The sequence below is a fragment of the Myxocyprinus asiaticus genome, chromosome 32 (assembly GCF_019703515.2).
Source record: "Myxocyprinus asiaticus isolate MX2 ecotype Aquarium Trade chromosome 32, UBuf_Myxa_2, whole genome shotgun sequence".
Classification (NCBI taxonomy): domain Eukaryota; kingdom Metazoa; phylum Chordata; class Actinopteri; order Cypriniformes; family Catostomidae; genus Myxocyprinus; species Myxocyprinus asiaticus.
In genome coordinates, this window is record NC_059375.1 from 89,576 (window position 1) to 150,523 (window position 60,948).

General features: G+C 39.3%; 2 protein-coding genes and 1 long non-coding RNA gene across 7 annotated transcripts; 2 read left to right on the top strand and 1 right to left on the bottom strand.

The window, feature by feature from the left end:
• Positions 1-22,857: 22,857 nt before the first annotated feature.
• LOC127423034 (mediator of RNA polymerase II transcription subunit 24-like) lies at positions 22,858-45,707 on the bottom strand. Of its 5 annotated transcripts, none has more exons than XR_007894262.1 (8): positions 45,646-45,707; positions 45,452-45,536; positions 45,200-45,238; positions 45,042-45,115; positions 44,145-44,365; positions 43,414-43,525; positions 40,760-40,938; positions 32,881-33,027 (listed from the first exon to the last, which is right to left on the bottom strand). XR_007894262.1 is itself a non-coding variant. In XM_051667016.1 (7 exons), exons 3-7 carry the CDS (start codon positions 45,236-45,238, stop codon positions 33,024-33,026), a joined length of 450 nt encoding a protein of 149 aa, XP_051522976.1. In that variant the 5' UTR covers positions 45,452-45,536; positions 45,646-45,707; the 3' UTR covers positions 32,881-33,023. The 5 variants fall into 5 exon arrangements, 3 of the variants coding, with proteins under 3 accessions (XP_051522979.1, XP_051522977.1, XP_051522976.1); XR_007894263.1 differs by lacking the exon at positions 32,881-33,027 and adding an exon at positions 39,339-39,381; XM_051667016.1 differs by lacking the exon at positions 40,760-40,938.
• LOC127423033 (uncharacterized) lies at positions 40,950-43,540 on the top strand. Its single transcript, XM_051667015.1, has 2 exons — positions 40,950-43,184; positions 43,405-43,540. Exons 1-2 carry the CDS (start codon positions 42,360-42,362, stop codon positions 43,459-43,461), a joined length of 882 nt encoding a protein of 293 aa, XP_051522975.1. The 5' UTR covers positions 40,950-42,359; the 3' UTR covers positions 43,462-43,540.
• Positions 44,359-45,937, top strand: LOC127423035 (uncharacterized). The gene is made up of 2 exons (XR_007894264.1): positions 44,359-45,244; positions 45,478-45,937. It is a non-coding gene; the product is annotated as an uncharacterized LOC127423035 (long non-coding RNA).
• Positions 45,938-60,948: the final 15,011 nt, after the last annotated feature.

The window sequence follows — 60,948 nt, forward strand, 5'->3', positions numbered from 1 at the left end:
AAAAACTTAAAGATATTTCTTACCAGAGGCACTTTTGTTGGTGCTGCATCCATAGGAGCTCTTCACGAAAATGTATGTCATGTTGTGTCACATGACTCGGTGCGGCAGAAGTTTAACCCTTAAATGACAGTCTAGAGTCTTGTGAACAGTATTCAGTCGGTTTTTTTTCATGTAAATTATGCGCTGCATATAGCGAATCCAAAATGTGGACGCAGGGTCACACAAGGTTAAACATGGTACATATTAACATGACTCTAGTGTGATAAAATCACATACTAACCTTGTGTGTGAAAAATTATCCAGTATTTCAGCTTCGTTGTCATGACGCCGGAACGCCGATTAATCCTGCAAAAACTTTTGCACGATGTAAAGGAAACCAAAAAGAGCTGACATGACTTCTGAGTTTTCAGTTTTCATCATCTTCTGTTATCCTGTCCATGATCAGACGTATGGAGAAGACACAATGGAATATGTAAGTTTAAACAAACAGCTGCATCATGATTGGCGCACAAGTAGCAGAACTGCCACCAACAAACATGCTCGCTCCGGTTCTGTTATGGACTGCAGTCTGTTCTGACGAGTGATTCTGATCTCATTATGGTTTTTTGTGTAAAAGTCCACTCTCATTTCTGTCCGCGAGTGCTGTTGAACTTTCGCCAGTCACGTCTGCTCTGCTGTCACATCCGCATGTGATTTTAAATTCTCTGCTGTAATGCAATCTCCTGCAGGAGACAGCAAGTTATTGGATTCCTGCTCATGAATAATGTGGAGAAACGCTCAGAATCGAATGACGTAGACACATACTCTCTAACCAATCACATCTCAGACTTTACACATATACCTCACATTTTGTGACGTTGCTTCAACTTTCGTTTTTAAACAGGAAGAATGAAAAACAATACATATCTGTTTCCCCTTAGTATTAAACATGATGAGTGCTATTATTGTTTGGAATGATTTGCAATGTGTACATAACTGTTAGCATCTAAAAAAAATTGTTTTGGGGTTTCATGACCCTTTAACCGTAATCAAGGACTCTTATAATCCAAGGATTTTTATAGTGAAATATCAGTGCTATCAGATGCTCACAAACAGATAAAGATTAGGGAAACAAAATATACATTCTTAAAATCATCTACAACGTATTACAACATTAACATTGTCATATAACAAATATGAGCAGTAGATCATCAGCGTTCACTTGTCATAAATGTTCGATAATATGGTATTACCAAACCAAACTTTTATTTCCTTTTCTCTTGGGACACTGTCAAAATTAACATTGCATTAGATTAGATTCAACTTTATTGTCATTGTGCAGAGTACAGGTACAGAGCCAATGAAATGCAGTAAGCATCTAACCAGAAGTGCAAATAGCAATATATATATATATATATATATACACTACCGGTCAAAAGTTTTGAAATACTTACTCATTCTTATAATTGTTTTTTTTTTTTTTTCACATTTTAGAATAATAGTAAAGTCATCAAAACTATGGAATAACATAAATGGAACTATGGGAATTATGTTGTGATTAAACAAAATCCAAAATAAATCAAAACTGTGTTATATGGAGGTCACGTGACGCCACAAGGCAGACGTGTGAGCAACGAGCTCTGCGCACTTTGCTAAGTTTTTAATTATTTTCATGTTATAATCTGGTGAATTTTGATATACCCAGTTACACATTTGCTCTTTGATGCAAAACATGGCAAAGAAGTCAAAATCCTCGGGCTCTGGAGACATTATAAGACACTTACGTGTTCAGGATGAAAGCCCCGACAGGCCTACAGACCGGGGACTTGATTTGGATGGCGCGGTGGGAGAAGGAATCCAGCGTCAGTTGTCCAACATGTCGGTGATGTTGACGAAGATTCTTGCTGACTTGGAGGATCTCGCTGTAATACGTCGATCGATTACAGCGATGGAAACAAAATTCTCTGAGTTAGGTACAAGAGTGACTGATGTTGAAAAACGAATCGATTTTCTGGAATCTTCGGAGAGGGAATTAACCGCTAATCCGCCCGCGACCAAAGTTGATTTGGAACATCTCCTTGAAAAGCTTGAAGATCTTGAGAATAGAAGCCGCAGGAATAACGTTTGAATTGTTGGAATTCCTGAGCATGAGGAGGGCAGAGATATGGTGAAATTCCTTGAAGAGCTTTTCCCGAGTCTGCTTGACATAGCAGGCCACAAGCTGGAAATCGAGCGAGCTCACAGAGTCCCAACTCACAGATCTGCTGAGGGAGATAGGCCCCGATCGATTCTGGCCAAATTTCTGAGATCATCCGATAAAGATCTTGTGTTGCACCAGGCGAGGAGTAAAGGGAAGCTCTCTTGGAAGAACCACAATGTTTTCTTGTTCCCGGACTTTGCGAGTTCGACAAGAGAGAAACGCGATCGGTTCAAGGAATGCAAGAAACTCTTACATAAGAAAAAGATCTCGTTTGCTCTGATGTTTCCGGCCAAACTGAGAATAGAAACGAAAAACGGTCGCAAAGTATTTACATGTCTAAATCAGCCAATGTCTTTTATAGAATCAATGTCTAAACCATTGGATGAGTAAACCATTGGATGTTTCTCATGTGAGTGGGTCGACTCACTGTACTTACTCTTGAGGAAGCTGGGCGTCATTTTGGTTTCTTTTTTCTTTTTGCGCTGGCTCCGCCGTGCAGCTGGAGCTTGTTTTGTAAATAACACTTTTCTTTAAAGAAATCTTGCATGGAAGTTCCCGGCCAGTTTGTGAGTGGACACTACGGATGACCGCAAAATATTTACATGCTCACACAAAGGATGTCTTTTATGAAGTTGACGGATTATGTAAGTCATGGTATATACTTTTATACGGCCTCTGAGTGAACTGACTCGACCATCCGGGGAACAGGTATGCCGGTTTTGTTTCTTTTTGTATTGATTCCGCCTAATGGCTGGAGCTTGTTCTGTTGAATAATTCCTTTGGAACAGCTGTGGATTAATCTGTTCATTCTTCGTGCTTATTCCTTCTGCTGGCTGTAGTTTGTTTTGTTGAGTTTTTTTAACGGGACATTGGAATGAATACGGCATCCGTTGAACTCATAACAGCCGGCTCACTGAACATTCGTTTGTCTGTCCGAGGAATCTGAACAGTTTTATATCAGCTGGAATTTGTTTTGTGGAAGATCACATCTTTAAAACAATTCTGTGAATGAATCTACACATTCTTTGTGTTCATTCTTCCTATTTGCTGGGTTTATTTTACAAAGTATTTTCTGTTATGTAATTTTGCCTCAAATATTTGTGAGGCAAAATTGAGCAATCCGATGGCAAATTTGACGTGGGGGCTCATGGGCGTTCATGGACCTTTTGAGTTTAGAGGGATTGTTGCCAGTTGGTGCTGTCGTGTGTGGGGTTAATGTGCATGTTTTTCTTTTTTCTGTTTGTTTTGTTCGGGGAGAAGTTCAGGGTTTGATTGTTTCATTAATGGGGAATGTGGTATGTATAATTTTGTTTTTGACACACAATTTATTTTTTCTACTATATCAAAATGTCAAATGTTAATATGAGTGTACTATCTCTCTCCACATGGAATATAAATGGGTTGGGACACCCCATAAAAAGAAGGAAGGTTATTACTTTTCTTAAATGTAAGAACTATGATATAGTGTTTCTTCAAGAAACACATCTCTCCCCGCAGGAAGCTGAAAAATTTGGGAAGATATGGGGTGGACATGTTTTTTTTAGTGCTGGCTCAAGTAAGAGCAGGGGAGTCATTATATTGATTAATAAACATCTACAATTCAAATGTCTCAAACAGATTAAAGATAAATTAGGAAGAGTCATTATTGTTTTAGCTGAAATTCAAGGACAAAGGTTGATTTTGGCTAATATTTATGCACCTAACACTGATGATCAGGGCCTTTTATAGATCTTGAAGGGATGTTACAAACCGATGGCACCCCTCATGATATAATATTGGGAAGAGACTTTAATCTTTTTATGGACTCAATCCTTGATCATAGTGAAGCAAAAGTGTGCAAGCCCCCTAGAGCAACATTGACGCTTCACAGGATGTGTAAAAATCTTGGTCTTACAGATATTTGGAGACTTTTGAACCCATCTGGTAGGAACTATACATTTTTTTCATCAGTCCATAAGATTTATTCTAGAATAGATTTTTTATTTTATTTTTTTTTTTTTTGATATCCAAATCCCTCATTTCATCTGTTGTTGATTGCTCAATTGGAAACATTTTAGTCTCGGATCATGCCCTGGTGAGTTTAGAGGTGATGCCACATATAGAGAAAATGAATTGGCACCTTAATGTACCCCTTCTGCAAAATCCTGATTTCCAACAAATGTTAAAGACTGAAATCAATATTTATATGGAGACCAACTGGTCCTCAGTATCCTCGGTGGGCGTGGCTTGGGAGGCACTTAAGGCGGTTCTTAGGGGTCGGATCATACAGTATGCCTCATTCATCAAAAAATCCAAAACACAAGAACTTATGGAGTTGGAAGGAAATATTAAAAGTGCCGAGGCAGAGCTGAAGCGCCGTATGTCAGCTGATGGCCTCAGAGAATTGACCCGATTGAAATACATATATAATACTATTTTGTCACGGTAAGTGGTGTTTTGGTTATTCAAGGCAAGACAGTCATACTTTGAGTTGGGTGACAAAGCAGGGAAGCTTTTGGCTAGATATATAAAACAGAGAGAGTCTTTTTCTACCATTCCCTCAGTGAAATCTGCTGATGGTGAAATTTTTACTTCAGCCATTGATATTAATAATGCTTTTAAAGAATTCTACTTTGATCTCTATAGTTCCACGTCTTCATCTACTGATGAAGATATTAGAAACTTTGTGGAACCATTAGATCTTCCTAAACTGACGACTGAGCAAAAAAACTCTCTTGATTCTGAGAAAAACTTGGAGGAGCTTGACGAGATAATTAAGTCCCTACCTACTGGCAAAGCTCCGGGGCCAGATGGTTTTGCCGCAGAATTTTTTAGATCCTATGCTACAGAACTGGCTCCACTTTTGTTAGAAGTTTATACTGATTAATTAAAGAATGGAAAGCTTCTTTCAACCATGACACAAGCCCGGATCAGTCTGATTCTTAAAAGGACAAAGATCCAAGCGAGTGTAAAAGTTACCATCCAATTTCCCTGATCCAAATAGATGTAAAAATATTGTCAAAAATTTTGGCTAATCGATTAAGTTATGACATCACTTATACATATAGATCAGGTGGGGTTTATTCAGGGCCGCAGCTCTTCTGATAATATTAGGCGTCTCATCAATATCATGTGGTCAGTAGCGAATGATCAATCTCTGATCACTGCCATCTCACTTGATGCCGAAAAGGCATTTGATATGGTAGAATGGGATTATCTTTTTAAGATTTTGGAAATGTATGTGTTCGGGAGTACATTTATTGGTTGGATTAAGTTACTTTATGGACACCCTGTAGCAGCGGAACAAAAAATTGGATTAATTTCAGATTATTTTACTGTGAATAGGGGCACTCGGCAGGGTTGCCCTCTTTCCCCATTATTGTTCTGTCTTGCCCTGGAACCATTAGCAGCCACGATAAGAAAGGAGGATGATTTTCCAGGGGTGGTGGCGGGAGGTGTGCCGCATAAGCTTCTGCTTTACGCAGATGATATTTTATTATTTGTCTCTGAACCTACTAAATCTATGCCTTGCCTCCACAGAATTATTAATTCCTTTTTCAAGTTCTCAGGATAGAAAGTCAATTGGTCTAAATCCGAAGCTTTGGCTTTGACAGCGTACTGCCCAGTAACGGCTTTTCAGCCGGGCGCCTTCCAGTGGCCCAAACAGGGCATTAAATATTTGGGGATTTTATTCCCAGCAAATTTGTCTGATTTAGTTAGTGTTAATTCTGACCCTTTAATAAAAAGTTTTTCGAGCAATGTGAGCAGGTGGGCTTCATTACATTTATCGATGATTGGGAAGGTTAATGTTATTAAAATGAATTGTATTCCAAAATGTAACTACCTGCTACAATCTCTCCCTGTAGATGTCCCCCTCTCTTATTTCAAGGAATTTGATAGCATAGCGAAGTCCTTCATTTGGGATGGTAAATGTCCCAGATTGCATTTTAATAAGTTACATAGGCCGATAGACAAAGGTGGGCTAGGCCTACCCAAGATTTTGTTTTATTACTATGCGTTCAGTCTCAGACATTTGTCTCATTGGTCACTTCCACCTGAGAGAGCCCCTCCCTGGTTTGTTATTGAACAGGCAGTTCTTGCCCCTATTTCACCATTACAAAGCATCTCTATCAAACTAATCGGAAAAGTTAAGTTACACCCTGTTATTTCACATTTACACTCAGTATGGACTAAAGTGTCCAGATTGTTTACATTGGACACTTATTTAAATGTTGCCTCGAGCATATGGCAGAACCCAAGACTGTGTATTGGCAAGTCTCCTTTCTGCTGGCCAGAGTGGATTGTGAGTGGGGTTGCTACACTCGGTGACCTATATGAATGTGGCGTGTTGAGATCGTTTGGTCCAACATTTTGGGATCCCCAGACCTCAGTTTTATAGGTATTTACAACTGCGCCACCTGCTTTGTACTATTTTTGGGAGTAGCACACATCCCTCTAAGGAGGCAGATGCTGTGGGAGAGGTGATTGCGGCTTTTGGAAAATGTCATGAGGCATCAGTGTACTACTCCCTGTTAATTCAGAGTCTGGGGGATGGAGCTTCAACTTCTCTCAAGAGAGTATGGGGGAAAGATTTCAGCTTGGCTTTGGAGGAAGGAGTGTGGGCTAAGATTCTTAAAAACATTAAGTCTGCATCTAGTGATGTAAGGGTGCATCTTATACAATTCAAAATTTTGCATAGATTTTATTGGACCCCCTCTAGACTGTATAGGCTTGGTCTTAAAGACACACCCACCTGCTGGAGATGCCAATCGGAGGATGGAGACATGGCCCATGTTTTGTGGTGGTGTGTCGAGATCCAGAAATTCTGGTCGAAGATTCAGAATTTTGTGTGCGACGTGGTGGGCACTCAGGTTTTGTTTTGCCCCAGACTTTGTGTTCTGGGCAATGGGGCGGTCATCGATGTGGGGGATGGCCATATAGAGAACTGGGTTCTGACCTGTGTGATGATCGCCAGGCAGGTTATTTTGAGGGGTTGGAGGTCAGCTGGTGCGCCCCCATATCCGGAGTGGTGCACAGAGGTGGCAGCTTATGAGGAGGTGTCATTGGGAAGATGGGGTGGCTTGGATAAGTTTATTCGGAAATGGGGCAGGTATTTGGAGTTTTTGGAGGGCTCTCAGGTGGGGTGTGGAGAGAGTAGTGTATTATAGTTAGTATGATTATTATGTGTATGTATGTATTTATGTGTATATATATATATATATATATATATATATATATATATATATATATATATATATATATGTATATGTATTTATGTTTGTATACGTATGTATGTATGTATATGTGTTATATATATATATATATAAAAAAAAATTTGGGGGGGGGTCGGGGAAGGGGGGTTGTGGGGTTTAAATGTTAAGTATATATATATATATATATATATATATATATATATATATATATATATATATATATATATATATATGTTGTACATTTCATTGTTATTGTATGATTTAATAAAAATGTTAATTACAAAAAACTGTGTTATATTTTAGCATCTTCAAAGTAGTCACACTTTGCCTAGAATTTGCAGACATGTACTCTTGACATTTTCTCACCCAACTTCTTGAGGTATCACCCTGGGATGCTTTTTAAACAGTATTGAAGGAGTTTCCATCTATGTTGGGCACTTATTGGCTGCTTTTCTTTATTATTCGGTCCAAGTCATCCATTTCAAAAACTTTTTTTTTTAAATACAATTTTAGTTTTATAATGAAATAAATTAATATGGTGGCACAATTATTTTTGTCTACAAAACTAATTTCAAACATTTAAGCATACGCCTTCAGATCAAAATATTTTTAAGATTGTGAGAAACATTTCAGTCAAGTGTTTCAAAAAATGTTGACCGGTAGTGTATATATGTATGTATATATACACACACATATATATATATATATATATATATATATATATATATATATATATATATATATATATATATATATATATATATATATAGGAAATTTCACTAGGAAATATACATTTTATAATCCCAAACATTCCTTTTGCAAACACAATATATAGTAGAAGAAGGGAGCCCTGCAACAGATGGCATGGCCCTCACAGAGCCCCCCACTGAACATCATGTCAGTCTGGAATTACACGAAGAGACATAAGTAATTGAGACAGCCTAAATAAATAAAAGAACTGTGGAGAATTCTCCAAGAAGATTGGAACATCCTATCTGCCAACAACCAAGAAAAACATTGTCCAGGTGTAATTAGGAGAATTGGTGCTGTTTTGAAGGCAAAAGTGTTCACACCAAATATTGATTTAGCTCTTTTTCTGTTTACTGGACTTTGTATGATGTTAATTGATTAATAAAAACTATTTATGTCATTATTCTTTTTTAAGAAATCCTCACTTTGAAAGTTTTTCACAGGTGCCTAAAAATTTTGCACAATACTGTGCGTATGTATATGTATATATATATATATATATATGTATAGAGGCTGCCACTTAAACTTTTATGATCATCTTAATTAACGCCGCTCGTTATTTTACATAGAAAGCACCTGTTTCCCAAAACAGCACTTAGATTGCTCGTTATAAAGTAGAACTTAAATGCTTCGTTATAGGAGCTGTCCGGTCCAACGCTGAAACACTGTCCAATATGTCCAGGAGTTTGTCTTCTCAACATGACAATAATGTGGAAATACCGACAAGCATGAAAATGATATGTAACTTTTTCAAGACGCCGAACGTTAATGACGATCACTGCATTTAATTAAAGAAATAATGATGACTTTGGTAAGATGGGGTTTCAGATTGATGCTCAACTTTATAGAGATAAATGATAGAAATGCATGTATGTGAACGCACTCAATGTGAATCATAATAAGGGGTTCTGATGTAGCCAAAAGTTTTGTTTCTTTTGCTGAAAACTGAGTGCACATGGTATTATCATTTTTCTATTTCATAAAATGCATCACACATTTATTTATTTTCCTAAATGAAGTTTTTGAGTGAATGTAAAACCTGGTGTAGTACTTTTTGTCAGTTAGTGCAAATTGTCCCTTCATTTACTTGTGCATTTGTCTTCTGGATTTTGGAAAATAATTATGTAACATTCTAAAATAATTTAATCACTTTTTATTACTAAATATTAAGCCTAATATTTGGATATATTAACAGGCCTACCAACTCCATTGATAAAAGTGTCATTAATTTGTTTAGGCTAATACATTTATTATAATGTAACGCAGGGCTAAATAGAAAATAAATGTAGCACTAAAAAATTGTTAATTGTGAATGGCAATTTTTGTTAAAGTTTCAAAAAATGTAACTTTTTTTGTGCTTCAGTTCTTGAACACAGTTTTCCCTTGGTACATCCAAAGTCTTGTTTCTGGCTATGGCTTTCCAATGATTCAAATATATAAATGCAAGTTATTAAATGTTCTTTATTCTCTGATAAACTGTGAAAATGCAAGAAATACATTTAAGTTGCACTTATGACTTTAGAGCAGTTCAAAGCCCTCATTAATTTACTAAGTTTTTACTTTACTACGTTGATCCTTTTTGGGAAATGTGCCGTAGAGATTAGTATTACTTTAGTGATACTAACATTCTACTTAGTGCCTCGGGAAACGCAGCCATGGACAAATAAATTAAATGATACAAAAATATTCCGATTTGGGACTGGTCACTCTGCTACATTATAGGTAATGCCTACCTGTTTGACAAACAAATTAGTGCTGTGACAAAGGGAAGTTTCTTCCATTTAAGGTCTATCGCTAAATTGAAAAAAAAAAAAAAATTCCAGTAAAGACCTTGACATTTTGAGCCATGCGCTTATTACTTCACGGCTGGATTATTGTAACTCTTTGTATGTTGGTTTGTCAGTTTACTCTCATCTCATTTGCAGATGGTCCAAATTGCTGCAGCTAGATTTTTAACAGGGACAAAAAAACAAGATCACATTACCCCTGTTCTAGCTTCGCTTCATTGGCTTCCTGTCAGGTTTAGAATTAACTTTAAAATTATGTTCTATGTGTACAGGGCCCTGTCTGGTAATGCTCTACAATATATTAGTGAACTTTTGCACCCATACTCGCCTCCTAGAACACTGAGGTCTTGTAATCAACTTCTTCTATTGGTTCCCCGCTGTCGTTGCAAGTCGAAAGGAGATCGAGCTTTTTCTGTTGTTGCCCCCAAATTCTGGAACAGTCTCCCTTCTCATGTGAGGTCTGCCCCATCTCTATCAAGTTTTAAAACTTCCCTTAAAACTTATCTGTACTTGTTATCTTTTGATACAATTTAAGTGATGGTTTTTATATGGCGCTTACTGATGTTTCCTTTTTATGTGATTTGATTTGTTTGATTGTTTTTATATATTTGTGTATACTATTGCACTTTGGTGTGAAATTGTACCTGACTTTGGTTCAGCTGTTGTTGTTTTTAAATGTGCCTTAGAAATAAAGATGACTTGACTTGACCTGACCTACACAGCAATCAGCTCTTCAAACATCTGAGTTATGTAATAACCTGGACAAAGTATTGGCTATCTTTTATAAACATTTTTAAAAGCCAGTGCATTCCACATACTGGTCTGTACTTCACTACAATGTAAATGCATCCTCTCCACGTGGTCCAGTGGGTCACATTGTGCGCAGCTGCGCCACACTTTTTGATAGAGATTTTGTTAGCTGACAGCTAAATAAAACCAGCTGTGTGTCTAAGAAGTAGGCTAAGTAATTTTGCGTGCAGATGCGAGGGACATCAACAGGCTATTTCTAAAACAGACAACTAATATTTCTCTGGCACGCGTAGGTTGCAGAACCCATGCCTACGCAGGAGAATGTTGGCACAAAGCCCTGTCTATAGACCCTTCCCTAACTAGTACGGTTTGTGTCAGATATTCCTTAGTCCGGTTGCTTAATGAGAGAGAAATAATATGTAATTGCAATAAAAGTTGAGCAGCGGTGGATAATTATTCTGTTGCATGGCATTGAGGACGCGGGTTGACCAATCAGTGGAAAGGTGCGTTTCATGCCCACCCTCATGTGTAAATCAGATATCTATCTATTTTCTACCCATGAACAATTTTGAAAAACAAACTATAAAAATGTACATGGCTGTTCTCTCTACCTGTAGCTTTGGTCTTCAGCAGTCAACACCTGATTGCATTGCACCATCTACTGGTGAGAACGAATAGCATCAGGTGGAGATCAGGTGGCATCCATGTTAAATTTTAGCCTCCCAAAATGCAAGCACTGTAAATTCAACGCATTTAAATGCAAGCACTGATAATACAATGCATTTATTTTTTTTTTATTTGAGCAATTCAATGCTTTTATTCTTGAAAGACTTTAGTCATGTATTTACTTCCATACGATGATCTGTAATAATTTCATTTACAATTAGTGCTTTGGTTTAAATAGATCTAATGTTTAGTAGCCCTACCTTTATATGATGTTTATTTTAATTTATTTAATTTTTTTCAATTTGACCTTACTCAAATTTGTTTCTAAATGATTTAGTGAGGGTTTTGTGTTTGGTAGTCGGGGAACAAACACAGTCTATATGTGATATCTAGGTGATACAGTCTCTATGTGTTATAGTTTATGTGACCTGTGTGACATCTCAAGGCAGCTAGCAGATGTTTGTATTTACCAGTTTGTCTGCTTCCTGACCTGGGCCCCAGTTAGTCAAATACTATCACTATTAAGATTATGAACCAAATTACTAGAGAGGAGAGCGGCACCTTCCCTGGAGTGATGGAGTCCATCTCTCTTTAGCAAGTCAGGTCTACCCCAAAAACTCTTCCAATTGTCTATAAATCCTATGCTATTCTCCAGACACCACTCAGACATCCAGCCATTCAGTGACACTAATCTACTATAAACCTCGTCACCACGATGAGCAAGTTCACACACCTCTTTAACATTATAGTAGAGCCCTACCGATATCGGATTTTTGAGACTGATACCGATTTTAGAGAGGAAAAATTCACCAATTACCGATATGGTGGACAATAGATTTAATATTTGATCTAGAATGAAAACCTTTTCTATGTGGATTGTTCACCGATTTTGCACCGATACGACTATGCAAAGATACTCAGAAGGCTTTCTTAAATATTTTATCAAAGAATATTTGATATTATTATTATACATTGTCAACAAATTCTAGAAATGAACACTGAGAAAATAAAGAATAAGTAAAAATACAATAAATAGCTTAAAAAACATCAGTACTGTATGTTTAGTATCAGTCAAATGCTGACCATTAAAATAAAGAATAAATAAAAATAAAACAAATAGCTAAATAAACATCAGTACTGTTTAGTATGTCAAATGCTGACCATTAAAATAAAGAATAAATACAAATAAAATAAATATCTAAATAAACATCAGTACTGTTGAGTATCATTCAAATGCTGACCATTAAAATAAAGAATAAATAAAAATAAAATAAATAGCTAAATAAACATCAGTACTGTATGTTTAGTATCAGTCAAATGCTGTCCATTAAAATAAAGAATAAATACAAATAAAATAAATAGCTAAATAAACATCAGTACTGTTGAGTATCATTCAAATGCTGACCATAAAAATAAAGAATAAATAAAAATAAAATAAATATCTAAATAAACATCAGTACTGTTTAGTATCAGTCAAATGCTGACCATTAAAATAAAGAATAAATAAAAATAAAATAAATATCTAAATAAACATCAGTACTGTTGAGTATCAGTCAAATGCTGACCATTAAAATAAAGAATAAATAAAAATAAAATAAATAGCTAAATAAATATAATGTAGCATGCAATGCAGGAAGAAATAACATGAGCGGATGCCATGATGTACCGCAGTTGTTTGTTGTTGTTATGGTTGTTTTTTGAGCGGCGAGGGTTTGAGATTGATGTGGTTCGATGGGGTTCCTGATCAGCAAATGTTTGAGATTGATGCAATAATCTGTGTAAAACACAGTGGAGAAAACGAATGCATGTAGTCGAGACGCGAGATGTAGAAAAGCGGAAAGAAAAAAGAGAGTAAACGTTGCGCACGGTAAAATACACGCAGTTGAAACAGTAGAAAAACAGAAAAAAACAGCACACGGTAAAATGGCAAAGGATAAAACTATGAACGTATAAGAAAAAGCAATGCTAAGCAGGCTAGCAAGCTACAAACACAGACTCATGCAGTGTGCCAACAATTTTATTTTAATTTCATATTTATTTTCTGCATTGTTTTATTTTCGTTGACTTTTTTAACTTATGTATTATTTTCTTTGCATTGCTTTGAGATGATGTTGAGTTTCTTTAGAAAAGTTTATAATAATAATATTATTAATAATATTGGTCAGCAACATATCAACTGAAATGTGGCATGAAGTGAAATTTTGCATTATGGTAAGGTTGATTTAAAATGTATTTATTTATTTATTTATTTTTACTTTGACTATTTTTGTCAAATTCCAAATAAAGAGAACATTATATAAGAGGAAGTAGTTTTCATATATAAAGTATTTAAATTACTTATTGGATTTCCCAAAAATAGGCATTACTATATGGTAACTAATTTATTTTAGTTTCAGTTCTTTCCAGTTATGTTTCCAAATTAAATTTTTCAATTCAGTTAACAAAAATGTTTATGGGTGCTTTCACACTTGGTTCGATTGCTTGGACTGAACTGGAGTACATTTCCTCCCCCTCCTCCTGCCCCCACTGGTCTCTGTTCACATCATATTATTTGGGTCCCTATTTGCATCATCAACGTGAGTACAAGCAACAGTTGTTTACCACCATAACTCAGTAACAACTGAAGAAGACGTCAGCTTCACTGTGTTATTGAAATAACCTTAATTGTCTCTTTGGATCTACCACCAAAATTTTACATGTACAGAACGGCACATGCATTTGTCTGCTACAGATGTATTTAATGTGCAATGATGTGAAGAATGTTAGCGTTTGTCTGCTGCGAGCCCACAGATGTGTTGTGAGAGATGTATGTGAAATACATTATACCATAATAATTGCGCCCGGGAGCATGCCAACACGTGAATTATACGTCATAAATAGCAATTCAATTTCGCAGCTTACCATAAGACTATTCTGTTCATATCAGCAGTGAACCATACTGGAGTTCATTTCAAGCAGACTCTGTGTGGTTCAAGTTCGGAAAACAGTATTCACATCATCCAAACTAACTGAACTTGGACATAATTCGTACCCGGATGTGCACCAAAAGTGCTAGTTTGAAAGAATTTTTAATTTAGTTTTTTAATGAGTTTTTCTTAACAATAATAACACTGACGAACACTAATAAGATTAACTCACCTGTGTGTGTGTGTGTGTGTGCGTGTGTGTTGCAGGTTGTTGGTGTGGTGTGCTCTCAGTTCGTACACGTCTCATCATAAGGGTCAAGCTTCAGCACAACAGCGCAAGAGACAACATAGAGGTCACACACACCATTTATCAACCTTTCATTCAAATTTCCATGAAAACTCATGTTGTGTACACTTGCACACTTTCACATGCGTAACCTACAGACCAGGTCATGTCAAGGGGGACACATGGCAAAATGCCTACGTTATAAAATCCTACATCTGATGTCATTCTTAATTTGCTGTTATAGGCCTACTTATACATATTAAAGGATGAAAGATTAGAAGTAAAATATAACAGTTGATTTTGATTGAATTTTATTGGGTAAGAATACATTCTCACTGTATTTTCTTTATTATTGATTCATCTATTAAACAAAGAAAAGCAAAACATATACAAACAGAATCAATATTTAACCCTCACTATTCCCCCCGCCCCCAATCCCCAGCCTGACCCCCAACAACACCCCAGTGGTCACATAATTATAGACACACAAACAAACAAAAGAACAAAACAAAACATAAAATATATAATAATCATACACATTCACTACACCTCTCTCTCCATTGTCCCTCCCTGAAAGCCCTCCAAAAAAGCCAGATATTTGCCCCATTTCTTCACAAACAAGTCTAAATTCCCCAGTCTTCTGGATAAACCCTCTTCAAAAGCTGCCACCCTGCCCATCGACGAACACCACTCCTAAAATGTGGTGTTCCAGCCGACTTCCAACCCCTTAAAATTATCTGTCTGACGATCATAACGCTAGTTAAGACCCGGTTTTTTATGAGCTTATTCTCCATATTAATGACCGCCCCATCATCTAAAATACAGAGTCTAGGGCAAAATAACATTTGAGTGCCCAATACCTCACACATAAAACTGAACCTTCAACCAAAATTCTTGGATCTTTACACATCCCCAAAAGACATGGGTTGTGTCTCCATCTTCTGATTGACATCATCAGCAGGTGGGTGTGTCTTTAAGACCAAGCCTATACAATCTAGAGGGGGAATCGATGTAAAATCTTGAACTGCATAAGGCGCACCCTTGCATCTCTAGATGTAGACTTAACATTTTTAAGAATCTTAGTCCACACTCCCTCCTCCAATACCAAGTTTAAATCTTTCTCCCATAATCTCTTAAGAGATGTTGAAGTTCCATCACCCAGGGAGTAATACACCGATGCCTCATGACCTTTTCCAAAAGTAGTAATCACCACTCCCAGAGTATCTGCCGCATTAGTGGGGTGTAAACCGCTCCCAAAAACAGTACAGAGCAGGTGGCGCAGCTGTAAATACTTATAGAACTGAGATCCGGGAATCCCAAAATGTTGAACCAAATTTTCAAATGATCTCAACACTCCACTCTCATATAGGTCACCGAGTGAAGTAACCCCCCTCCCGATCCACTCTGACAAGCAAAAAGGGGACTTGTTAATACATAATTTGGGGTTCAGCCATATGCTCGAGGCAACATTTAAATAAATGTTCGAATTAAACACTCTGGACACTTTTGTCCACACCGAGTGCAAATGCGAGACAACGAGGTATAACTTAACTTCTACGGATATTTTGATAGAAAGGCTTTGCAATGGCGAAATAGGGGCAAGAACTTCCTGTTCAATGCAAAGCCAGGGAGAGGCTCTCTCAGGTGGAAGAGACCAATGAGCCAAATGTCTGAGACCGAATGAATAATAATAAAATAAGATCTTGGGTAGGCCTAGCCCACCTTTGTCAATCGGCCTATGTAACTTATTGAAATGTAATCTGGGACGTTTACCATTCCAAATGAAGGATTTCGCTATGCTATCAAATTGCTTGAAATAAGAGAGGGGGACATCTACAGGGAGAGACTGTGACAGGTAGTTAAATTTTGGAATACAATTAATTTTAATAACATTAACCATCCCAATCATAGATACATTTAATGAAGCCCACCTGCCCACATTGCTCGAAAACCTTTTTATTAAAGGGTCAAAATGAACTCTAACTAAATCAGACAAATTTGCTGGGAATAAAATACCCAAATACTTAATGCCCTGTTTGGGCCACTGAAAGGTGCCTGGCTGAAAAGACATTACTGGGCAGTATGCTGTCAGAGCCAAAGCTTCGGATTTAGACCAATTAACTCTGTATCCTGAGAACTTATAAAAGGAATTAATAATTCTGTGCAGGCAAGGCATAGATCTAGTGGGGAAGAATAATAAAACATCTGCATAAAGCAAATCTCCCACCATACCTCCCGCCACCACCCCTGGAAAATCATCTTCCCTTCTTACCGTGGCTGCTAATGGTTACAGGGCAAGGGACTTTTCTTCCAACTTTTCCCAGATGCGCTGCAAATCTGCCTTGGTCGCTAGTGGGATAGCAGCTAATTCCCTCTCTGATGACTCCAGATAATCTATCCATTTCTCGACGTCCCCCACACCAATTCAGAGAATTTTGCCTCCATAGCAGTGAACGATTGACGTATTACTGCAAGATCCTCCAAGTCCACTACGACCTTCATCAGCATCACCAACATGCTGGACAGTTGACGCTGAATCTCTCCCGCCGCACCATCCAAACTGAGTCCCTGGTCTGTGGCCCTGTCAGGGGCTTCAGCTTGAGCACGTAATTGTCTTTTAATGTCTCCAGAGCCCGAGGATTTTGAATTCTTTGACATATTGTCTTCATAGAACAGTTATGAACCAGAGTGTATTGAATCTCACCAGTTTATTACACAAAAATAATTAAAAATGAGCAAAGTGCACAGAGCTCGCCGTTCACACGTCCGGCCCTCGCATGGCACCACGCAACTCCTCCATTCTCACTGTAATTTAGATTAATTAATTGATTAAACGGAAGTATTTGACTAAATGTTTTGTATTTGTGGTTAGAAAAAATATGCCCTTTTAAAGGTTAAAAATCCCCTGAAAATCAAATCCAGATGGAAAATATCAGACATTGCTACAGACACATGTATGTCTCACTCGCCCTCAGGCACATCACTACATTAAATACTCACTAAGAAATATTCCCAAGACTCACTAATGTCATCCGTAACACACCTTCTTTTGTTTTTGGCTGTAGGACTACCCCTGCCTGTTCCCATTGGACAACACGCAGCCATCTAAACTGATGTGTCTGCTGAGCTCTAGTGAGGACGAGACGGTCGTGCTGTCCAGTCCAGGTCACTTCCTGCATGTTTTACATATAACACACTGCACAAAAACATCAACTACTCTCATAGAAACCTCAGCTTTGCACCTGGACTTCCCCTTGGGGATTAATATGTCATTTTTATCTATCCTTCTATCTAGAGTCTTGCACTTTTAGTTTTCTGTTAACCAAATATGCATACGCTGCATTTATTAGCTGCCAATTTTGCAGAAAAATCACCAAAAAAAAAAAAAAAAAAAAAAATGCAACATAGCTTGCAATGGTTGAGCTTCCTGTGGCAGTATGATTCAATATTCCCATGACACACAGAACAAAAATGTTGTAGCATAATTAACAAACAAATATATGCATAAACAATACATAAAGACAAACTAGAAAACATTTCAATTAATTTAATTTAATTCATCAAACTGTTTGACATTAATCAGAGTGCATGTGATGGGAGAAACTTTAGAAAAATCTCCTCAAGCCTCCTGTTACTTCATACAACAATTAGGAAGGACAAAAATGATTTTAAAAAGACAGTTTTTTTATGCATGCAACCATGAATTCTATAGAAATAGAAAGACTAACAGATTGTTCCGTATTTTTGTAAGAAGTGTCTGGAAGTTCAGACTGTATTTTGTCACTTTCACTGAAAAAGGAGGAAGAGCATTGAATGGAAATGAAAGTGTTTTATTTTATTTGTGTAGTAAAATGACAAAGGGAAGTTAACTGATTTGCTTTCATAGTCGTGTGACATATTGTACATTTATTTTTTATTGTTGCTCCTGATTGAACAACAGTGTTGTATAACTGAACTTTGCTGTTTTGTAGGTGATCGCTCCATGAGCAGTTCACTGTCTGCCTCTCAGCTTCACACCGGCAACATGAGAGAGCTGCTCAAAAGAGTGTTAGGTTTGTGCTCACTAACTAAAAAGTACCAGAAGTACCATTACATGGCCCTGATTTACTAAAGGTTTGCATGTACAAAAACACATGCCAACTTGATAGCATACGCTATCAAGTTGATCTAACATATTTTTCTGAGGGAATTATTATTATTATTATTATTATTGTTGTTGGTTTCGTTATTGAATAAGCAATTTAAGGCATCTCTCTAAAATGCGCAAAATAAAGGGCAGTGTCAATGCAAATGGATTAAAGTCTTTTCAGAAATGGAAACTACGAGAAGCAAATGAATATGACTGAAAGGCTGAGCATCATGCTGTCATTATGGAAAAACAGAGAATACATAGAGAATACATCAAACACACTTTGATGTCACACATTAATATGATATTAAACAACAAAAAAAAACTTGAAATCATAACTGTAGGTCGAGTTACGTGCCTCAAGTTAGAGATGTGTTTATACACCGATCAGCCACAACATTAAAACCACCTGCCTAATATTGTGTAGGTCCCCCTCGTGCCACCAAAACAGAGCTCACCCGCATCTCAGAACAGCATTCTGAAATGATATTCTTCTCACCACAATTGTACAGTGCGGTTATCGGAGTTACCGGAGACTTTGTCAGTTTGAACCAGTCTGGCCATTCTCCATTGACCTCTCTCATCAACAAGACATTTCCATCCACAGAACTGCAGCTCACTGGATGTTTTTTGTTTTTGGCACCATTCTGAGTAAATTCTAGAGACTGTTGTGTGTGAAAATCCCAGGAGATCAGCAGTTACAGAAATACTCCAACCAGCCCGTCTGGCACCAACAATCATCCATGCGATTATCTAATCAGCCAATCGTGTGGCAGCAGTGCATAAAATCATGCAGACACAGGTCAGGAGCTTCAGTTAATGTTCACATCAACCACCAGAATGGGGAAAAAATGTGATCTCTGTGATTTGGACCGTGGGATGATTGTTGGTGCCAGATGGGCTGGACAGATTGTGGTGAGAAAAGTATCATCTCAGAATGCTATTCTGAGATGCGGGTTGGTTCTGTTTTGGCAGCACGAGGGAGACCAACACATTAGTTATATATGTGGTAATGGTAAATAATAATATGGTAATGGCAGGTGGTTATAATGTTGTGGCTGATCGGTGGATATCTGTAACCCTCAGAATGAGCAATATTAATAATGATGCTCAGTAAACACAAGTCATTAAAGGAAATGCTTGTGCCTGTGTCCTTCATAGCAAACCTGTTCCTGTTGATTTCATCTCTGCTGGGCTCTAAGACAGCAGGTCCTCACACACAGTTTGTCCAGCGCTTCATCGAGGAGTGTGTGGAGTGCTCGGAGCAGGGAAGCCGGGACAGTATACTACAGTTTATGCCCTTTACCATGGTGAGGTTCAAACGTCTTGGGAAAATGCTTCTGATTTGCTTTTCTGTATTTTAATACAGTTTTCCCATTTCAAATCATATTATCAACATAACAATTTCAGTAAAGAGTTGAATTGAAAATGTACAATTGGAGAATTTCTGTGTATCTCCCCCATTTACTTTAATGACAGCATGCAGTAGAGCTGACGTCAACTAAACCTGATGATTATCTGATTATCCAGAATGATCTGAGAATGTTCAAAAGAGCATCTTGTGTACTTCAATGGAGGCATGAAAATCTGACTGTCTGAAATGGAAACTCTGTAGTCTGATTTCTGAAATTTTACTATGAGCCGATTCTGCATTTTGTAGTCTTGTTGAAACTTTTGGATAATTCGGTTCAGTTTTGCAATGGTCATATTTGTACATTTGCTTCCGCAGTGTGTCCAGTATTTTTAAAATACAGTTTGTCTCCACAGATTTCTGAAATGGCGAAGCTCCAAACGCTGGCTAAACCCAAAACTGTGCTGTCCATCAGCGATCTGAGCCTTCCTCTGGGGTGGAGTGTGGCGGCTAAAGTCATCGCTTCTCTATAGACGACTACACTTCACCACCACAACACATCTATTAGAACCTCCTTATTGAAATCACTGCATTAGCTTTTAAATCCAGTGGCACACAACTTACAAACAGCACCATTTTTTAAGATCACACTCAACACCAAATAAGAATCAGAATGAGCTTTATTGTGAAGTATGCTTACACATACTTCCAAGCTTCCAGTGCACAAACAAAACAACAAGACAGAGATAATAAAAAAATAGAATAAAGAATAAAAATAAGTGAATAGAATATAAATATAAAAGACAAAAATATACACATGTACAAATACAAATCTATTATATACAGATAGTGCAAGGGAATGTAATGGCAGAAGATGTAGGATATGTTAGATAAATATAAATAGATTAAGTTGTGTATTGCACATAATTATTGCTCATTGGGGCAGTTTTAACTGTTCATGAGATAGATAACCTGGGGAAAAAAAAACTATTCTTGTGTCTGACGGTTCTTGTGCTCAGTAGCGTCGGCCAGAAGGCAACGTGACTTCAAAAAGGCTGGGTGTCTGGGGCACAGAGTGAAATGCCTCTGGTGTCATTTTTTTTTTTTTTTTGTAAAAGTGCAAGAGTAAGACAATTACACAGACTTGTGTCATATCATCTACAGATGCTTCCAGTAAACACTTAAGAACTGGAACATTCCTCGGAGGGTTTTTGATACATTCACGTCAGTTGTCTGAAGGACAGCTCAGTGTTAGATCTGATTTGACAGATGTGGGAACACCTGTGAACTGAAGGAGTAACTGACTGCTGACTCCACATTGATTTAATTCCATCATTCACAAGTGAAAACAGAAAGTAACATTTGTGATATGTTTGTTTTTATACATAAAGTTTTATGTCTCCCTTTTGTGTTTATAATGCATAACAATGCTTATCATTTGGATTTCCCGCAAATTATGGAAGCCCAACGCTCTGTATTTTTACTAAAATACCAATAAAATGGTAAAACTGTTAATTAATATTCAGGATTTATACTTTCAATAATCTCATGGTACTGTAAACATGGCTCCTGTCAACAATCATGAGCAGAATGGTTTGTTCTGCTGAGTCCCCACAGAATAGATTTCCAATGAAGATTCAGAAATGTCTGTGGTTTCACACTTTCAAAAATATCTGTCAGTGGATAACTGGTACCATTACACATGATCTGTGTTGAAAGAAACCAGTAATGTGGAGGCATTTCAGTACCATTCGGGTCACCTTTTCTCAACTTGGCTTCATGTGCTTTCAGTGGTAAAAAGTAGATTTTGCTACATGATTTTAGTCATTTCAATTGTAGCACATAAGCAAAATGTGCAATTTGCTGTTTAAGAGAATCAAATGAATCGGTTTATAAATTAATTTAAACAGAATCAGTTTAAATTCACTGCAAAAAAAATCAATAATTATAATCAAGTGACAAAATACACTTACATTTAAGATATATTCTCTGAAAACAAGCCTTAATATCATAAACAGTTTTGCTTAGCAGTAGATTTATTTTGTTTAATGGATAAAATTCATGAATGGATAAGGTTCATGAAACCCCAAAACTAATTTTCTGAGATGCTAACAGATATTTACACGTTGCACATCATTCCAAACAATAATAGCACTCATCATGTTTAATACTAAGGGGAAACAGATATGTATTGTTTTTCATTCTTCCTGTTTAAAAACGAAAGTTGAAGCAACGTCACAAAATGTGAGGTATATGTGTAAAGTCTGAGATGTGATTGGTTAGAGAGTATGTGTCTACGTCATTCGATTCTGAGCGTTTCTCCACATTATTCATGAGCAGGAATCCAATAACTTGCTGTCTCCTGCAGGAGATTGCATTACAGCAGAGAATTTAAAATCACATGCGGATGTGACAGCAGAGCAGACGTGACTGGCGAAAGTTCAACAGCACTCGCGGACAGAAATGAGAGTGGACTTTTACACAAAAAACCATAATGAGATCAGAATCACTCGTCAGAACAGACTGCAGTCCATAACAGAACCGGAGCGAGCATGTTTGTTGGTGGCAGTTCTGCTACTCGCGCGCCAATCATGATGCAGCTGTTTGTTTAAACACATTTATTCCATCATTTCTGCTTTACACAGACAAAGTTTAGTAATCACACTTCAGTCATGTTAACACGTATTATGTTTTTCGGCTGTACTTTTGAAAAGTGTGTATTTAATGTTTTGTGTATTGGACCCGTTTACTTTGTGTGTTACAAACTTTTTAAAGGTCTAGGGGAAATGAACGTAACACTCATATTTTACATTATTGCTGGTTGCAAGCAGAGAATCAGAGACAGCCATGATGCACAGGTATAAGTGTCAAATGATGTTAGATTTATTACAACAAACCAAACCATCTAGAATGAACTATTTACAGTGTAATTAGTACAACAACAAAAATAAATAAATAAAAAGACATAACACAGGGAAAAGGAACCCGAGTGTCGCCAAATCGAAGAACAAATCAAAACAAAAATAATTCCCTTAATCTAATTCACAAGCCCTCTAATCTGCCTACGAAAAGGAAAATGTAGAAAACAAAGAAACCCGAATTCTTCAGCATACATGACGCTCTAAATAACTGACTCTAAGGAAAATACAGAAAATACATGGGGTGGCGCACACTCCTTACCTAATGTGTCTAACAATCAAATATTATTACGTGTACCGTATACGTATACACTACGTATATCGCGTGACCTGCTTACCTGTTCTCTTTTCCCCAAACAAAATAACATCAAGTTCCATTGAACAGCGGCATAGGCACAGATAACAAAGTAACACGTAACAGACTCAACGAGTAGGATTCAAAGAAACAAATAATTACAACAAAGGTAAATATCTCAAACATAAGAAAACACTCACACACTGCACATCTTTTTCTTTTTACCTTAACCAAGCGCACCGGATGTTTTTTTTTTTTTTAACAGGTGGGGCAGCAGCGGATTGGTTGAGGTCACAACGCCCTGATGATGATTGGCAGGTGACATATCCAATAGGCAGAAGCCTGAGAGCAAGATAGCGGAGTGAAAAGAAATAGAATGAGAGAGAGAGAAAAACAAAAAACAAAAGAAACACCAAAACACACGTGGAACGTAACAATGTGTCTTACTGAACATGATTTCTTTTTCTTGTCAAAATAATTTTCTGTGGTAATCAGCATTATGCCACAACCACTTTAGTTTAACTTGTATTAAACCAGAAACACTGCTTGTAAGAATTAATATCTATGAATTAATGTTAAGTCTCTAAGTAGTGCTGGTTTTGATGGTAATGTCTGTGTCACGGTCCTGTCACCTTGACAGGTTGGGTTTTTGTCTGAAGGGACTGTGACATCATCGCCCCATGTTCTGTCTTGTGTTTTGTGTCCTGTCTTTGAGTTGAGCACAAGGGTCTGGGTGTGAGTTACCGCCGTGCGCTCTCCGGTAATGTCACGTTTAGGGTTTTTGTCTGACGGGACCGTGACATCATCGTTCCCTGTCTGTCTTGTTTTCGTGTATGTTCTTTGTGTGAGTGCACGGGTCCAGATGCGAGTTACCGCCGTGTGCTCTTCGGTCGGTCTTGTTAGTGTCCGGGGCATGGTGTCTGGATCCTGACTTCCTGTCTGGTTCGGTTTTGGTCTGTGTCGGGATCCGGACACTCATACTCCATGTTCTGTTTGTTATGTTCCAAGTGTGTTGATGTTTTCTCCCTCATGCGTTTCAGGTGCTGCTGGCACGCGGAATCAGCGTTTCCATGGGAACCTTGATTGTTTCCATGGGAACACTGATCATGCCAACTTTCTCGTGGCACAAGGAAGTAACGTCCGACTTGAAACTGTGGCCATACAATCTCCATCTCGCTGGACGAGTTGAGATTACTCTGTGTTCAACCGAACACTCTAACGGATCCGAAGGAGACCGCTGAGCAATCCGCATCCGTTTGCCTGCAGAAGTGAAGAGATTAAAGATTTCTCTTCCATCTTCAATCAAGTCGACATTTCTGATTTCTCCGCCAGCCCGCCGAGAAACAGTCAGCCGTACGCCCGCCGACAGAGCGAGGAAACGGCCTCCCGTCATCACCCGAGCCTCAAGGAACCAGGTCGGAATTAAAGGACGGATGAACACACATTCTGCATCCTCATGCAATTCAAGTAAGAGGTTTACGTCTGGGCAGAGACAGAATATTATAGTGTGTTGTTCTTGTGTTTCAAGGTTTTTGCTTGTACAGTTTACGGATCACCATGTCCGCTCATTATTAATACTCAGGGTATTAATTATCACAAATTTGTTTTGCTGTATTGTGGTCCAACCAAATTGGCCTGTTGTGCATTTTCGCCATCGCGGGTGAGACCGAGGTTATCCATTAAAGAGTTGGAGAACGCGGGACTGTTTACGAGCCGTCCTCCGCGCCTCTGAGCGATAAACTAACAGCCGCTTTCTCTCCCACGATCACGAAATCGGCTTTAGGGCTGTCACTTTATTCTCTCTCTCGTACTAACCACACACTCTCACACCCTCATGTGTTATAGGATTATTTTGGTTACCATATCTAATCATGTCACTGTTTAGTTTGTAGTTGTAAGTCGGAAGTTTATTGACTGCATTGTATTGATTATTAACTGATATTACTGCATAAATAAACTTTGTTATATTACAAAGAGAAGTGTTTTGGTTTGTTTTGCATACACCTGTGTCATGCTGACGGGATGTCAGTGCTCGGATTCAAGCCTTCATTCATTGTTTTTTTTCCCAAAAATAGATACTCTTTGGATGCCCATTAGAATCAATGTTAGTTTTTTAACCCTTTAAATCAACAATCATCAAAGATAACCATCAATTATCAATTTCAATAGAATATTAATTATTATCAAAGATAATCACTAATTATTAAAATCAATGAAACACTGATTAGAATTAACACTAGCTTATTGATCTTCAAATTCAGCAATCAAAGATAATTATCAATTATCAAAATCAATAGAATATTAATAAGGATTAATCTCGCCGGGGCACCATCCTGGAATCAGGGACTAATAACCAGACAGTATGACAGTCTCAATATTAGATTGTTCTCTTAGGAAAATCGACGTCCGGAGAACACCGACATTCAAAAGGAAACAATGAAGGCTTGAATCCGAGCACTGACATCCCCTGCCAGCCTTTGACACAGGTGTATGCAAAACAAACCAAAACACTTCTCTTTAAAGTATAACAAAGTTTGATGCAGTAATATCAATTAATAATCAATACAATGCAGTCAATAAACTTCCAACTACAAACTAAACAGTAACATGATTAGATAATGGTAACAAATAAGCCTATAGTATATGAGAGGAAGGTATGTGTGTGTGTATGTGTGTGTGTGTGCGGGGTAACGTGTGTGTGTGTGTGGTTAGTACGAGAGAGAGAGAGAATAAAGTGGCGGCACCGAAGCTGGTTTCGCGATCGTGGGAGAGAAAGCAGCTGTTAGTTTATCACTCGTTTATCACGGCTCGTAAACCGTCCCGCGGTCTTTGGTTCTTTAATGGATAAACTCAGTGTGCCGGTCTCACCCGCGATGGCGGAAATACAAAACAGTCCAATGTGGTTGGACTACAACACAGCAGATCTCATTCATGATAACAGTACATTACAGTAATACCTTGAGAATTATTAGCAGCAATGAGCAAATGAGATTTGCTGTGTTGTAGTCCAACCATGTTGGATTATTTTGTATTTCCACCAACACGGGTGAGACCAGCACACCGAGTTTATCCATTAAAGAACCCAAGACCGCGGGACGGTTTACGAGCCATGATAAACAAGTGATAAACTAACAGCTGCTTTCTCTCCCACGATCACGAAACCGGCTTCGATGCCGCCACTTTATTCTCTCTCGTACTAACCACACACACGTGACCCCGCACACACACACACACACACACACATACACACATACCTTCCTCTCATATATTATAGGCTTATTTGTTACCATTATCTAATCATGTTACTGTTTAGTTTGTAGTTGGAAGTCGGAAGTTTATTGACTGCATTGTATTTATTATTAATTGATATTACTGCATCAAACTTTGTTATACTTTAAAGAGAAGTGTTTTGGTCATACACCTGTGTCAAAGGCTGGCAGGGGATGTCAGTGCTTAGATTCAAAGCCTTTATTGTTTCCTTTTGAATGTCGATGTTCTCTGGATGTCGATTTTCCTAAGAGAACAATCTAATATTGAGACTGTCATACTGTCTGGTTGTTAGTCCCTGATTCCAGGATGGTGCCCCGGCGAGATTAATCCTTATTAATATTCTATTGATTTTGATAATTGATAGCTGAATTTGAAGGATCAATAAGCTAGTGTTAATTCTAATCAATGTTTCATTGATTTTAATAATTAATGATTATCTTTGATAATAATTAATATTCTATTGAATTTGATAACTGATGGTTATCTTTGATGATTGTTGATTTAAAGGGTTAAAAAACTAACATTGATTCTAATGTAGGGCTTTACTGGTCGTTTAGATCAGTGTTACTATCAGAAATAATTAATAATTATTTCTTTAGTTATTAATTAATATTTAAATTAATTAATTGAATCTAACTCATTAAAACCTCATATGGGGCTCCAGTAAATGTAGTGCGCTACGTTAGGAGCGGGTTTGGTTATTAGCAATAATTCATAATTATCAAAGACAATTATTAATTATTAAAATCAATAGAACATTGATGAGAATCAATGTTAGCTTTTTTTAATCCTTTAAATCAACAATTATCAAAGATAATTATCAAAAATCAATAGAATATTAATAAGGATTGACATTGACGGGTCACCACCCTGGAATCAGGGACTAATAACCAGATAGTATAACAGTCTCAATATTAGATTGTTTTCTTAGGAAAATCGACATCCGAAGAATATCGATTTTCAGGAAAAAAAACAATGAATGAAGTCTTGAATCCGAGCACTGACATCCTGTCAGCATGACACAGGCGTATGCAAAACAAACCAAAACACTTCTCTTTGTAATATAAACAAAGTTTATTTATGCAGTAATATCAATTAATAATTAATACAATGCAGTCAATAAACTTCCGACATACAACTACAAACTAAACAGTGACATGATTAGATATGGAAATAAAATAATCCTATAATACATGAGGGTGTATGTGTGTGTGTGGTTAGTACAAGAGAGAGAGAGAGAGAATAAAGTGACGGCCCTAAAGCCGATTTCGCGATCGTGGGAGAGAAAGCAGCTGTTAGTTTATCGCTCAGAGACGTGGAGGACGGCTCGTAAACAGTCCCGCGTTCTTTGACACTTTAATGGATAACCTCAGTCTCACCCGCGATGGTGAAAATGCATAACAGTCCAATTTGGTTGGACCACAATACAGCAAAACAAATTTGTGATAATTAATACCCTGAGTATTAATAATGAGCGGACATGGCGGTCCGTAAACTGTTCAAGCAAAAACCTTGAAACACAAGAACAACACACTATAACATTCTATCTCTGCCCAGACGTAAACCATCTTGTGTTCATCCGTCCTTTAATTCTGACCCGGTTCCTTGAGGCTCGGGTGATGATGGGAGGCCGTTTCCTTGCACTGTCGGCAGGCGTATGGCTGACTGTTTCTCGGCAGGCTGGCGGAGAAATCAGAAATGTCGACTTGATTGAAGATGGAAGAGAAATCTTTAATCTCTTCACTTCTGCAGGCAAACGGATGAAGATGCGGATTGCTCAGCGGTCTCCTTCGGATCCGTTAGAGTGTTCGGTTGAACACAGAGTAATCTCAACTCGTCCAGTGAGATGGAGATTGTATAGCCACAGTTTCAAGTTGGACGTTACTTCCTTGTGCCACGAGGTTGCACCTGAGAGCAGCGATGAGCTACGTCTATACAGGGCGAACAAAGTTGCTGGAAGCAAATCCCGGAAGCATTTCAGAGGTATTTCAACTCCTGATGATGTCATGGTTGAGGTGCGTTCTGTCGTGTGCCTCATCCAATAGGAGTTGAGAGTTCGATCCTTCAGTGAGCAAGGCTTCATGGGATTTGTAGTCTGTTTTGGACTCCCTTTGTTTGATTTTGGCGCGATTTTCATCAGTATAATTTATGACCTGGTATGTGGGGGCCTGAGTTAGGTTTTTATGACTGTGTTAGGCCTGCCTTTGTCTTCTATCTGAATACATGAGGCCCAACACTAATCAATGTTCTATTGATTTGAATAATTATCTTTGATAATTCATTATTGCTAATAACCAAACCCGCTCCTGAACGTAGCGCACAACAGGTTCATGCTTTACAACTCTTTAATGGAGGATTTTATGACAAATCTATGGAAGAAATGAATGGAAAAAATACTTCCAGAACCCAGATGGCTGTAAAAGTGGGCAGGCATTGTTGCGCTCTATTCTATTATTTTATAGTAAAATATTTCTATCCAAAATTCTTCACTTTCACGTTACTTTAAGGCTCTCTAATTAAACCCACGAGCCCCTATTTCACATGAAGAAAGACATTTGAGATTCTGTTTCTTCATTCTATCATCTTGGGCTCCTTTGTGTCACTGAGTGTATGAATCCATAATGATAATTAAATGAATGAGACACGCAAACGCGCCATTCATTCCTTTATTTGGACAGTAAAATGTGATTGGAATTTAAAGCGCACAATAATCACGGTTCTCTCAAATAACCGTGGTTAGATCAAATAACTGCGATCAGATGATTATTTAATAATCGCGACAGGCCTAGTGATTCATGTTAAAATTAGTAAATGTTTTTGATCATACAGTGCATTCAGAAAGTAATCAGACCCCTTGATTTTTTCAATTTTGTTGTTGCAGCCTTGTTAAAATGTTTACATTATTTTTTTTCCACATCAATCTACACTCTATACCCCATAATGACAAAGAAAAAAACAGATTTTTGATAACTTTGCAAATGTATTAAAAAGTAAAAACTGAAATATCACATTGACATAAGTATTCAGACTTAACTCAGTACTTAGTTGAAGCACCTTTGGCAGCGATTACAGTCTTTTTGGGTATGATGCAACAAGCTTTGCACACCTGGATTTGGGAATTTTTCTATCATTCTTCTCTGCAGATCCTCTCAAGCTTTCAGGTTGGATGGGGACCGTTGGTGGACAGCCATTTTCAGGTCTCTCCAGAGATGTTCGATTGGGATCCAGGCCCTGGCTGGGCCACTCAAGGACATTCAAAGAGTTGTCCCTAAGCCACTCTTGCGTTGTCTAGGCTGTGTGCTTAGGGTCATTGTCCAGTTGGAAGGTGAACCTTTGGCCCAGTCTGAGGTCTTTTCATTAAGGATATCTCTGTATTTTGCTGCATTCAGGTTTCCTTCAAGCCTGACCAGTCCCCCAGTCCCTGCGGCTGAAAAACACCCCTACAGCATGATGCTACCACCACCATGCTTCACCGTTGGGATGGTATTGCGCAGGTGATGAGCGGTGCCTGGTTTCCTCCAGACATTATGCTTGGAATTGAGGCCGAACAGTTCAATCTTCATTTCATCAGACCAGAGAATCTTGTTTCTCACAGTCTGAGAGTCCTTTTGGTGCTTTTTGTTGCATTGAGGAGAGGTTTCCGTCTGGCCACTCTGCCATAAAGCCCAGATAGTAGAGTGTTGCGTTGATGGTTGTCCTTCTGGCCCTTCTCCCCCGATTGCTCAGTTTGGCTTGGTGGGCAGCTCTAGGAAGAGTCCTGGTTGTTCCAAACTTCTTCCATTTAGGAATTATGGAGGCCACTGTGCTCTTGGGAACCTTCAATGCAGACAAAATTTTGTTGTAGCCTTACCCAGATCTGTTCCTCGACACAATTTTGACTCTGAGTTCTGCAGGCAGTTCCTTTGACCTCATGGCTTGGTTTTTGCTCTGATATGCATTTTAAGTTGTTAGACCTTATATAGACAGGTGATTGCCTTTCCAAATCATATCCAATCAATTGAATTTGCCACCGGTGGACCCCAATCAAAGTGTAGAAACATCTCAAAGATGATCCAGAGAAATGGGATGCACCTGAGAAAATCTGGTTTTGCTTTGTCATTATGGGGTATGGAGTGTAGATTGATGTGAAAAAGAATTTAAAACATTTTAGCATAAGGCTGCAACATAACAAAATTTGAAAAAATGAAGGCATCTGAATACTTAATGAATGCACTGTACATTTTTACAAATTACTGAATATTTGTATAAAGTGTGGTGTGTTACAGTTTGACACGTTTTTGTCATTTTGCACATCATCATCAACTAAAATATTTTGTTTTTGTTAACTAAAATTATAAGTCATTTTAACCAAATTGACTAAAATGAATGATTATGACAATTAAATATTGAAAAAATTTAAGGGACATTTTCATCAAAAGACTAAAAAAAAAAATAAATAAATAAAAAAAAAATTATACAAAAAATGTGTCTTTTTTTTTTGTCTTCTGAAGCAAATTGATAGGTTTGTGCAAAAAATAAATAAATAAATAAATAAATAAATAATTAAAACTCTATTAACTTTTAAAAAATTGCTTCCCTTCAGCAGTCGATGTAAGTGCAATGGAACGTTCACACGAAAAGTCAGAAGCTCACGCGCTGTGTACAACGGAGGAATGAACGTCACACGAGAGTTAGGTCATTCCAAACAGCAATCCAGCGCTGGCAGGAAGCAACGATTTAAAGTTAAAAACATTTTAATTATCAATTTGCTTCAGAAGACAATAATTGATCAACTGGAATAGTGTGGATTACTTTTATGCTGCCTAATTAAGACTTTTGGACCGTCAAACAGCCAGCAGCCTGATGGCACCTGTTTACATGCATTGTATGGTCAAAAAGAGCTGACATGTGCTTATAAAAATCTTCACTTCAGTTCTGCTGAAGAAAGAAAGTCATACACATCTGGAACAGCTTAAAGGTGAGTAAATCATGAGAGTATTTTCATTTTTGGGTGAACTATTCCTTTAATAAAGGATGATTTACAGATAAAAGTAAACAATGGAATAGTGTTTCATTTTTATATACGCCAAGATGCAAGTTTGTCAACACTGATTCTGTATTTGACTTCTTTTTGTTTTTTGTACAATTCTACATCACTTTAGGCTGTTTGGAGTGTATTTGGAGAGCGAACTTCATCTTTTTCCTCTGCAGCTCTCTGGCTGCGGCTCTCCTCTGGTTAAACTCATCATTAAAGTTTCAAATGATCTCGTTACATTCCGTGAGATTAAACGACTTTTTGACAATTAAAATATTGTCAAAAATATCAATACCAATCGTTTCGGCCCAAGAGTGGACAGACAAATGACTTGTTTGGGAAACTTGGTTAGGACACGGCCTCACCTGAATGGCCTCCACCGATAAGGCTCCATTCTCCCAGGCGTTTAGAACCTCCAGTATCGCCGCCGGAGTGATGAGACCGATTTCATGCCATTTCATCTGACTGTGGAGACAGACAGAGTTTCACTCATCCTTATGGATTGTAGACACATGAGCTGTGAGAGTGATCACAGACAACAGGAATTTTCATGCTCTTTTGACAGAAGAATTCATAGGAGACCCTCCCACTCCACCCTGACCATTTACTGAAACTAAGCTGCAAAAGCATTCATTTATCATGACATCACAACGAGTCAGAGAGAGGGTCATGAAAACATAAATGACAATGTTTGGTGCAGGACACTTTGATAACATTATAAGTGGACTTCAGTGGAAGAAACAAAATGCTACAAAAGAGCAAAATATGAAAAAGTGTGGGAGCCATGCCTTAATTATCATTAACTCAACTTTTAATGTACTTTAAATATTACAATACCATTTGAAGGCATTTCAGAGCAAACACATACATTTTGAGATATACTGATGAAAATATTTAGAGATAACATTTTTAGCTATATCACTCAGCATAGAGAAATAAAAGAATGATTTATCAGAGGAATCACAAATGTCCACACCCATTTTATCTATAAACAAAAAAACTCATCAAGATTTTTAACCACAATGTATCACTCAATATTAGTCAGTTTTATCTGATGTTATTGTAAAAGAACTCGATATAAAATTACCTTCAATATTATTCAGCGCCTCAGTATTTATGCAATTTCTCTGAAATGACTTAATAGGGTGATTTTTTATTTTTTTTCATTTCGACCAAACATCCATTGCAGCCAAGCAGATTCAAAAGTTTAAACATAAGTCTTGTTACGTTCAAGGCATGGTTTCTACACTGTTTCTCACTAAATGACCACAAGGAAGAATGGCATGTAACATTTTAATTTAGACTCATATACACAGTAATACACAGTAAAAAACGTTCACACAATGCTTACTCACACAAGCTTCATCTCAGAAAAGGAGTTGAGCAGGGCCACCAGACTCTCCACCTTCCCAGACTCGGGTCTGAAGCATGGGTGTTCTGAATTCAGGGTCTTCCCATCCTCTGGCATGCACGTCTGCAACCACATCTCAAAGAAGGGCGTCTCACCTGATGGGCTGGGGTCAGACAGGATCACCTGGACACACATGGAGGGAAAAAAAAATATATTATTTTTTTTAAGGAATATCCTGGCCGGGACAGTTTCCATACAATAAAAAAGTGAATGGGTGCTGTCATTATCAGTCTATCAATCTCTAAAATGACAAAAAGCACCATAAAAATACCACATTAGTAATCTATATGATTTGTGTGATGAATACACATTTTCTAAAACCATACAACAGCTTTTTGTGGCTGTAATGACAGACTGTATCTCTGTTGTACCTCACATTCACGAGAATAAGTGAATAACGCACACAAAACTCTCGCATGGCTTTACAAAACTTGAAATATAGCGAACAAGTTGTACGAGCTACTTTTATGTTGCTTGTCCTTATGGAGCTTGACAGATTCAGTCCCCATTCACTTTACATTTACATTATATGGAAAAGAGTGGCCAGGATATTCTTCAAAATGTCATAGAGGTTTGGAACAACATGATGGTGAGTCAATGATGGGTGAACTGTCACTTTAATGACCGGTATAGGAACATGTTTACATATATATGATATGATTCTAATTCATGAAAGGAAGGATGTTACATAACATTGAATTATCAGACTGTAACTCCCATCTACCCATGGGGTCAAACATTTCTTCTGTACAGTGTGTGTGTGGACTGACCTCTGACCCATAGGTCTGTACAACATGACACAGCATGAGGAAAGAAATGTCAAACAGCGCTCGCACTGACGCAGACTTCGCTAAAAACAACAATCACAGACGTTATGTTAAAACAAACTTGATTCTGATTTGCTTTCAGATTTGGTGGATATCAACTAAATATCATGAGAACATCCACAATGTTTCTTAAGCAGAAGAGATGCAATAAGATTCCTGTGACAAGCAATCTGTCTGTCCCAGTCAACACAAAATTGCTGCGTGATGTGGCACAATCACAACCAATCAGCACATATTTGATGTTTAATGTACTGTTTTGAGCAGCTGTAACTCTGACCAATCAGAGTTAACTAAATGTACTATTAAAGGTGCAGTCAGTAACTTTTGTCTTTGTGTCACCTTGGACTTACATCTAGTGTCTTGGATGCAGCATCATATAAAATCAATAGTTTTCAGTGTCAGATGTCATTGTAGAAATGTAGAATTCACAATCAGTCATGATTACTGTAATCAATTAGTGAAAGCGTCAGATAACAGGACGGTTACTGAGATTAATTAGAAGCGAGTAATATTCAGCTGGTCATGTGATTCTAACATGGCAGCCCCCATGTGCGGACCCTCTCCATGTAGAATAAAACAGCTTTTATAAGGTTACTGATACAACTGGAGTCTTCATTTTAATGTGAGTGTTCACCATTTCCTACATATATTACAAAATTACAATTCATGAGTTAAACTTTTTTATTGAGGAAAAAACTACTGAGTGCACATGAACTCTACAATCTGACAAAAACATTAGATTACACGAGTGTCATATGTATTCAAAATTCTATCTTGCATAAACAGCTATGAAGCTACAATTCCTCCAATAACTCGACATCTCTGAATGACACTACATGTACAAGGTATTTCTACATCTGATTGCGAAAGCAGATTAATATAATTGTTCACATTGGGAGGAAACAATAATGCATTATTTAAGATTAAATAGTACACTGTATGATATGCAGTTAGGGTGGGCAACTACAATATATATTAAGGATGCTTAAACTTGATTGAGCAGTTAATAACGATGAGGTGGGAGAGGTATGGCAAATATGAACAGTTTGTGTACTGTGCTGTTAATGTGGCGTTTCAAACACGACAAGGCAAAGGGAAAACAGCACGAGTTGTGACACGATCCTTATTATGCTTTCCTTTCATCTTTTGTCCTCATGAGAGAGCAAGTGTTCCCCTCATTAAAGTTCAAGCAGAAACAAGTGAAAAATTAACTATTAATACAATCATCCATCTAAATGAAAAGGCAGGAAAGGAATATATAAATATAATAATTCTTTATACAATATTAAGATACCACAATATAATGTGTATAATGCAAAAATAAAAAATAAATACTTACAAAAAAAAAGCTGTTAAATAAGCCTTTTAAACTTTTTTGTCAGCAAAAATTAGGCAAAGTGATATTACTGGGAAGAGGAAAATTACTTAAAATATTTAATACCCTGTTTGGGCCATTGGAAATCGCCCGGCTTGAAAGCCGTTATTGGGCAGTACGCTGTCTGAGCAAAAGCTTCAGATTTAGACCAATTAACTCTGTATCCAGAGAACTTAGAAAAGGAATTAATAATTCTGTGCAGGCAAGGCATAGATCTAGTATGGTCGGAGACGAATAATAAAACATCATCTGCGTAACGCAAAAGCTTATGCGCCACACCTCCCGCCACCACACCTGGAAAATCATCCTCCTTTCTTATCGCGGCTGCTAATGGTTCCAGGGCAAGACAGAACAATAAGGAGGAAAGAGGGCAACCTTGCCAGGTGCCCTATCCTGAGTGAAATAATCTTAAATTAATCCATTTGTTTGTACCGCCGCTAACGGGTGTCTATAAAGTAACTTAATCCATCCAATAAAAGTATTCCTGAACCCGTGGATGGTAGCTTTCCATTCTTTATTGATTCCATATAAACTTCTAACAAAAGTGGAGCCAGTTCTGTAGCATATGATCGAAAAAAATTCAGCGGCAAAGCCATCAGGCCTCGGAGCCTTGCTTGTAGACAAGGCCTTAATTACCTCGTCAAGCTCCTCCAAGGTTATCTCAGAATCAAGAGAATTTTTTTGCTCTGTCGTCAGTTTAGGGAGATCTAATGGTTCCACAAAGTTTCTAATATCTTCATCAGCAGACGAAGATGTGGAACTATAAAGATCAAGATATAATTCTTTAAAAGCATTATTAATATCTATGGCTGAGGTAAATATTTCACCACCAGCCGATTTCACTGAGGGAATGGTAGAAAAAAACTCTCTCTGTTTTATATATCTAGCCAAAAGCTCCCCTACAAACAGCATTCTCACATAAGTGTTCCTTTTTTCCAGGTGGGAGAGAGCAGTGTGTATTGTAGATGCAATGGCATCATCAGTGGAGCGGTTGTTGCGGTAAGCAAACTGCAATGAGTCCAGTGATGGAGGCAGCAAAGAGCAGATGTAATCTCTGATTAGTCTCTCAAAGAATTTGCTGATGATGGAGGTCAGAGCAACAGGATGCCTGTTATATCTATCTATATCTCTATATATCTCAATATCTCAATGCACAAACCTTTAGCAATGGTTCCATATTTGGAGAATGCCTCCTCCTCCAAGGATTGCTCGCTGGTACAAAATATCTGTAAGACCAAGATATTTACATATCCTGTGAAGTGTCAATGTTGCTCTAGGGGGCTTACACACTTTTGCTTCAGTATGATCAAGGACTGAGTCCATCAAAAGATTAAAGTCTCCTCCCAAAATCTATAAAAAAGCCCTGATCATCAGCATTAGGTGCGTAAATATTAGCCAAAATCAACCTTTGCCCCTGAATTTCTGCTAAAACAATAATGACTCTTCTTAATTTATCTTTAATCTGTTTGAAACATTTGAATTGTAGATGCTTATTTATCAATGTAATGACTCCCCTGCTCTTACTTGAGACAACACTTAAGAAAACCTGTCCACTCAATATCTTCCCAAATTTTTCAGCTTCCTGCTGGGGAAATATGTGTTTCTTGAAGAAACACTATATCATATTTCTTATGTTTAAGAAAAGAAATAACCTTCCTTCGTTTTATGGGGTGCCCCAAACCATTCACATTTCACGTGGAGAGAGATAGTCCATTCATATTAACATTTGACATATTAGAAAAAATAGATTGTATCAAAAACAAAATTATAGACGCCATGTGAGGAGCAGATGTGTGAGCAGCTAGCTCTGCGCGCTTTGCTGGTTTTTTGATTATTTTCAAGTTATAACCGGTGAGATTCGATACACCCAGTTACATATTTATTCTTTGAGGTAAACATGGCAAAGAAGTCAAAATCCTCAGACTCTGGAGACATTAAAAGACACTTACATGTTCGAGCTGAGGCCTCTGACAGGACTGCGAGCCGAGGACTCGATTTGGACGGCATGTCGGGAGATGAAATCCAGTGTCAACTGTCCAACATCTCGGTGATGCTGACAAAGGTTGTTGCTGACTTGCAGGATCTCGCTGTAATATGTCGATCGATTACGGCGATGGAAACAAAATTCTCTGAGTTGGTCACAAGAGTGACAGAAGTTCAAAAAAGAATCGATTATCTGGAATCTTCGGAAAGAGAATTATCCGCTAATCCGCCAGTGTCCAAAACAGACTTGGAATACGTTTTGGAAAAACTTGAATATTTTGAAAATATGAGCCGAAGGAATAACATACGAATTGTTGGAATTCCTGAGCATGAAGAGGGCAGAGATATGGTGAAATTCTTAGACGAGCTCTTCCCGAGTCTGCTCGACATAATCGGCCATAAGCTGGAAATCGAGCGAGCTCACAGAGTCCCTGCTCGCAGATCTGCTGAGGGAGACAGGCCCTGATCAATTCTAGCCAAGGCGAGGAGCAAAGTAAAGCTTTCTTGGAAGAATCACAATATTTTCTTGTTCCTGGACTTTGCGAATTCGACGAGAGAAACGCGATCGGTTCAAGGAATGTAAGAAACTCTTACATCAATGGAAGATCACTTTTGCACTGATGTTTCCGGCCAAACTGAGAATAGACACCAAGGACGGCAGCAAAGTATTTTTATGCCCCAAAAAGGCACTGGCCTTCATACAAACTATGGGTGAGTAAACCATTGGGCGTTTGTTATGTGAGTGGACTGACTCGCTGTTCAGTGTCTCGGCTGTCTGGGGAAGATGGGCGCCATTGTTTGTTTCTTTCTGTGTTGGCTACGCCTAGCGGCTGGAGTTTGTTTTGTGGCATGACACTCCAAGAAACTTTTGCATTGATGGAAGATCGCTTTCACACTGAAGTTCCCGGCCAGATTGAGAATGGACACTATGGATGACCGCAAAATATCTACATACATAAAGGACGTCTTTTATAAAGTTGTCGGAATGAGTAAGTCATGATGTATTTTTTTTTATGCGGCCTCTGAGTGAATTTGACTCACTCAATACACACTTGATCATCTGAGGAACCGGGATGCCTGTTTTGTTTCTTTATGTGCTGGCTCCACCTAGCAGATGGAGTTTGTTTTGTTGAATAATACTCCTTCGGGTCAGCTGTGGATGAATCTGATCATTCTTTGTGCTCCCGCCTCCTGTTGGCTGGAGTTTGTTTTGTGGAGTATTTTTAAGGGACATTGGAATGATTACATCATCTGCTGCACTCATAACAGCCGGCTCACTGAACAATTGTCTGTCTGTCCGAGGAAACTGAATGGCTTTATATCAGCTGGAGTTTGTTTTGTGGAGGAACACACCTTCAAGACAGTTCTGTCAATGAATCTACATGTTCTTTGTGTTTATTCTGCCTGTTGGCTGGGGTCTGTTTTACAAAGTATTTTCTGTTACGTAATTTTGCCTCACAAAACCGGTGCAGAAGCACAGGACTTGAGTAATCCGACGGCAAAGTTGTCGCGGGGGCTCTCGCATGCGTACATGGACCTTTTGAGTTTAGAGGGATGGATGCCAGTTGCCGCTGTCGTGCGCGAGGTTAATGCGCACGTTTTTCTTTTTTCTGTTTGTTTTGTTCGGGGGGGGAGTTTGAGGTTTTATTGTTGCATTAATGGGAAATGTGGTCTGTATAATCTTGCTTTTGACACACAATTAATTTTTTTTATTATATCAATATGTCAAATGTTAATGTGAATGGGTTATCTCACTCCACATGGAATGTGAATGTGTTGGGGCACCCCATAAAAAGAAGGAAGGTTATTTCTTTTCTTAAACGTAAGAAATGTGATATAGTGTTTCTTCAAGAAACGCATCTTTCCCCGCAGGAAGCTGAAAAATTTGGCAAGATATGGGGTGGACATGTTTTCTTTAGTTCTGGCTCAAGTAAGAGCAGGGGGGTATATATGATAAATAAACATCTACAATTCAAATTTCTCAAACAGATAAAAGATAAAATAGGAAGCGTCATTATTGTTTTAGCAGACATTCAGGGGCAAAGGTTGATTTTGGCTAATATTTACGCACCTAACGCTGATGATCAGGGCTTTTTTATAGATCTTGAAGGGATGTTGCAAACTGCTGGCACCCCTCATGATATAATATTGGGAGGAGATTTAATCTTTTGTTGGACTCAGTCCTTGATCATTGTGAAGCAAAAGTGTGTAAGCCCCCTTGAGCAACAGTGACACTTCACAGGATGTGTAAAAATCTTGGTCTTGCAGATATCTGGCGACTTCTGAACCCATCTGGTAGGGATTATAAATTTTTTTCATCAGTTCATAAGATTTATTCTAGAACAGATTTTTTTTTTTTTTTATATCTAAGTCCCTCATTCCATCTGTTGTTGACTGCTCAACTGGAAATATCTTGGTCTCAGATCATGCCCTGGTGAGTTTAGAGGTGTTGCCACATACAGGAAAAAAGAAATCATATAGTTGGCACCTTAATGTGTCCCTTTTGCAAAATCCTGATTTCCAACAAATGTTAAAGACTGAAATCAATGTTTATATGGAGACCAACTGGAGACCTAGCCTCAGTCAGGCTTTACGACTGTGTTAGGCTTGCCTTTGTCTTATATCTAAACACATGAGGCCCAACATTAGTCTCAGATCACACCCTGGTGTGTTGAGAGGTGTTGCCACATATGGAGAAACAGAAATCATATAAATGGCGCTTTAATGTATACTTTTGCAAAATCCTGATTTCCAACAAATGTTAAAGACTGAAATCAGTGTTTATATGGAGATCAACTGGTTCTCAGTATCCTCTGTGGGTGTGGCTTAGGAGGCATTTAAGGCAGTTCTTAGGGGCCGGATCATACAGTATGCCTCATTCATTAAAAATCCAAAGCACGAGAACTCGTGGAGTTGGAAGGGAATATTAAAAGTGTAGAGGCAGAGCTGAAGTGCCGAGTGCTGAGGAGACTTAATGATTGGAGGTATTATCTGACTACACATTTTCTTTACATAAAGACTTTACTTAAATTTTAGACCTACACTACCATTTAAAAGTTTATAGATCTGTAAGATTTTTTAATGTTTTTAAAAGAAGTCTCCTCTGCTCACCAAGGCTACTTTTATTTGATCCAAAATACAGCAAAAACAGTGATATTGTGAAATATTTTTACAATTTAAAATACATTTTCTATTTGAATATATTGTCAAATGCAATTTATTCCTGTGATCAAAGTTGAATTTTTAGCATCATTACTGCAGTCTTCAGTGTCACATGATCCTTCAGAAATCATTCTAATATGCTGATTTTCTAATATGGGCATATTTACAGCACATTTTACACATTTACACCCGAACATATATTTGCAAGCACAAGCTTCGTTGATGATAATGAGGCAGCATAAACACTAGTTAAAATATAATCTAAACATTCATATTATTTTTATATCATATTACATATCATATTTATACCATACAGCATACAATTTAAATACCTGCTTTAGCCGAAACAACATTTAAATGTAACTAAAACTTGCCTATTAGGACATATTTCAAATGTCAATACTCTGAATACTAGCTGGCAAGTCTGGAAATAGTCCAACTAGTAAAATATGTACATGTTTATATAAAATAGCATGTCAACTAAAGTAAGTAAAACTAAATGACTTACTCATCTGAAATTGTATCCTCGGCTGGATCAAGGCTCTTCAAAATGTAAACATTCATCGTCGGAGTCCCGCTCTTCTTCTGAGGAAAATGTGAACCCTTCGTCACTATCCAGGACCATCTGTAGAGCTTCCTCACCTGTGTAGCGTGCCATCTTCCAAACGCGCAGGAAAGTGAATGAATCTGATGATGAAACTTGATGTTTTTTAAGGCATTGTTGGGGGCGTTTACCATTTGCATTGATCGCCTCAGCACATTACTGTATGAATAGTGCATTCTGCTGGTGGGTGTGATCACATTAGAGATAATGAGCTGAGCCAGGAGAAACTGTACATCTCTTTAGTTTCATACAGATTATATTGCAGGAGAATATTTGTTTTAAATTTGAATTATTTTATTTAAAAGTAGACATTTTAAGCTCTCTTTAGACATAAGTTTCATGTTTGTGCGATATATATTCACAGAGTTTCAGTTCATTTTTGTGAAGTGTTTCAGAAAGATGCTCACGGAGACAGAGACGGCTGAAAGCGCACCCTGTTTATTTTCTTTATTTTACAAAAGCACAAGGTTTTGTTGATATTGTGAGTGTACACAAATAAAAGTAGACCCTTTATAGTTTCTAATGATGTCTTACACTTATCTGTATGCCCAAAAATGATGAGGGTTAAGGCCTTGCCTTCAGGCAAAGCTCTGGGGCCTGATGGTTTTGCCACTGAATTTTTTAGATCTTATGCTGCAGAACTGGCTCCACTTTTATTAGAAGTTTATACGTAATCATTAAAGAATGGAAAGCTTCCGCCAACCATGATGCAAGCCCGGATCAGTCTGATTCTTAAAAAGGACAAAGATCCAAGCAAGTGTAAAAGTTACCGTCCAATTTCCCTGATCCAGCTAGATGTAAAAATATTGTCAAAAATTTTGGCTAATCGATTAAGTAAAGTTATGACATCTCTTATACATATAGATCAGGTGGGGTTTATTAGGGGCCATAGCTCTTCTAATAACATTAGGCATTTCAACAATATCATGTGTTCAGTGGTGAACGATCAGACTCCGGTCGCTGCCATCTTACTTGATGGCGAAAAGGCGTTTGATATGGTAGAATGGGATTATCTTTTTAAGAGACGAGCAGGCGCGCTGGTCAGGCTCCGTCGGCGGGGCCTTCGAACAGCGTTGCCGAGCATTCATCTAGCAAATCTCCGTTCTCTCCCTAACAAAACGGACGAACTACATCTCCTCACCCGCACAAACAAGAACTTTTCAACCTCTGCTGCCTTGTGCTTCACAGAAACCTGGCTGAGTGAAGCCATTCCGGACTGCACGTTACATTTGCCGGGCTTCCAGCTGTTCAGAGCAGATTGCATCGCGGATTTAACTGGGAAAATGAGAGGCGGTGGAACATGCTTTTACATCAATGAAAGTTGGTGTACAGATGTAACAACGTTAAAGAGGATGTGCTGTCCTAATTTGGAAACGCTCTTTATTAACTGTAAGCCTTTTACTCGCCACGGGAGTTTTCCTCGTTTATTCTGGTGAGTGTTTATATCACGCCAAATGCGTGTTTGAATGCGGCGCTGCAACAGCTAGCTGATCAAATCACAGACATGGAACAACAATACCCGGACTCAGTTATTATTATTCTTGGGGATTTTAACAAAGCAAACCTCACACGTGAACTGCCCAAAAACAAACAGCACATTACATGCCCAACCAGAGACAGAAATATACTAGATCACTGCTACAAAACAATAAAGGATGCATATCGCTCTATTCCTAGAGCAACTTTGGGACTATCTGATCACTGTCTGGTTCATCTTCTTCCAAACTACAGACAGAAACTAAAATCTGCTAAGCCTGTAGTAAGGACTGTAAAGAGATGGACCAATGAAGCAGAGCTGGAACTACAAGCCTGTTTTCACTGCACTGATTGGAGTGTTTTTGAGGCTGCAGCCACAGACCTGGATGAGCTCATAGATACGGTTATATCATATATCATTTTCTGTGAGGATATGTGCATCCCTACTAGGACTTATTTAAAGTTCAACAATGACAAACCGTGGTTTACAGCAGAGATCAGGCAGCTTCGTCAGGCCAAAGAGGATGCTTACAGAGTTGGGGATAAAATTTTGTACAATCAGGCCAGGAACGCACTGAATAAAGAAATCAGAGTGGCTAAAAGAAGATACTCTGAGAAGCTGAAAAACAAGTTTTCAGCTAATGACCCTGCATCAGTGTGGAATGGCATGAAACAACTTACGAATTACAGGACTCCTGCCCCCAACCCTGTGGTGGACCAACAACTGGCTGACGACCTGAATGTGTTCTACTGTAGATTTGAAAGGCCCAATCTCACACCCCACACCCACTCTGACCTTCACTTCACACAAACACCAACACCTCCTGCAACCCCCCTCCTCCCTCCCTTAAAGGTGAGTAAATCATGAGAGAATTTTAATTTTTGGGTGAACTAATCCTTTAAGTGTGTACGCTGTCACTTGTTTAATTTGCCAAGCAGTCACATCAGGTATGTAGAGTATTTCTGGCCTTCCTCTCTTTGTAATAGATGTACCATATGACAAAAGGAAGTTTTAATATATCATCATATTTCTCATTGTTTGTAATTTTGTTAACCATTCTGGCTTCTTCCAGGATCCTCACCTCTTGACCAATGAAACGCACTCCTCCAGATTCTCCTTCAGCGTCTGATTGATCACAGCACTGAGATTCTCTGACAGCTTGAGTAAAGCTTGCTCTACATTACTCCAGGATGCTAGTGAGGCAAGAGAAAATTGTGAAATTTAAATAAGATTCAATATAATAATCATCATGATTCTCTCATATTTACATATGTAATTTTAATTCAAAAAACAGCAATGATTACCTACACATAACTTTGACCAAAACATTCTATAATGTAAAATACCACGCAGGGACTTCTGTGAAATATTTTGGTTGATGACACTGAATCTGTAATTTGAACTGATTCATTGAAATCAAGACTTGGAGAAAGAATCGATTCATGAAAATGAATCAGACTTCCCAGTTACAATTTTTATTCACACTGATGACCATAGAAATAGAAGAATTTGGATTGAAATCAATTTATAAGCTGGTTTGGATGTTTTTTTGAAAAGAACTGATTCATTCATGAATCAGACAAAGCTACTCTTACAGAAAGGGATGCAAAATCAGCCTATAGTTTTCTATGGAAAACTTGCCACATAAAAAGTGCATTAAGATCATTAACAATATTGCTTAAATAACTGCAACAGAATCATCAACAATACATACTAAGTTTTCAGACCTGGCTCACAGTAGTATACTTTCATCCTAAAATTCAACTACTAATGAGTTCATTACTGATCTTATGCTTCAATAAACAAACACACCTTGCTCCTCGAGGCGTGCGATGTGCACCAGCGCTCTGTTCTTGGTGCTGTGCAATAGACTGCTCATGCGCTGCAGACAGATGCTCAGACTGTTCTCTACTACAGACACAGCAGCAGACTCACACAGTCGCTCACAGTACCATGCACAGCTCTGCAGGAGCCACACAAGAACACACAGCATCGCCCGACACAGCCCGATACACTCTGCCTTACCATGACAGCTGCGGGACAGACAGAAACATATCACCTGTCTTCTGTCATTACTGCATCTCTTTGATCATATGAATGGAAGTCAATTCTTCAATTAGAATTGAGGTAGCAAACAGGAAGCAGAATTGTAATTTGACTTTTAAGGAAGTAGATATAAAATTCAAAATAACTGCTGTAGTAGTATTTAATAAGGAATATCATTTTTCAGTCAAAATTACCCATAAAAATGTGATCATAAACACAACATGTGGGGGTACTTCCAGAAACATTATATGCTATTAATAATCAGAGTTTTGTACAACTGCTATATGAAAATACAAACTCAAAAGATTATAGTCAATTTATTTATTTTTTAAATGGACAATATGAATTTTGTTTATGTTATCTGACAACAATGTGATGATGATTTTGTGGTGCTGAATGGCAAAACTGTGCTAAATATTTAGAGAGCATTAAACTTGGTTTACAGAAAAATGTCTAATCAATTAAGAAAAATCTATTGCACAGAGCAGGGAATAAATGGGCACAATAGGTCAAGATGATGTCATTATCTGTTTTGTCACAACACTTGTTTAATTTCTCTGTTGTGTTACTGTGTTTAATGCCATTGAATTGTAATTCAATAAATTCCACTTCCTGTCATTTCAATTTAACATCCTGAGGGCCAATTCAACATGACGGAAACACCTGAGCCAGTGAGAGAACATGTCCATGATATCAAGTAATGATTTGACACAGATCTCCCTTGAGAAATCATCAAACTGTGGATGGAAAAACACAAAGAGAGTGTTCAATCTCGGCAAAACAGATCAGTCAAGAATGATTATAAATGAACTAACACCAACCTTGCTGATTGCGGTCAGCACACTGGAGTAAGACACCATCTGCAGGTGAGAGAGAGATTATTATTGTCATTGTTTGTTGTCTGAACACAGAAATTCATTACAATAATTAAACCGTCCAAAACGCATATGTAGGTGATCCCATTTCTGGAGATTTCAGTCTGACCTCTACTAACAGTCTCAATACATGGGAACTTCCAAATCAGCTTGAATTCATTTTGAAGCTTGTATGTACACATAATGTCGCGTGCTCACCTATGAATTGAATTGGCGTATTTCAGGTATGACAGGATCAGAGGGTTGGGTGACGGACCTATCATAGCCTGCTCCAGAAGAGATTCTGTATCAGGGAAACATACAGAAATATGGTATGACAGAAAAGACCAGGATGTGCACTTGAAGACAGCAGGTGGCATATATCTCTGAGACTCACTGGGATGAAACAGTACCTGTTAAATAGAGGTAGTCCCATGTAGCTCCTTTGGGACAGTTCTTGTTTATGTTAATGGCCCACTGATGATCACTGCAGCGCTCCTTCCACACCTACAGGATAACCTGCTTCAGACTCACCATCTGCCTCTCAGATCATCACAACACACATGAATTAACATGCAGCTTTAATGAGCTGATATTACCTGGAAGACTGTTTGAATTTATATATACATTCATATCCTGTTGTTTTCTATGCTCATCAAAGAAACATTATAAATTCACTACCATAAACAGACATTCTGACAGCTACACATGTCTATATCATTCTTTCATAAGTAGGCAGATCAGATGTAAACTTATGATTTATTCTTTTTAAAACTCTGCTTACCGCAGAAATATTCCAGTTAATGAATCGGGGTTTAACACTGTTCACTACTCTCCAGCATGTAACATCGCGGTGTAAGATCACGTCCTCTGATTGGCCAAGAGTTTCTGTAGTATAAATCAATCCGATTGGGTAGTTTGATTTCGCGTCTTTCGATTGGCTGAGAGATTGTGTCGATGCAAAAACATTTAAATATAAAAATTAAGTATTTTGACCATGGTATTCTTTAAAGTACTTTTATAATGCTTAATATTATATTATAATATTATACTTTTATTGTGGTGGAAATGACCCAGGCTGTCTCTCATTTGGAAGGCTGCATCCTCCTGAGGTCGCATTTGTCGGCCGCATACGTCATCGAGACTGTCTCATTTCATAAAAGTGAGTAGGACACTTCGAATGCAGCCTTCTTTCGCGGGAATTCGGAGGATGCATGAGATGTATCCTTCGTGGGCACTCATAACCCACAATTCTTTGCTTCAACGGAAATGTCAAAAAAAAAAAAAAAAAAAAGTTTGCCCGTAAATATGATGTTCAAACACAAGGAATGTTAATTCCCAAGTTGAAGTATCCCAGTAGATGGGTGCAGAGTATATAATATGTATAATTATATTAATATATAACTAAAATAAAGTATTAGATTAAAACTACACCTGTCAAATCTTTTTTCTTTTCTCTTTGCATCATTATAACTCTCCTAAAATGTACCTCATACATTCCCTTCTGAAGGGACTTTGTTCCCTTCTCACTCAAAGCGCTCCCGCTTGTTAAAGAGTGGTGTGCTGTCATAGCAACCATGTTACATTCCGTTTCCATTTGTCCTACGAAGGCCGTCTCATTCAAACGAGATTTGTTTAAAGGAGGACACTCGGTATACCGCAGCCTTCAAGGACGCATCCTACCTAGCATGCAGCCTTCCAAACAAGACATAGCCCGAGATTCACTGGGGGGACTCCAGTTGGGTTCGCCAAGGATGCATGAAATTTATTGAAAATAATTGTAAAATTACAGTTCAGGCATTTATAATGTTTACAGTTGTCTATTTCTTTTAAAATAAATGCTGTACTCTTCAAACTTTAATTAATTATCACATGTTACACATATACAGCAAAATTCTTTTGTTTTTGTTTTTTTTTTCACAAATCCCAGCTAAGCTGGGGTCAGAGTATAGGGTCAGCCATATTACAGCACCCCTGGAGCAGATAGGGTCAAGGGCCTTGCTCAGGGGCCCAACAGTGGCATCTTGGTGGTGCTGGGGCTTGAACCCCCAACCTTCTGATCAGTAAGCCAGAGCCTTAACCACTTAGCCACCACTGCCCCTGAACTTCCTGTTCACCCAAGAATCCTCTACTTGCAGTAATGCATTAGGGCCTGTGAAGAGTCTTTTTCTCAAATTAGAGACTCTGATGTACTTGTATTCTTGTTGTTTTGCATCTGGGTTGTCCACTTCTCTTTCTATGCTGGTTTGATCAAGTTTGTTTTATTCTTTCAGAACAGAAGTGCATGGAATATCTCTAAAAAGAACAATAGATTTATGAATTTGAGGAGAAATTTGTTTCTTTTTGGTTATTTTTAAAACCGAAATTTGACTTGCAAACATAAAGTAACTTATAAAAGAATGCAAGTGTACTCTAAGACACTATATTGCGATTTCCACACTTCATTAAGTAGCACAGCCATTTTAACTGTTCTGACAAAAAAAAAAAAAAAAAAAAAATTCCTTTGGTACTAAGTTAACACATAATTAATAATTAATAAGTTAAGAAATAATTACATTATTTCCTAAGGATTATGACACATTATTTTCTTAGCAGACTGAAGTAATGTGAGCTGTAAATGGGGCTTTGCCATCATGGGTAAAAATTTAATTTGATTATAAATAAATATAAAACACTAATTTCAAACAGTAATAATAAATTGCAACATTTCTTTTTTGTAATTAACATTCATTAACATTAACAGTATTCGCTCACCCATCCAAATAATTGAATTCAGGTGTTCCAATCACTTCCATGGCCACAGGTGTATAAAATGAAGCACACAGGCATGCAGACTGCTTCTACAAACATTTGTGAAAGAATGGGCCGCTCTCAGGAGCTCAGTGAATTCCAGCGTGGTACTGTGATAGGATGCCACCTGTGCAACAAGTCCAGTCGTGAAATTTCCTTGCTACTAAATATTCCACAGTCAACTGTCAGTGGTATTATAACAAAGTGGAAGTGAATGGGAATGACAGCAACTCAGCCACGAAGTGGTAGGCCACGTAAATGACAGAGCGGGGTCAGCGGATGCTGAGGCGCATAGTGCGCAGAGGTCGCCAACTTTCTGCAGAGTCAATTGCTACAGACCTCCAAAGTTCATGTGGCCTTCAGATTAGCTCAAGAACAGTGCGTAGAGAGCTTCATGGAATGGGTTTCCATGGCCGAGCAGCTGCATCCAAGCCATACATCACCAAGTGCAATGCAAAGTGTCGGATGCAGTGGTGTAAAGCACGCCGCCACTGGACTCTAGAGCAGTGGAGACGCGTTCTCTGGAGTGACGAATCACGCTTCTCCATCTGGCAATCTGATGGATGAGCCTGGGTTTGGCAGTTGCCAGGAGAACGGTACTTGTCTGACTGCATTGTGCCAACTGTGAAGTTTGGTGGAGGGGGATTATGGTGTGGGGTTGTTTTTCAGGAGCTGGGCTTGGCCCCTTAGTTCCAGTGAAAGGAACTCTGAATGCTTCAGCATACCAAGAGATTTTGGACAATTCCATGCTCCCAACTTTGTGGGAACAGTTTGGGGATGGCCCCTTCCTGTTCCAACATGACTGCGCACCAGTGCACAAAGCAAGGTCCATAAAGACATGGATGAGTGAGTTTGGTGTGGAAGAACTTGACTGGCCTGCACAGAGTCCTGACCTCAACCTGACAGAGCACCTTTGGGACGAATTAGAGCGAAGAGTGCGAGTCAGGCTTTCTCGTCCAACATCAGTGTCTGACCTCACAAATGCGCTTCCGGAAGAATGGTCAAAAATTCCCATAAACACACTCCTAAACCTTGTGGAAAGCCTTCCCAAAAGAGTTGAAGCTGTTATAGCTGCAAAGGGTGGGCCGACATCATATTAAACTCTATGGATTAAGAATGGGATGTCACTCAAGTTCATATGCGTCTAAAGGCAGATGAGCGAATACTTTTGGCAATATAGGGTATATATATATATATATATATATATATATATATATATTTATATATCATTCACATTTAAAACTATACTACTCTCTCCACCGCCCCATCCCAAAAGCCCTCCAAAAACTCCCAACAAACAAATCCAAGTCACCCCATCTTCCAAATTACACCTCCTCAAAAGCCACCATCTCCATGCACCACTCCTGAAATGGGGGCACTCCAGCTGACCTCAAACCCCTCAAAATAATCTGCCTGGCGATCATCACACTGGTTGGAACCCAATTCTCTATGTGTCTATCCCCCCCATCAACCAAAACACAGAGTCTGGGGCAAAACAAAATTTGAGTGCCTAACACGTCACATACAAAACTCTGATCCTTCATTCCTGGATCTCAACACACCACCAAAAACATGGGTTGTGTCTCTATCTTCTGATTGGCATCGCCAGCAAGTGGGTGTGTCTTTAAGACCAAGCCTATACAATCTAGAGGGGGTCCAATAAAATCTATGTAAAACTTGAATTACATAAGGCGTACCCTTGCATCTCTAGATGTAGACTTGTTTTTTTTTAGAATCCTAGCCCACTACTCCCAAAAACAACACAGAGCAGGTGGCGCAGCTGTAAATACCTAAAGAACTGAGATCTGGGAATCCCAAAATGTTGAACCAAATTTTCAAAAGATCTCAACACTCCACTCTCATATAGGTCACCTAGCATATTAACCTCCCTCTCAATCCACTCTGACCAGCAGAAAGGGGACTATTAATACATTATTTAGGGTTTTCTTTAATGATTCCATATAAACTTCTAGCAAAAGTGGAGCCAGTTCTGTAGCATAAGATCTAAAAAACTTAGTGGCAAAGCCATCTGTAGGCAAGGCCTTAATTACCTCGCCAAACTTATCTTAGATTCAAGAGAATTGTTTTGCTCAGCCCTCAGTTTAGGGAGTTTTAAAGGTTCCATAAACTTTCTAATATCTTCATTAGTAGAACGAAGATGTGGAACTATAGAGTTCAAGATAGAATTCTTTAAAAGCATTGTAGAGCCGAGGAGGGCAGGGCGGGGCCGGGCTGGAATGAGACACACCCGGTCCCCAATCAGCCTGATGGGGCGCGCGAGGGATAAAGGCGGCCGGGGACGACAGTTAGAGAGAGAGAGAATTACAGACAGCTGTACTGTGTGTTTTTGGTTGTGTGTTTAAGTTGTTTATTAAATTATTATTTAAGTTGTCAAGCCGGTTCTCGCCTCCTCCTTTCCACTGAACCCCCTTACATGCATTATTAATATCAATGGCCAAGGTAAAAATTTCACCACCAGCAGATTTCACTGAGAGAATGGTAGAAAAAGACTCTCTCTGCTTTATATATCTAGCCAAAAGCTTCCCTGCTTTGTCCCCCGACTCAAAGTATGACTGTCTTGCCCTGAATAGCCAAAACTCCATCTTCTGTGACAAAAAAGTATATATCTGTATTTCAATCGGGTCAATTCTCTGAGGCCATCAGACGACATTCGGCGCTTCAGCTCTGCCTCTGCACTTTTAATATTCCCTTCCAACTCCACGAGTTCTCATGCTTTGGATTTTTGATGAATGAGGCATACTGTATAATCCGACCCCTAAGAACCGCCTTAAGTGCATCCCAAGCCACACCCACAGAGGATACTGAGGACCAGTTGGTCTCCATATAAACATTGATTTCAGCCTTAATCATTTATTGGAAATCAGGATTTTGCAAAAGGTATACATTAAAGCGCCAGCTATATGATTTCTGTTTCTCCATATGTGGCAACACCTCTCAACACACCAGGGCATGATCAGAGACTAATGTTGAGCCTCATGTATTCAGATATAAGACAAGGCAGGCCTAACACAGTCATAAAGCCTGACTGAGGCCTACACACAAAGTCATAAATCTTACTGACAAAAACCACGCCAAAATCAAACAAAGGGAGTCCAAAACAGACTACAAATCCCATGAAGCCTTACTCACTAAAGTATCAAACTCTCAACTCCTATTGGATGAGGCACACGACAGAACACCCCTCAACCATGACGTCATCGGGAGTAGAAATACCTCTGAGATCCTTCTGAGCAGTCCTTCCAGCAACATTTGCGTGTGGTGCATAGATGCAACTCATCACTGCTCTCAGGAGTAGCCTCATTGCTCAAGGAAGTAACGTACGACTTGAAACTGTGGCCATACAATCTCCATCTCGCTGGACGAGTTAAGATTACTCTGTGTTCCACCGAACACTCTAATGGATCCGAAGGAGACCGCCGAGCAATCTGCATCTTCATCCGTTTGCCTGCAGAAGTGAAGAAAGAAGATTTCTCTTCCTTCTTCAACCAAGTCGACGTTGCTGATTTCTCCGCCAGTCCGCCGAGAATCAGCAGCCGTACCACCCGCTGACAGAGCGAGGAAACAGCCTCCCGTCATCACCCGAGCCTCGAGGAACTGAGTCGAAGTTAAAGGACGGATGAACACACATTCTACCTGCGTCCTCACGCGATCCAAGTAAGAGGTTTACGTCTGGGCAGAGATAGAATATTATAGTGTTTTATTCTTGTGTATCAAGGTTATTGCTTGTACAGTTTATGGACCGCTGAGTCCGCTTATTGCTGCTAATAATACTCAAGGTATTAATGTAACGTACTGTATCACGAATTAGATTTTGCTGTGTTGTAGTCCAACCATGTTGGACTGTTTTGTATTTCTACCATTGCGGGTGAGACCGGCACACTGAGTTTATCCACTAAAGAACCAAAGACTGCGGGACAGTTTACGAGCCATTCACCGCATGTCTGAGTGATAAACTAACAGCTGCTTTCTCTCCCACGATCGCGAAACCGGCTTTGGTGCTGCCACTTTATTCTCTCTCTCTCGTACTAACCACACACACACACGTGACCCCTCACAAACACACACTTTTGGCTAGTAGATAACTTAGTGATAAAGCTCAGCTTTGTCCCTATGTTATCGTACAAGCGGTGACATGCGGTAAACGGGCAGACGCCATTGACCTGCTTCTCTCCGTTCACATTCGCGGCCATATTCTCTGGCAGGAAATCTCTTATGACGTACTCTCCATGAGTCAAGTCCGCCATTTTGTGTGCATCACTCCTTACACACACACACACACACACACACACCCATTCACACAAACACACACACACATACCTTCCTCTCATGTGTTATAGGCTTATTTTGGTTACCATATCTAATCACGTCACTGTTTAGTTTGTAGTTGGAAGTTGGAAGTTTATTGACTGCATTGTATTGATTATTAATTGATATTACTGCAAAAATAAACTTTGTTATATTTTAAAGAGAAATGTTTTGGTTTGTTTTGCATACACCTGTGTCAAAGGCTGGCAGGGGATGTCAGTGCTCGGATTCAAGCCTTCATTATTTCCTTTTGAATGTCGGTGTTCTCCGGATGTTGATTTTCCTAAGAGAACAATCTAATATTGAGACTGTCATACTGTCTGGTTGTTAGTCCCTGATTCCAGGGTGGTGCCCCGGTGATATTAATATTGATTGTTGATTTTGAAGGATCAATAAGCTAGTGTTAATTCTAATCAATGTTCCATTGATTTGAATAATTAATGATTATCTTTGATAATAATTAATATTCTATTGAATTTGATGGTTGTCTTGATTGTTGATTTAAAGGATTCAAAAGCTAACATTGATTCTAATCAATGTTCTATTGATTTTAATAATTAATAATTATCTTTAATTATTAATTATTTCTAATAACCAAACCCGCTCCTGAACATAGTGCACAACATTAATGGTGCCCCGTGTGAGCCATCCTACGTGCCAGTTTGTCAGAGTGTGTATGCATAAGAATCAGGTAATAACTTGAATCATTACTTCAAAGTTTGGTTCTGTTTGACAATTGACTTCTCTCACGACTTGCCAAGCATAAGACAGTGGGTGTGAAAGAGCTCTTAGAGTGAATTAGGGGTTGGTAAGTTTACATTAGTCTGCTCAAAGCCTGCTGTTGTTGTTATTTATCTCCTAACGCTTTCACCTAGATGTTACAGGGAGGTGTCAGGTCACCTCATTGACGTCCACCAAACAGAGAACGCAGTGAAATTCACACATTGTAAAACAGTAACCCGTAAGCCACAGGTCGAAGCCTCTCACCTGTGCATTCATGTCAGCATTATAGAAACTGTAACACAACAAGCTATCAAAGCCACTGGGTCATGAGCATTTTTACTGCCCCAGTAAAATGAGTCGCCAATCACCCCGTGTGACTGGAGCTGAAGCTCCACAGAGGTCAGACGACCCAGCACTGCAAGATGTGGTCACTGCTGTCCTCCGTCTCTCCGTAGAGGAGAGAGATAACCTTAACGGCTACGATATTAGTCGTTGTGATGAAGCATTGCAGGAACTAGTTGATTATGTCAACAACCCAGTCAGGAAGCCAAAGCACACAATCCCGGACCTTGTGGGCCAAATGTTCCTTCTTCATCACTGCAGAACCCAACTGCAAACAGCAGAGCACCAGGCCCAGCTCGCCCAGCTGCAGAAAAGCTACCAAGCGGTGCAGAGGGAAAATCTCAGCCTACGCCAGAGGTTAGGTGCACCCAGGCTGAGAGAGTCCGGGCACAGGAAGATAATGCCCGGATGCAGGAGGAAAATGAAACCCTGCGCAGGCAGCTTGAAGCTGCCCAGCCAAGAGTAGAGTCAGATCAGGTAAGTGCAGCTAAAATGCACAGCACAACATCTGACATTGAAGAGGGCCCCCTCTTTAGCACAACGCGTAGAAATGTGCCCCTGAGAAACCCAGGGACACACGATAGGAGCTGAGCTGCCCCTAGTGGTACAGTCTCTGACTTCGTCCTCCGAGACACCTTTCAAGCTCCTCCAGCGGCCCGCTGGTTGGATGCAGGTGCTCCTCCTTACAGTTGCCCCCCCCAGTCAGATTTCAGTCATGCCACCTTGCCTTTCAAACCGACTGATTCCACACCACGAAGAGGGGAAAATTACTTCCAAGCCCAGAGTGGTGTAAGCGGCTCAAGGATCCCAATAACCAGGGAGCTGTACACAACCCGGGGTCCACCCCCACACGTCGATTGGATTCCATCCATACCATGAAGGGGAGGAAGTCGTCCTCATCACTATAGCGATCTGAGTGACTATGGTGTTTTTCGGATGACTCGGATGATCCGCGGTCATACCAACACCAAGGCTTGCACACTCGACAACTCGAGTCCCTCGAAAGGGACATAGAGCGCTTTGACCTGAGTAATCGAGATTCAAACATCGACGATTATCTTAGAGATATTGAGCGCTGCCTGCTTGACTTGCCCTAAGCTTCGTCACATGAAAAACTCAAGCTCATATGGAAGACCACGGTAAGGAGTGTCCATGTGTACATGGAAATGCTACCGACTGGTATCCGAGACCGCTACTCAGCTCTGTGTAAAGCCCTAAGCGAGGAGTATTCCCTGTATACCGACGAAGCCTCCGCTACCCTAGTCGCTTTTGCCATTGCGCAGAAGAGGCGTGAGCCTCTGCGTGAGTATTACAGATGCCTGAGAACTGTGTACTTCCAAGGACATAACGCACCAGGTCTGGAGGAGGAATGGGCTTTCAAGTCTCTTTTCCTTCACAACCTCCACGAGAGCGTGCGATATGACGTCATGATGCACTATAGAACGGGCAACCCCACCATGCAGGAAATCAGAAGGTATGCGCAACTGGCATGGGAGACACGTGTGCGCCCTGCTCGAGGGCACGAAGGCGATGCCAGTGTCCTGGGGATCCAAGGTGAATGCTAGAACAGAACCCCAGAGGCGCCGATCACCCCGCCATCAGGTTGGGCGACAGAACCAGGGGGGTGGTGATCTGACACACCCCCAGGGTCACGCCAGGCCAAAACGACAAAAGGTCCTCATTTATTCTGGTGAGTGTGTATATCGAACCAAACGCGTGTTTGAACACAGCGCTGCAACAGCTGGCTGATCAAATCACAGACATGGAACAACAATACTCAGACTCAGTTAATATTATTCTTAGGGATTTTAACAAAGCAAATCTCACACGTGAACTGCCCAAATACAAACAGCACATCACATGCCCCACCAGATACAGGAACATACTGGATCATTGTTACACAACAATAAAGGATGCATATCGCTCTGTCCCTAGAGCAGCTTTGGGACTCTCAGATCAATCTCTGGTTCATCTTCTTCCAACCTACAGGCAGAAATTAAAATCAACCAAGCCAGTAATAAGGACTGTAAAGAGATGGACCAATGAAGCAGAGCAGGAACTTCAAGCCTGCTTCGATTGCACGGATTGGAGTGTTTTTGAGGCTGCAGCCACAGACCTGGATGAGCTCACAGATACTGTTACATCATATATCAGTTTCTGTGAGGATACGTGCATTCCTACTAGGACTTATTTAAAGTTGAACAATGACAAACCGTGGTTTACAGCAGAGCTCAGGCAGCTTCGTCAGGCCAAAGTGGATGCTTACAGGGGTGGGGATAAAATTTTGTACAATCAGGCCAGGAACATACTGAACAGGGAAATCAGTACTGCCACTTTATTCTCTCTCTCTCGTACTAACCACACACACACACACACACATGTCCCCATACAATCATTCCCGCACACACTTTTGGCTAGTAGATAATTTCGTGATAAAGCTCAGCTTTGTTCCTAAGTTATCGTACAAGCGGAGACACGTGGTAAATGGGCAGATGCCATTAACCTGCTTCTCTCCGCCCACATTCGCGGTCATATTCTCTGGCAGGAAATCTCACGTGACGTACTCTCCACGAGAGTCACGTCTGCCATTTTGTGCATGTCACTCCTTACACACACACACACACATACACACCCATTCACACAAACACACACACACACATACCTTCCTCTCGTGTGTTATAGGCTTATTTTGGTTACCGTATCTAATCACGTCACTGTTTAGTTTAAGTCGGAAGTTTATTGACTGCATTGTATTGATCATTAATTGATATTACTGCAAAAATAAACTTTGTTATATTTTAAAGAGAAGTGTTTTGGTTTGTTTTGCATACACCTGTGTCAAAGGCTGGCAGGGGATGTCATTGTTTCTTTTTGAATGTTGGTGTTCTCTGGACGTCGACTTTCCTAAGAGAACAATCTAATATTGAGACTGTTATACTGTCTGGTTATTAGTCCCTGATTCCAGGGTGGTGCCCAGGCAATATTAATCCTTATTAATATTCTATTGATTTTGATCATTGGTAATTATCTTTGATGATTGTTGATTTTGAAGGATCAATAAGCTAGTGTTAATTCTAATCAATGTTCCATTGATTTGAATAATTAATGATTATCTTTGATAATAATTAATATTCTATTGAATTTGATGATTCTCTTTGATTGTTGATTTAAAGGATTCAAAAGCTAACATTGATTCTAATCAATGTTCTATTGATTTTAATAATCAATAATTATCTTTAATTGTTAATTATTTCTAATAACCAAAACTGCTCCTGAACGTAGCGCACAACACTAAGATGTTTCCAACTGAGCAATCAACAACAGATTACATGAGGGACTTAGATATATAAAATAAAAAAATCTATTCTAGAATAAATCTTATGGACTGATGAAAAAAATGTATAGTCTCTACCAGATGGGTTGAAAAGTCTCCAAATATCTGTAAGAACAAGATTTTTACACATCCTGAGAAGCGTCAGTGTTGCTCTAGGCGGCTTGCACACATTAGCTTCACTATGATCAAGGACTGAGTCCATCAAAAGATTAAAGTCTCCTCCCAATATTATATCAAGAGGGGTGCCAGCAGCTTGCAACATCCCTTCAAGATCTATAAAAAAGACCTGATCATCAGCGTTAGGTGCGTAAATATTAGCCAAAATCAACCTTTGCCCCTGAATTTCTGCAAAAACAATAATGACTCTTCCTAATTTATCTTTACTCTGTTTGAGACATTTGGACTATAGATGTTTACTTATCAGTGTAATGACTTCCCTGCTCTTACTTGAGCCAGCACTAAAGAAAACATGTTCACCCCAGATCTTCCCAAATTTTTCAGCTTCCTGTGGGGAAAGATGTGTTTCTTGAAGAAACACTATATCATATTTCTTTTGTTTAAGAAAAGAAATAACCTTCCTTCTTTTTATGGGGTGCCCCAACCCATTCACATTCCACGTGGAGAGAGACAATCCACTCATATTAACATTTGACATTTTGACATATTAGAAAAAATAGATTGTGTGTCAAAAACAAAATTATAAAGACCACATACCAACATTAGTGCCAACCGGCGTCCATGCTTCTAAACTCAAACAGTCCATGTACAAGAACCCCGTGACAACTTTTCCATCAGATTGCTCAAGTCCAGTGTTTCTATAAAAATTTTGTGAGACAGAATTACATAACAGAAGAAAATCTATAAAAAAAACTCCAGCCAATAGGCTGAATAAACATAAAGAATGTGTAGATCCATCCGCATTACTGTCCCGAAGGTGTGTTCTTCCACAAAACAAGCTCCAACCGCTAGGTGGAACCAGCACAGAAAGAAACAAAAAAGGCGCTCAGCTTCCTCGGACAGTCAAGTGAATGTTCAGTGAGTCAGGCCCACTCGACTGCAACGTGAGAATCACACCATGACTTACTCATTCCATTGACTTTATGAAGGACATCGCTTGCTGTGGGCATGTAAATATTTTGCAGCCATCCTTAGTATCTATTCTCAATTTGGCCGGGAACATCAGTGCAAAAGCGACCTTCTGTTGATGTAAGAGTTTCTTGCATTCCTTGAATCAATCAGGTTTCTCTCTTGTCGAATTCACAAAGTCTGGGAACAAGAAAATGTTGTGGTTCTTCCAAGAAAGACTTCCTTTGCCCCTCGCCTCTTGTAACACGAGATCTTTATTGGATGATCTCATAAATTTGGTCAGAATTGATCGGGGCCTGTCTCCCTCAGTGGATCTCCAAGCCGGAACTCTGTGAGCTCGCTCGATTTCCAGCTTACGGCCTGTTATGTCTAGCAGACTCGGAAAGAGCTCGTCCAGAAATTCCACCATATTCTGACCCTGTGTTCCCTCAGGAATTCCAACAATTCAGACGTTGTTTCGCCAGTTACTATTCTCAAGATCTTCCAACTTTTCCCAAATGCATTCCAAATCCACCTTGGTCACTAGCAGATTAGCAGCTAATTCCCTCTCTGATGACTCCAGAAAACTGATCTGTTTCTCAACATCCGACACTCTTGTAACAACATTTCGTCTCCATGGCAGTGATCGATCGACGTATTACAGCAAGGTCCTCCAAGTCAGCAACGACCTTTGTCAGCATTGCTGTCATTCTCAACAGTTGCCACTGAATCTCTTCCATCGCACCGTCCAAATTGAGTCCCGGGCTTGAGGCCTGCGGAAGGGCTTCAGCTTGAGAACGTAAGTGTCTTTTAATGTCTCCGGAGCCCGAAGATTTTGAATTCTGTGACATATTGTCTTCCTAGAACAGTTAACAGTGAATTAGGGTGTATCGAATCTCACTGCTTTATAACATAAAAAGTATTAAAACCAGCAAAGTGCAAGTATTTTTGATAAATTTAATGCATCAGAGGTGAAGAGAAGCATTAGTGTTTTTTTAAACAACAATATCCTTTGAATGGTGTTGTGTAATATAGAGGTATAATATAGATTATATTACTTAAAAAAAAAAAAAATGTTAATAGCCAAATCTACTGGATATTTCCCTTCATTTTAATGAATGGGCATTTGCTGTCAGCCACGCTAATACACACCCCTCAGCATTGTGCGTGTGTGTCAAGACTGCAGAACAGACATTCTCGAAAAAGAATACCAATACAACCAGCTTAGCATTTATTTGTGCATTAAATTACACATACTGCATGACGTATGTAATCGTAGAGCACTAAGAACATTGTAAGGACACAGATTTATGCAGACACCTGCAGAACAATTATATAGGGTTAGCCTTAACCCTTCCCAAGTGTATTTGTCGATCTGTTGCGTGAATGTGTTCTGGCCACTCATGAGAGTTAACATTGTGCAATCATAGATGCAGAAGATCTCATGCATTTATGTGCTGAATCCGAAAAGCTAACATAGGCTATTGATTGGAGAAAAGATAGAAACTCTTCATTCCCCTAACAAATGTATCCAGTTTCACAGGTTTAATACTCAACAGGTTTCACAAACGGTTATTCAGTTTTTCATCAGGAGTCGGTATGTGGGAATAAAGAATGTTTATTGCTATGGAATTTCCTCAAATGCAACTCATAATATCAGCACAGTGAGCTATAAGCCTAAATAGCACAATACATAGGTCTTAAAATTATCAAATGTCACATTAAATTTAAACAAAAATTATCCAAAAACTGTTTCAGATTTCCATGTCATGTGCGTGGAGTTACACTGCTGCGGTTAAATAGCCTCTTGAGGTGCCTTGATTTTTAAATTGCTCCGCTGGCATTGAACTTGTCAAATTATTGTATTGAAGTCTGCACACTAGAGCAAAAGGGGAATGTGGCATGGGGGGCGTGGTCATTTGTCGGTCTGCGAGAGAGAGAGAGCGATAAAGCTCGTCACCTGGTTCATAATTATCTCTAACACTTGTCTCTCATTATAGTGATGGCGGAGGGAGACTTAAAAGGCACGCCAGAGATTCAGAGAGAGAGAGAGAGAGAGTGACCAGAAAGCCACAGCAGTCAGCTTCTGGGAGAGTGTTACCTTTATGTTGACAACGACGGTTACTGTCGTATGTATGTGTGTGTGTGTGTGTGAAAAACAACTAATTAAAATAACCGACCTTGAATCTGCTTTGCTGTCTCCTGACTCTTCCATTGCCTGAACAAAGAGCTTCTCTACAGTGGTGCCGAGAACCCGGATTTGGAGGAGAACGCTGCTATGGAGCCTTCACCGCTGGGCGAAGTCTTCAAGAACCTCACCAGTATCCAGCAGTCCCAACATCAGGCCCTCATGGAGGTACGCTGGGAGCAGGAACATCGCTTCCAAGTCCTGCTCCAGGCCCAAGCAGAGGACCGGCAGGTGCTCCAGAGCCTGATGGGGCTGGTGCTGTGACCTCCTTGGAGCCCGTCCCACTGGTGGCCCTTACAAAAATGGGGCCAAATGATGATCTGGAGGCCTTCCTTGACCTCTTTGAGAAAACCGCGGAGGTTTGGAGGTGGCCTCCCGATCAGTGGGCGGCCCATCTGTTAGCCCTGCTCTCCGGGGAGGCGCAGCTGGCGGCACAACAACTCCCCACCACCAGCCTCCTGGATTACAATCACCTTAAGAAGGCCATCCAGCAACAGGTCGGTCAGACCCCGGAGCAGAGTCGGCAGCTCTTCCACTCGATGAGCTTCGGGAAGGACGGCTGCCCGTTCGCTTTTGCGCAGCACCTCCGTGACGCCTGCCAGAAATGGCTGCTGGTGGGGGGAACCCGCGGCGTCATGGAAGTTGTTGATCTGGTGGTACTGGAGCAGTTCTTCTCGCAACTCCCCCGAGGCATATCCGAGTGGGTCCAGTGCCACTGCCCGGCGTCATTGGAGGAAGCTGTCCAGCTGGCAGAGTACTACATGGCGGCGTTCCCAGGAGGCAGTGAAACAGTCTCTTCTCTCTCTTCTCTCTCTCCACCCCCTATGCCTCATGATCCCTCCCCTCCCCCATTCCCCTCACTCCCGTCCAGTTCCGACTCCTTGGAGGTGGGAAGCCCTGCCCAAACCCTGCCCCAGGTCCAGAGAACCCTTCCCCTTGTCTGTCTCT

Excerpts from the sequence above, each read along its gene's own strand:
- LOC127423033 (XM_051667015.1), top strand. The coding sequence starts at position 42,360 with ATGGAACAACAATACCCGGACTCAGTTATTATTATTCTTGGGGATTTT. Across the intron at positions 43,185-43,404 it reads CCCTCCTCCCTCCCTTAAAG|GATCCTCACCTCTTGACCAA; the intron begins GTGAGTAAATCA and ends GGCTTCTTCCAG.
- LOC127423034 (XM_051667016.1), bottom strand. The coding sequence starts at position 45,238 with ATGGTGTCTTACTCCAGTGTGCTGACCGCAATCAGCAAG. Across the intron at positions 45,116-45,199 it reads TGCTGACCGCAATCAGCAAG|TTTGATGATTTCTCAAGGGA; the intron begins GTTGGTGTTAGT and ends TTCCATCCACAG. Across the intron at positions 44,366-45,041 it reads ATGTTCTCTCACTGGCTCAG|CTGTCATGGTAAGGCAGAGT; the intron begins GTGTTTCCGTCA and ends TCTGTCCCGCAG.